A 72,089-nucleotide genomic window follows, 5' to 3' on the forward strand; every position below is an offset into this window, starting at 1 on the left:
TCCAGGATAGGAGGACATACAAGGGATCATTATGCTGGTTTTATATCAGAAAATATCCCCATGCCAAGGAATCCCCAGCTACGCTATTAGGAGAGCTTTCCTGTCCCTTTGTGGTACCATAATGGCACAAAGGGACTGTATCATCACCAAGAAGCTGGCTCCTAGACATTGTATTTCAGAGTATTGTGTTTATGCTGCAGAACCATGCCCAGATAAATTCACAAATGGGGAGATATTTTATCTTTGTACTGTATTTGTCACATAAGGAAGACAAACAACAAAGCAAGCATTTTAAGATCAGCATAATTAAAGCATTGTAGGTAAATCTCTGCATCACAACTTTGAAGCCTTGACTTCTGCATTTTTTAATTTTAATAATTATTAACCTTCCTTGACTTATACTTATTTTCACTTCTCAAAAGATGCTTCCCCTTTTACTCAGGAGCTCGTAACATTACACTTAGGAATTGGGAATCAAGACTGTTCATCAGTATTTCTTTGGTAAGCACATGCTATCATGTGAAGTGGAACTATTTGTGACATTTTCAAAAGCTAAGAATAATTATACATCATTAAAATTGTTGACTGAAATACTGCCTTGCCATGACATTTCAATCTATGAAACAAATGAATGCAATCTCTCCCCCTGGGGAACCCCCCCCCCCAGACCATTGACATAAGACAGAGGATAAAATATAGGAATCATTGAAGTCAATAGCAAAACTCCCATTGACTTCAATGGCATCATGATTTCACTCATAGACCTTTAACTCTGGCCCAGTATTCAACTTCTCTCATGGTCCCTTTTTCAGTTGTCAATGGGAGAAAGTGTTTTGAGGACACCATACTTACTCTTTGACATAAGATTTAAATTAGTGTCTATTGAACAAAGAACATTTCAGTAGCAATAAATTCATTTTAAAATAAGCTGGTTTCATGCAAATTCAGATTGAAGTGCAGCATGGAGAAGGGAAAAATTATGGCAATTGGAAGATAAGAGTAAGAGGCAAAGATCTAACTCAGAGACAAAGAACTAGAATAAATGGAAAAATGTGCATACCTAGGAGGACTAGTATCGAATAATGGAAATTGTGAAGATCACACACACACACACACACACACAAAGACGGAATAGCTGCTACTGCATTTGGAAAACTCCACAAGATTGAGGGCTAAAGACATTTAAATAAAAACAAAAATCAGTGGCTATGAGAACTGTGTTTTCTTGTTACCCTTTATGTCTCTAGCTAGTTTGATCTCGTTTCGGGCCTTGGCATTTCTAATTTTGTCCCTACATACTTATGTTATTTGTTTATATTCATCCTTTGTAATTTGACCTAATTTCCGCTTTTTGTGGGACTCTTTTTTGACTTTTAGATCGTTGAAGATCTCCTGGTTAAGCCAGGGTGGTCTCTTCCCATACTTCCTATCTTGCCTTTGCAGTGGGACAGTTTTTTTCTTGTGCCCTTAATAATGTCTCTTTGAAAAACTGCCAACTGTCTTCAGTTGTTTTCCCCTTACATTTGCTTTTCATGGGATCTTACTTCCCAACTCCATGAATTTGCTAAGGTCGGCCTTCTTGAAATCCATTGCCTTTATTTTGCTGTGCTCCCTCCTATCATTCCTTAGAATAATGAACTCTATCATTTCATGATCACTGTCACCCAAGCTGCCTTCCACTTTCAAATTCTCAGCCAGCTTCTCCCTATTAGTCAAAATCAAATCTAGAACAGCCTCTCCCCTAGTAGCTTTCTCCACCTTCTGAAATAAAAAGTTGTCTCCAATACATTCCAATAACTTGTTGGATAATCTGTGTCCTGCTGTGTTATTTTCCCAACAGATGTCTGAGTAATTGAAGTCCACCATCACCACCAAGTCCTGGTGCTTTGGATGATTTTGTTAGTTGTTTAAAAAAAGCCTCATCCACTTCTTCTTCCTGGTTAGATTGTCTGTAGTTGAGCTCTATCATGACATCATATTTGTTTACCCCTTCTATCCTTAGCCAGAGACTTTCAACAAGTCTGTCTCCTATTTCCATCTCAACCTCAGTCCAAGTGTATACATTTCAATATATAAGGCAACACCTCCTCCTTTTTTTTTGCTTTCTGTCCTTCCTGAGCAAGCTGTACCCTTCTATACCAATATTCCAGTCATGCGTATTATCTCACCAGATATCTATGATGCCAACTATGTCATAGTTGTGTTTACTTACTAGAATTTCGAGTTCTTCCTGCTTATTCCTCATACTTCTCGTATTAGTATACAGACATCTAAGATACTGATTTGATTCCCCCACCCAGTTCTGTCTTGTCTCTCCTTTATCCCTGCTATAGCAGCCCATGCGCCCCTCAAATTCTGAACCTTCTTCCAGGTCTCCACGTTCTTGACTTACCTGTGGGCTTTGGTCACCTGCCCACTTCAAAACTAGTTTAAAGCCCTCCTCACTAGGTTAGCCAGTCTGTATCCAAATATGCTCATCTCCTTCCTTGATAGGTGGATCCATCTCTGCTTAGCAGTCCTTCTTCCTGGAACAGCATCCCATGGTCAAGGAAGCCGAAGCCCTCCTGGCGACACCATCTTCGCAGCCAGATATTCACCTCCAGCATGTATCTATCTGTCTGTTCCTGGGCCCCTACCCTTGACCGGAAGGATCAAAGAGACCACCACCTGTGTTCCCAACTCCTTCACCCTTACTCCCAGAGCCCTGTAGTCATTTCTGATCTACTGAGGGTCATACCTTTCAGTATTGTCGGAGAAAAACTCAGTTCTCGCTTTTCTGTTTGAGTGCAGCAAAATCAAATACTTTATTATTTCTCCAGTAATTACAATGGAGGGAGAGAGTGCCATAGGACACAGGGTCACCCCAGTCCCGGACAGGTCTCTCAACTGGTAAACAATTACAGCAAGCTTTATACCTTTGTTACAGACAATTTCTAGCAATAATACAGACGGTAAAAAGCAACAAATACATTTTGTTTATACATAAGCCTTTCTGCTATCTTATTTGTCTCACTCCTAAGAAAAGCAAGCCTGCATATTTGGTTAGACTGTTGCAAGGTCGTAATAACTTTGTACACAGTTCTTGTCCTCTCGCCTCGCACTATCCTTGCTTCTACAAGTCTCACGTCATTAGGGTTAAAGTATGGCCTGACTCTTGCTAACTGACTAACATGCATTAAAATCCCCTTCAAATCCTTATTAATTCTTTCCCTGCTTCCACAGTATCATTAGTGCCCATGTGGGTGAGTAGCATGGAGTAGTATTCAGAGGGCTGGATGATCCTTGACAATCCCTCCATAATATCTTGGATATGGGCCCCTGGAAGGCAGCATACCTCCCAGGATGCCATGTTGGGGCTACAGATGGGTGCCTCCGTCCCCCTCAGAAGAGAGTCACTGACCACCATTACCCTACATTTCTCTCCTAGAAGTGGTGGCTGCAATTCTCCCAGCCTTGGGAGTACATGGCTTCTTCTCCTCCACCTTTGGGGGTGATTCCTCATCGCTCAGGGAAGCATATCAGTTTTCCATCACCTTGGTGGGTGGGTTGGGAGTGGGGGTGGAACAATGCCTGCTGCCAGAAGTAACCATTGCCAGTATCCTCCCTGTGACAGAGCCATATCCTCCTCCCCAGTGGTGTGATAGCAATCCTTTGTAGCTGGATAGCTTCCTCAGCCTAGGATGTCTCTATATGAATACCCTCGAGGAATTCCTCATGGGCATGGATGCTCCTCAGTCTAGCCACCTCCTCCTGTAGCTCTCCCACCTACTTCCTGAGATATTCTACCAGCAGGCACCTTTCACACTGGATAGTCCCCCCAGCCTGGCTTTTTGTGAGTGGGAAATGCAGGTCACAGTCTCTGCAAAAATCCACACCAGGATCTGGGTAGAAGCATCCATGGTTAGGTGGCCTGTCTAGATACAGGTGCAAGTGGAGAAGACAGGAGCAGTGTTGGCAAAGGTGATGCGCCCCTTCCTAACCATAGCAATTATATTACAACTCCCTCTTACAAACTCCCTCTCAAACGTCCCTGTTTAACTCAACTCCCGTTTGCAGTCCCTTGGTCGCTTAGACTCTGGCTTTTAAGGTCTTCTCTCCTAGGTCAGCCCTACCCCCTTGTTAATCACACATGGATAAGGGGGTGATCGCAAGGCTGATTGAGGCTGATCAAAGATGATCAAGGATCATCCTGGGAACAAAGGCTCAAACAGTCCCCAGACAATCCCAACTGACCCAGTAACTGAAATAACCCGTGTTAAAAGAGTGGCACTCAACCTTTCCAGACTACTGTACCCCTTTCAGGAGTCTGATTTGTCTTGCGTACCCCCAAGTTTCACCTCACTTAAAAACTACTTGCTTACAAAATCAGACATAAAAATTCAAAGGTATCACAGCCACACTATTACTGAAAAATTGCTTACTTTCTCATTGTTACCGAATAATTATGACATGAATCAATTGGACTATAAATATTGTATTTACACTTCAGTGTATAGTATATAGAGCAGCATAAACAAGTCATTATCTGTATGAAATTATAGTTTGTACTGACTTTGCTAGTGCTTTTTATATAGCTTGTTGTAAAACTAGGCAAATATCTAGATAAGTTGATGTACCTGCAGGAAGACCTCTGTGTATACCAGGGGTATGATTCCTCCTGGTTGAGAACCACTGTGTTAAAGGAAGCAGTCACTTTACAGGCTGGTTGTCAGGACATATGAGAAAATGTGTTGTGAAAATGTATTATAGGTATCTTCAATTTTCACTGCAGGTAGTCTTGACTCTGGAATTTCATGGGAGGCCTAGAGAAGATATTGGATAATGCTTCCTGCAGCACGTACTGGGTAATAACATGAGAGGACACCATGCTTGTAAAACTAAACTATGGTAAGTATTTATTAAGAGAACTATTTACAGAGATGCTGAACTGCAGGTAGCATTTCAGCCACGTGCATACAGGCTGACTTATGGGTTCCACCTCCACCTCTTCTTCCTCCAAGTTCCAAGCTGATTACTACAGATAGTATGTAATAAATGGCCTGATTCAACTCCCTGGAGGAGTCTTTTGGTTGGGTTCAGTTTTCAAAGGCTTATAACATGGCCAAATTTCAGTGGACTGTCCTGGGGACAGCAAAAAACACATTCTGACCCAAAGGGAACACCCCTTTCCAGGGGAGTCCTAGAGCTTCTCAAAGACAAGGTTGCCAGAATTTAACATGGGCAAAATGTATTCTCACTACCCTAGTTCTTGGAAACAGCAGAACTGTTTTGGCTGAAATTTCCCAAAACATTTCAGCCTGAAGCAGATACCCTGAACATTTCGGCCTGAAGTATGGAAAATGTCAGCCCAAATGGTTAAAGTTTGACAAAGTTATGAGCAAATGAAAATAGAGTCTTATAATACAAAGTGTTGGGCAATCTTAATAATAGGCACTGCCATCAGCCGTGCCTACTTACATGATTTTGTAAATATATATATGATTTTACTGAGAGTTGTTTTAGTGTGTTGCTGACACATTATTTTTGAAAAACGGTAGTGTAGGTGTATTTAGTTCCTTTCAGTAAGTAGGTGCTATATGTCACAATAGCTTGACATAAATGAAAGGGTGAGAAGAGCATATCTTTGAATACAACATGTTAAAATGAAAGTTCTTGGTTACTTTTGCATATGTCATGTATTTTGGGCCTACTCCAAAATCCATGGAAGTTAAGAATCACATTCACTTCAGTGAGATTTACATCAAGCCATTATTGGGGTTAATATACATGCAAAGTACACAGAATTTACATGGTTAGATTAAATACAGGTAAGAACACAGCTTCACATTGCAAACAGTGAATGGCAAGGTGAACAATTTGCAGTCTAAAATTTCTTTGCAATAACCATTCAGTGGATGCCTATCAATAAATAATTAATTTCCTGAAATCAGGGTCATGTCACAAATGACTCGTGGATAGAAAAAGAGAGCCATATTCATCAGTTAATTTATTTTCATTGAATAATTTGACCAGGAGTGACCTATTTGTGCAGACATTGAGTGTGTTTGAGTACATTTTGTTGGTCATTTCTTCTTTGGACCTCATAAAGCCCACAGCTATCAGAGAGCGGAATCTCAGCTTTCATTAATAAAAATGTTCTAGCTTTTTTCCCTACAGGAAGTAGCCTTGAAAGCAGCAACCCACGTTAACCAGTTACTAGGGCTGAAAGGAACAAGCGGCTGAGCTCCACTTCTTCTGCAGGAAGCTGAGTGGTAGTAAAATCCATATAAACACACTATTTTTATATCAAATGGGATGTATTCCAGGGAACTATCTTGCAAGCCCTCCCAAAAATTCTTAGTCTGGCTTTGTGCCTAGTGGTGTAATGATGGTGGACAACAGTCGTTGGTTATGTCCGGAAATAGGCCGTAAAACATTCCACCAGACTACTCTGATCACTGGCTTGTAACATGTGAATTCCTTTGGAACGTTGTCCAGCATGCTGTGGAGATGGTGGTATGTTATTCCAGAGGATATCTACCCAAGAATCCCATCATCTATACGGTCCCTGGTAATTGTGCCACCCATTGTTTACCCTTTATGGAAACTGTACTATTCAGAGCTGGCAATTTGTACTTTACATCTGTAGGCTTTTCTGAATTATTAGCAATTCATTTAAAAGCTTGGACATGAGCTGCTACGTGTCTGCCAAGTGAGTCTGGTGTAAAGGTAGTGTCATCGCTGGAAATATGTATAAAATTCTGCCCTTTGAAGGTTCTCCTGTTGGATCAACTGTTCAAACAGAGTCCACAGTATAGGGTGAGGCATTTTATTCTGTTCTGATTAACAGTAGCTATAGTCTTGTGGCTGAAGCCAGGAGTGAAGTCCGTGCTGCTGGAAATGTTTACTAGATGAGTCAGAGAAGATCTGAGACCCAGTTTCTTTTTATCTGTTTCCAAATGGTTCCTGTGGCCTGATAAGATGGCAGACTTGCAGCTCATTTCTAAATGCGGTTAGCAATAAGTGGAGATATTAGACAAGCAATACATTTGTGCTCAGATTAGTAGGACGGTAGATTGGGGCCATTATTGCTTATTCCTTTGTAAAAGAGGTAAATTAGTAGTGTCATTAAGGCACAGTGCAATATAATCTAACACTGCTGTAAGAAAGAAAAGAACAGAACACTGAGTATTAAATGCATAATACGGTAGGACAAACAAACAGCAACCCTGACCTGTTCTATAAGGGAAATATTGCCTTATGTTATTAATTAAGTACGTTTTCTGAAATCAAATGATTTTAGCAAATATTACTAATGTTAAATATGGCTGGGATTAAGAAGACAGTAGTTCCTAACACACACTCAGTGTAAAGCTCTAGAATAGCTAAGTAATAAGACATGACAGGAATTGCATTCGAGAAGCAATTACTTTGCATCTGGGGCATTTGGGGAGTCCTGAAGTCACAAGGTACAGTGCCTTCAGCTGAGAAGTGGTTGAAGTGTATATGGCTATTATAAAATGGAAATTATATTAAAAATATAATTTGAGCAAATGCAGGGAGGTGATGTATTAGCTTCCTGATAAGTCTGCTAATGTATCTTCAGTTGCAAATCCCCTGCTACTGTATTCGTACCCCTTGCCAGCAAAGAGTAATAATTGTCCACGTAGCCATTTTTGGGGTGGGGACCGACATTCACTAAAGGCTAGTGTGAAACCTTTACACTCATTTTTATCTCTGATCTAAGCAAAATCAGAACTGAAAGCTCACGCTGGAGCTTATACCACCAAAGCCTTGTCCTAGCTAAAATATTTTAAAAACCACCATAAGAGAGGCTCAAATTAAATGTATACACCGAAATTAAAAAAGAATAGTATGCAGTAAAAAATATGCTACCAGGGCTAAACAACTAAGTAAAAGAAATGGTGAGAGGCAACAAGGCATCCTTTAAAATTGGAAGTCAAAGCCTACTGAGGAAAATAGCATAAACGCTGGCAAGTCAAATGTTGAGGTATAATAAGGCAGGACAAAAAAGTATTTGAAGAGCAACTAGCAGAAATCTCAAAAACTAAGAAGTCACCAGGACCAGATGGCATTCACCCAAGAGTTCTGAAGGAACTTAAGTATGAAATTGCACAACTACTAACTGTGGTATGTAATCTATCACTTAAATCAGTTTCTGTACCAGATGACCGGAGGATAGCTAATGTGACACCATTTTTTTTAAAAAAAAAGGCTCCAAAGCTGATCCTGGCTATTACAGGCCAGTAAGCCTAAATTCAGTACCAGGCAAATCGGTTGAAACTATAGTAAAGACCAGAATTATTGACACAGATGAACACAATTTGTTGGGGAAGAGTCAACATGGCTTTTGTAAAGGCCAATCTATTTGAATTCTTTCAAGGGGTCAACAAACATGTGGGCAAAGGTGATCCAGTGCATACAGTGTACTTGGACTTTCAGAAAGCTTTTGACAAGGTCACTCAAAAGCTCTTAAGCAAACTAAGCAGTTATGGCAAAGAGGAAGGTCCTCTCATAGATCGGTAACTAGTTAAAAGATAGGAATAAATGGTCAGTTTTAAGAATGGAGAGAGGTAAATAGTGGTGTCCCCCAGGGATCTGTACTGGGACCAATGCGGTTAAACATATTCATAAATGATCTGGGGAAAGGGGTAAACAGTGAGGTGACAAAGTTTGAAGATGACACAAAATTACTCAAGATAGTTAAGTCCAAAGCAGAATGTGAAGAGCTACAAAGGGATCTCATAAAAACATTTGACAGAGCAACAAAATGGTAGATGAAATTCAGTGTTGACAAATGCAAAGTAATACACATTGGCAAATATAATCCCAACTATTCATACAACATGATGGGATCTAAATTAGCTGTTACCACTCAAGAAAGAGATCTTGGAGTCACTGTGGATAGTTCTCTGAAACATCTGCTCAAAGTGCACAGCAGTCAAAAAGGTTAACAGAATGCTAGGAACCGTTAGGAAAGGGCTAGAAATATCACAGTGTCTATGTATACATCCATGGTACGCCCACACCTGGAATACTGCATGCAGTTCTGATCACTCCATCTCACAAGAGATATATTAGAATTGGAAAAGGTACAAAGAAGGGCAACAAAAATGATAAAAGGTATGGAACAGCTTCCCTATTAGGAGAGATGAAAAAGCCTGGGACTTTTCAGGTTGGAAAAGAGATGACTAAGAGGTCTACAGAATTGTGAATGGTGTGGAGAAAGTGAAAAAAGGAAGTGTTTACCCCTTCACATAACACAAGAACCAGGGGCCACCCGATGAAATTAATAGGCAGCAGGTTTAAAACAAACAAAAGGAAGAACTACACACAATATGATCAAGCTGTGGTACTCGATGCCAGGGGATGTTGTGAAGCCCAAAAGTATGACTAGGTTCAAAAAAAGAACTAGATAAGTTTATGGAGGATAGTTCTATCGTTGGCTATTAGCCAAGATGGTCAGGGATGCAGTCCCATGCTCTAGGTATCCCAAGGCCTCTGACTGTCAGACGTTGGGAGCCTGAGACTGGGAGGCAGGGGATTGGCTCAATGATCAGCTGTTCTGTTCATTCCCATTGAAGCAGAGGCGATACACAGGGGAAGCATGCAGGGTCAAGTGCCCCCCAGATTGGCCTGCCGGGGTAGAGAGGGAGAGGGGCTCTGCCCTTCTCTCCCTGTGCCTTCCCCTCCCCCCGCCCCTTGGTATGTTTGCCTGCTCTCCCTGGCAGCTGGGTGAGGAGTGGGACAGAGCCACTTCTGCCTGAGAGAGCCAGCAGCAGCCCACTCCCTGCCCAGGGGCAGCTGCCAGGGACAGGGACAGAGAATGCCGGGGGGAGGAGGAGCAGCTCCAGCTTCTTTGGCCCGTCCCTGGCAGCAGAGCCCCGGTGGAGGGTGCCTGCTGCTGCCCTAGCTGCCGAGGTTAGGGAGAGAGCCAGCCAGAAACATGCTGGAGGGAAGATGGGGCTCATCAGCTCAATGATACAATTATCTTTCAGTGTTTCTTTGTGTCTTTCTCTCTTTCCCTCTTCTGGATCTCTTGCTTAGTATTTCTCACATCAGTTGTACAAATTAAATATCTGGTGATTTTTTTTTTAAGAAGACTCTAATAGAGATTTTTTAAAAGCCACACACGTTGTGTTATAGAAATTAAAGTGTCTTGATAGTGCATAAACGGCAGTAAGATTTAATTCTTCATGACAAAGCAGCTAGTCTCTTTTCTTTTAGTTCATTTCCCATCATCAGAAACTTGCTCTCTGCATTCGTTTCCAACAGACACTGATTTAGAAGGGAGTGATTTGTCTTACGTAATAAAGCATCTGCAGCTTCATGCTTAGTTTAGACCTGAGGCTTAACACCTTTAGAGAGTTTTGTTATGAATCCTAATTAATCCACTCCATGCCATGCCGGTAGCAGTCAAGGATCCGTCTCATATACCTTTGGCCTCCGTTGTTTTCCAATAGCAACAAGAACATCTGGACCAGCAATGTGCATCTGAAGAACACAAGAGTTTGGATTCACTGAATGCAAGTCTGATTCCAAGGCCACTACAGTCCATGGAAAGATTTCCTCTGGCTTAGATTATAGGCCCTTCGGAGCAGGGGCCACTTTTTGTTCTGTACATTGCCTAGAACAATGGGGCTCTGGTCCATGTCTAATGTTCCTAAGTGCTACGGTACTACAAACAATACAAAACTGTAGTGGACTTTGAATCTGGTTCCAGATGAGGAAATTCCCTGGGCATGCGAAGGGTTAAAATGATAGGCTTTTGTTTTTCTAGTTTGTTAATTGTCTGGATGTTAACCTACACAAAAAATAATCAATGCAGGGGAACCGGGAAGGGGGTGAGTTTCAAGGGACCAGAAAGATGCTTTTGCAGTAACGTGCAGCCACTTGGGGAGCCATTCAACTTTGGTCAGAAATCGGAGCCCTAGGGATTAATTCGCTCATTACACAATACATGAAAATAAATTGCACACGAACGAAATAGGGGATTTTCAAAGGAATTAATGCACACCAAAATATACAGGAGCTTAGTGATAAATAGAAAGGATGAATTTGTACAGGAGTATAATGTACAGCGTGAATAGTTCAAAAATAATTACACATGAATCACTGAAACATATTAAATATTCATTAAGAAAAATACAAGCATCCTTTCCTATGCAAATATCTTTAGTTTTACAGCATATCCCTGAGCACAGCCAGGTAAAGTTATTAGTTTTCACTACAGTTCAAATCTTTGATGATGTAGCTATTAAATAAAACTCCATGCAATTAGTGTTTCAGATGGTTGCTTCTCTGAGTCCACATTATATTCAGTTGTAAACTCAGAACTTAGAATACTGATGCAAAGCTAGCACAAGATCAATTATTGTAATTAATGAGATCAATAATAGTTTAGCAATAATGTATAGTTCCTCTTAGGATATTAAACTGTGCTTGCTGCATTCACATGGCCTTAATCTCAAAGTGAAATAGATCCGCAGCTGAACAGCAATATTAATGTGCTGCAATTCAGGGCATCATGGCAAAGAAGAAAGCAGCAAACCTTTTCTGCTAGTACACAAACTAATGTTCTCTTCCTATCCCGGAGTTTTTGATATATTTCATTTTTGCCTTAAAGGGACATTAATCAACATAAAAAGTTATCGGCCTGATTCTCAAGTGCTTTGCATATTGTGTAGCTATTTATATCTGTGCACAGTGGATTTGAAGTGCTACCATTCTGATTGGGTGTACAAGAAAGAGGGAAATCAGGTCCCATTTGTATTCTTTTAAAATTATGTTACCTGCATCATTTACACCTGATGGCAGGACCTCCCGGGGGGGGGGGCAAGTGGGGCAATTTGCCCTGGGCCCCGGGCCCCACAGGGGCCCCCACGAGAGTTTTTCGGGGCCCCTGGAGCGGGTCCTTCACTCGCTTGAGAGCCCCGGAAAACTCTCGCGGTGCCTGGGCCCTCAGAGCTTCTTCCGCTCCGGGTTTTGGGCGGCAATTCGGCGGTGGGGGGGTCCTTCCGCTCCGGGACCCGCTGCTGAAATGCCCCAAAGACCCGCGGGGGGGGGTCTTCCGCTCTGGGACCCGCCGCCAAAGTGCCGGGTCTTTGGCAGCAATTCGGCGGTGGGGGCCTCCTGCCGCTGAAGACCCCAGGCCCCCTGAATCCTCTGGGCGGCCCTGCCTGATGGCCCAGATCCCCAGCTGGTATAAAGTGGCATCACACCATTGAAGTCAATGAGACCACACGTGCATAAACTTAAGCACAGTCTATAGTGCTTTGCTGGATCAGGGCTGGAGTTCTCTGTGTATTGAAGGATTGAGGCACTACAGTGAAGTTAAAGGGGGTTTGCCTATTGACTTCAATGGGAAAATGGATCAGAATTTAAAATAGGCACCATTAAGACATTGAAACAAACAAATCTTGGACCAAAATCTGCTTGCTGTGCTTAGGGTGCCCAGACAGCAAGTGTGAAAAATCAGGACAGGGGGTAGAGTATAATAGGTGCCTATATAAGACAAAGCCCAAAATATCGGGACTGTCCCTTTAAAATCGGGACATCTGGTCACCCTAGCTCAGGGGTCGGCAACCGGTGGCTCGCGGCTCGCCAGGGTAAGCACCCTGGCGGGCCGGCCCGGTTTGTTTATCTGCCGCATCGGCAAGTTCGGCCGATCATGGCTCCCACTGGCCGCGGTTCGCGGTCCCAGGCCAATGCGGGAGGCAGGAAGCTGCGGCCAGAACATCCCTCGGCTCGCGCCGCTTCCTGCCTCCCGCATTGGCCTGGGACCGCAAACTGCGGCCAGTGGGAGCCGCGATCGGCCGAAGTTGCCGACGCGGCAGATAAACAAACCGGGCCGGCCCGCCAGGGTGCTTACCCTGGCGAACCGTGAGCCACCAGTTGCCGACCCCTGCCCTAGCTGTACTTATCCATGTAGTTATATTCAGCTCAGTGAGACTATGCGGGTGGGTAAAGTAATCAGGATTTGACCTAGGTAGCTGCCCCCAAATCTGTACAGGAAGCTGTGCAGTCAGCATACATGTGCTGGTGTATTGTGAAAGTCACAGATTATATTTTGGACATTTTGTTTTTGCCACGGGTTGCTGAACTAATATGAAATTCTAACTGAATTTGTGGTGCTGGTGGTAATGCTGGAAATCAGCAGCAACATGCTGGGAGCAGACTGTCTCCTAAGAATGCCAGGCCAGAGAGAACCCTGAAGAAATGCTTCAGCATGAACAAGCCCTCCTAAAACCCTACAGAACTGCTGCAGGAAGGTCTGGCACTAAGTGAGCTTCACTGCAGCCAATGGCTCATAGGTCACATGATGGACAAGGACATTTAAAGGTAAAAGGAGGCAAAACATCATTTCAGAAACTTTTGCCCACCACATCTCTGAGACATTCTGCTTTAACGAAATGCAACGGGCGACTTCAGGGCGTCATAGAAAGCTGCAGCTGTATGCTCAGTGTTAGAGTTCACAGCTTAGGGTCTAGTTCCATATAATTTCACTTTGTGTGACCTTGATGTTCAACATATTTCAGAGGCACAGATCCACGTAGCAGTGACCTGGTGGGCTGAACTACATTGTATTCCTTCTCATTCCACAAATCCCCTCCAATGTGTGTATATTCTCATTCCAGACAGGAGAAATTCACCCCATCCCCTCGCACAGGGTCAAGCCCAAGGCCTATGTATCACTTAGGCCCTCAAAATGCTCACTTAAATTAAGGGTGTTTCTTAAGAATTCCTCCAGGGTCTCCCTTGAAAAGCGTTCATCATCCTCTCCCACAGAGTAATGAGAGCCCCGGGGTAACTCCCTGCTCCTCTATTACCACAGCTTTGGCAAGCCAGTCAGGTACTTCATGCCAAGTGAGCCAGTACCAGAGAACTATTACAAAACATATCTGCTTTGAATTATATCTGTGATCGAATACCAGGAGGGGACCGCCACCTTCATCTGAGTCTCACCGTAAGTGGCCCTGGTTCACTTTTTATGTTCCAAAGGAGCCTAAAATCTGCTTGCACAGCACTTATCAATGCTTCCATTCCATGTTGCTAGAGTTATTGTAGATTTAAGGTTTTCTGCTGCAAAACTCAGGGACTTTCTCAATCTAGTGACCCCATGACCGTGGTGTAGGTGTATGGTTTAAGGTTTTGTTGAATATAGAGAGGCAAATCCTGCAGTCTTTTTTCAGTTCTTACGTGGCAAAACTCCCTGGGATATCTCTGGGTGTTTCACCTGAGCAGGAATTGCAAGACTTAGCCCAGAGGGCTTATTTGACATAGCAGACTGGCTTCCTTCAATTGAACATGTATTGAAGTGGAGCGGGTGGAGAGAGTAGTAAAAAGGTTTTGGAGTGAATCCCTTATAAACATCACTGTAGTGCTGAAACAAAGGATATGATAAAAGCAGCAAAGAGTCCCGTGGCACCTTATAGACTAACAAACGCATTGGAGCATGAGCTTTCGTGGGTGAATACCCACTTTGTCGGATGCATGTGGATATGATGTTCATCTTTATGCCTAAACTTCAGTGCAATGTGAAAACTTACAGTTTACACACTAAAACAATAGAGTTTCTTATTAGCTGGATGTAGCTGGAACGGCACTGAAGGGAATAACTTCCAAAAACCGGTGTCGTTTGCAGATCACCGCATGCCGAATCTTCCTGATCCTACCTTCTCGTTTGGACCAACACTTGACTGCCCAGGACTGTCCAATTCTTCTGTAAGCCGTAAACTGCTGGCAGCTGAGGTAGGCCCAGTTCAGCAAGGTACTTAATTGTGCGAGTAGTTTCATTGACTTCAAACTCAACTATTCACTTGTGTAATAATGTGCTGAATCAGGCTCTTGGCGCTTTTCTTAGATCTTATTTTAATAATATGCAGGATGCTGAAATATGACATAATTCTTCCCTATCTCTTATGGGACCTTCTATGTTATGAGCCCAGTCATGATATTAGACTTAGCTTTTGGTTCGTCTCAGGTATTTCAGCTGCTGCACATGACTCTCATTCAGCGTGTCTGCCAGAATACAATAAGCATGCATGTCCCTTCACAATGTACACAAGCCCGTATCTAATGTTCATCTCATTTAGCTTTGTATGAAGAGGGTGGATTTGTGAGTATTTAATTGGAACGTGAATTTGGTTTGGCTCTGTGCTCGGGGAACCAAGTGTCCTGAGAGTTTGCTTTATTTGTTCTTCTTGGAAAACCCTATCTGGTTTGCCAACTGCTTAGTACTTAAATGAATGTATTTAAAAAGCCACACGCCCTCAAAGCTTCTAGTTCCTTATTGTAAAATGGAGTTAGTCACTCAGTGATCTATAAGAAACCCTGACCTTCCTGCATGTATTTTCCTGCAGGCCGACATAACTAGGTATGAGATTTTATCAAAGCCATTTAAATGTGGTATAGTTGGATCTTGTCATCAGATACTGTACTAAAGATACAACCTCCATATCCTCTTTTGTTCCTTACACTAGAGGCACTTTTCAGAGATTACCTAATCCTTCCACCCACCCTCTTAGAATTATGTCATGCAATACAAAGAAACAGAGAAGCTGATTCAAACCTTTGTCTGATAATTACTCAATCAAAATCCTATGTTTTAGTCACCTAGGAGTGTTGGCTTTTAGTTTCTGGTTATTCAAGCGTGAATGAAGAGCTACACGGTATTTTTTTTTAAATCTCCTTTGAAAAAGGTATTGCCCAACTCAATTGCACTGACATATAGGGACCCTAGTCACATCTGCTATGATCCATGCAGATGAGCATTATATCCCAAACGGCAAAGCCAGTAAAAGCTGCAAACAGGAAGGGATCAAGATCATAACTGCCGTGGAAAAGCCTGAGACACTTTCTCTGACCTGAACCCATTTCTGGGTTTCTCTCTTCCATTTAAGGGGAAAAAAATGGATGTCAAATTGTGCCATGTTGCCTGGGCACTCGCACCTCCAGTATGGCCACAAGTCCTAAGATTTTGGAGGCATCATGATGACCTGAGATATCCCCTACATGCCTGGAGAATGAGGTCCTGAGATTTGGCTATGCTATGTTCAGAACAGGGCCTGCAGGAGACAGGGAGCAAAGGTAGGTAGGTTGTTCATAGTCCTTGGGCCACTTGGAAGCTAATTCTGCCCCAGTGCAATTTGGAGCAGCAAGTTAGAGCTGCTGCAACTTGCACTTGGCCGCAAAATATCCATTCCAGCAGCCGGGGTTCTGAAGTCACATCCTCTTTAGCTACACCATTAACACCACTAGGGGCAATGACCACACTCCTCAGGGTAGCCTGGAAAGCCACAGCTTTGCATCTGCTTTTCATTGGTGTAACAAAGCCGCCACAGAAGGAGCCAGGATCTGAGCCTGAATTCCAGGCCAAAAAAGCTCAAAGTTCTGCTGATCTGACCTTCTTAAAACCCAGAGAGCCCCTGCTTTTTGGAGTCCCTTTCCCATTGGCTGCTGGTTCACAGTTGCACGCTGTCATCCCAAGTGGGGAGTCCCAAAGCACAATGGAAAATTAGTGGGTTTTAGTAGTATTACCTTTACCCCCACTTTTTTACTGGGGGCGTTTCATAGCTCTTGGAGCAGGACATACTGGTTAGCACAGCTCCTGCTGTTAGCATGGCTCTGGAGAGGAGCTGTGCTAACCTGCAGCTAAACAATACATGGGAGGGGAGGGGAGACTTCATGGAGTGGGGAGCAACCTTCCCTCTCCAGCCAGCCTCAGTGCAGTTTTCTTCCCATCTGCACTGCTCCGTAGGGGGAGCACAGGTGCCCCCTAAATTACAGGAATAAATCAATATTCTGACATCATGTGTTTGATATTTTACTGTTTGATTCCCATGAGTGATAAGGACACATTTGCAGAAAAAAACCAGTGGGCGTGGAAATGAAGAGAGACATTGGTGTAAATCTTGGGGGGGGCGAGGAAGGGAAACGCACTGTGGTTAAAGCACTGAGCTGAGACTCAGGAGATCAAGATTCCATTCCCAGCTCTGCCACCGACTTCCTGCATGACCTTGGGCAAGTCATTTCATTTCTCTGCGCCTCAATTCCTCATACATAAAATGAGGCTAATACTATTTCCCTACCACACAGGAGTGTTGTGAGAATAAGTAATTAAAGCCTGTGAAGTGCTCCATTGTTGCAGCGATGGGGGAACCTACAAGTACATATATCTGGGGAGAGTTCATGTGGGCCGAAAATAAATGAGTGTTATAAGAAGATGTACTAGGAAATTTATTTTAAAACAAAAGAATAATTTTAAACACATATTTGGCCACTACAGCCTTCCTCATCTTTGGGCAACACTTTTCAGTTTCTCAAAGTGATTTTTACAGTGATCCCTTAGAACTTATCATTTCATGGGATCCAAATGAGCCAGCCAATTTCGAGACTAAATAATGCTCATTACAGCTATATCATTTTCATTCATAAGAGCAGCTATCTAATTCTGATCAGGATCTACCCCTCAGCCACATGAATTTAAAATAAAGATTAGCAAAATGGTTCATAACACGTGGTTAGTTCTAGAGAAAAGGGTTTTGGCTGCTCCTAAGGCGAGGTATGCAAGTACTTTCCCTACTAAGAATTCAGGTAGGTACTTAGTACTAGAAACAAAACTGTCACTGGAATGAACTGGAGCATTTATCTCAGTGGGAATGTGAGGAATAGAAACAATCAGATCCCACCGGTTCGCGGGAACCGGTTGTTAAATTTAGAAGCCCATTTAGAACCTGTTAAATTTTTTGTTAAATTGCGCGAGGGGCAATTTAACAAAAGCTCTAGCAGCTCCCTGCCCTTCCCCCGGCCCCAGCTCACCTCACTCCGCCTCTGCCTCAAGCCTGGGAGGGCTGAGAAGGAAGCAGCGGCTTCCACCAGGTGAGCTGGGGCTGGGGGGGCGGGTGCCAGCAGGAGGAGGGCTCCAGGTGCTGCGCCGCCCGGCGAGGTCGCTGCTGGACCCGGGGGCCTGGCGGCGCAGCTCCCGCCCAGCCCCAAGGTCTGGCCGCGACCTCGCTGGGTGGCTCTGGTCCCAGCCCCAGCCCAGCCTTGCCCCCACCTCCAGGCAGCACGGTAAGGGAGCAGGGAGGGGGTGTTGGATAGAGGGCAGGGGAGTTGGGGGAGTGGATTAGTGTCGGAGCGGTCAGAGGGCAGGGAACAGGGGGATTGAATGGGGGCAAGGGTCCCGGGGGGGCAGTCAGGAAGGAGCAGGGGTTGGGCGGTGGAGGGCAGTTAGGGGTAGGGATTCCAGGGACAGTCAGGGGACAGAGAGAAGGGGTGGTTGGATGGGGTAGGGGTCCCGGGGTGCCATCAGGAATGAGAGAAGGGGTTGGATGGGGTGGCAGGGGGCAGTCAGGGGACAGGGAAGGGGGGTGGATAGGGCAGGGGTCCCGGGGGGGGCATGACCCCCTCGTGGGGTGAGGAGGAGGGAACCGGTTGTTAATATTTTGGCAGCTCATCACTGGGCACACCCAGTTAACCATGCCCTGGGCCGCGGTGGCTCCACTTAGTTCAAAGCAAGCTATGTATCTTTCTTCCATTTTTTCCCCACATCCTAAAATACATGCAGTGACATATTTATTTTGTGCACTAACTTTTTACTGAACAGGCACTGTAAACAAACAAACAAACCCTTCCACAAACACCCAAACAAAAATCAGCAGAATATAGAGCATCTGAAATTACTTAGAACCTGCATTTCCTTCTCTCTTAAACCACAATGACTTTTAAAAACAATTTGAATCAACGATCTATCCCTTCTCAGATCCCTTTCTAAAAAGGGGCTATTTTGACTTTGTTTGAGCTGATTTTGAAGTTGCTGGGATAAAGCTGAGAAATACACAAGTGCATGTGAGAGTTTCTCTGTAGCTGGAAGGCTTGACTCTGCTCTCATTTGCAGTTTCACACTGATATAATTCCACTACTTTCAGTTGAGTTATTTGCAGGTCACACTAGTGTTAAGTGAGAAGATAATCAGGCCTTATATGGATGTTCTTTTTTTATTCCCTCTTGTATATTTTAAGCTGAGCTAACAACTCAGCATCTGCACATATTCCTGGGGTGAAACCCTGACCTCCATGAAGTCAGTCACTAGGAACTTGGCCATTGAATTTAATGGAGTCAAGACCTCATCCTTGAGATGTAGGGCCAGATTCTCTGCTATTCCAAGTTTCTACTCAGTGTAACCAAGATGGGGGATGGGGATGTCAAGCTCCTTTATTCTCTGTCTGGCCCCAAACCCAGGTCAGTTTAGAGGAAGCCAGTGGGTTGCTCTAATCTGTACCTGCTGTGACTCACTCTTTAGAGATTCTTCACCAGAGTTGGCTCATTTAGAGTCAGGTGCAATCCAGTTGCCCCTCCTCCTCAGCCCAGACTCTCCCCCTGCATTGAGCAGTGGCACAAAGGAGATGGCGGAGGGCTGAGGACCAGTCCCATAGTATTTGCTCAGCCATGTCAAATTACTCCATTAGATTGGCTTTGCTTTGAGAGCTTTGAGGATAAAATAAAAACCAAGAAAGCAAAGTGGTATCAGAAAATAGCTACGCAACAACAATAATCAGAGCCGTAATGCTCTGACATCCTCAGATGAAAGTACAAACCACTTTATAAATACTAATGAATCCTTTTTTGTGTCATGCCCATTTTACACACATGCTGAAGCTAGGGGACTTGACCGTGGTCACAGGCATGACACAGGACTAGCCAGAGAGAGTCCAGGGAGTGGAGTATCCTCTCCTACAGGTGTCAATCAGGAACAACACCTCTAAAAGCAGCGGAGTCACACCAGCATGTACCTGATGTAGAGTGAGGGGACATCCTGAGGCTTGATTGTCATATATCCTAACCTCTACCCATAGTGCCTATATCTGATAAGAGATCAAGAGTTACATTACCCATTTGGGATGAAAGTGTGACAGTGTACCCCATAAGGCTTTATGGGGGGTGCTTATAAATGTATGTATGATATAACTGGAATAGGGTTTTGCTACATATGACATGTAACATCTATGTAAAGGTTATGATCTACTGGTTATGTTCATCCTAGTTGTATGCAGGCACCATTTGTGTGTTCAGAGTTATGAGCATTGGCTGTATAATTGCTTCATTTCTAAGTAGCCTTAGTTAAAACATTTGGTCACTTCTTGGGAAAGGAATGTGCAAATTAAGTGCTCAATCCAGAAGTACTTAACAGACAAAAGAGCTTGGAAGGTCCAATCTACATAAGAAGTCTTTCTGGAGACATACAAGATACCATGTGTAAATTGTAGTACAGAGGATGCCTTCCATACATCCCTATCTGATCATATTTCACAAAATTAAAAGTTAGTGAAATGTCATGCAACCTCAATTATTTTAGCAATGGCTATCAATAGACACACACACACCCCTAACAGTTTAAAACTTGATTTAAAGACTTACATTGTTTGGGCTTTATGGACTCCAGTTAGTAACTAATTTAGTAAACATGCAGCATACTTTTAGGGTAGGTCTACACTTACCTGCCGGGTCGACGGGCGGCGTTCGACTTCTCGGAGTTCGAACTATCGCGTCTAATCTACACGCTCCCGTCGACTCCGGAACTCCACCGGAGCGAGTGGCGGTGGCGGAGTCGACGGGGGAGCCGCGGACTTCGTTCCCGCGGCGTCTGGACGGGTGAGTAGCCCGAACTAAGGTACTTTGACTTCAGCTATGCTATTCGCGTAGCTGAAGTCGCGTACCTTAGTTCGACCCCCCACCCTTAGTGTAGACCAGGCCTTAGATACACACTAAATGTGTATATGGCTCTATTGCTAAATAGAGACCCTAGAGTCTGCTTGAGTAGATTTTGCTCTTTGTCCAGAGACAAGTGAAATTGTCACAGGGTCCACTCACCCCTAGGGTACCTCATCCTGGCCACCTTCTAGTCTACTCGGGGTTCCACCTCAGGGACCCCCTAATCAGCAGCCAACGTCCTGCCTTTTCCAGCTCTCCCCTCTTCTCTGGGTTTGCCAGCCACACAACTCCCTCCTCCCAGGGAGCAACTGTAGGCTGCTTGCCTTTATAATCCCAAACAGACTTCCTTCCTCCCAAGGAGTGACTACACAGACTACTTCCTTGCAATCCCCTAGTTGCTCTCAGCTCCTGGGCTTTATGCAGACCCCTTCTGTTCCCATCCAGCTGAGCCTCATCTAATTAACCCTTGTTCCCTGGCTCCTCCTCTAGGTGCAACCTATGCAATTGTTTGGCCTACCTAGCCACCTTCAAGTCTTGTGTGGGGTGGATACTCCATCATAGAACTCTTTAAAATAAACAAACCAAAACCTAGCCATGCCATGCTTCAGAAAGTTTAGAAAGATCAGAACTTAAAGTAAATCTGCTGCTTTCCTGGTAACCAAAGTAGTGAATCCTGGGCTAGAGTTAATACTTTTACTCTCAGGAAACCACATTCTTCAAGTGAAGTGCATTTGAGGTTTATTCAGGCGAACAACGAGCAAGTTACAGGAGTCCATTTTCACAGTACTAAAAGCAATGAAGAACTATTTGAAGATTAGGAGTTGTGACAAAGGAACGGAACCAAGCAATGTTTCTTACATGAGAGAAGTGCTGGGTGGTTGAACTCTGGAGCATCTGCTTCTTCAGAGAAAGGAGCAGAGTCAAGCCTGACCCCCAGATTCTCTGCCACAGAGGTGGGACTCTTGATTTCATCTAACGGAATCTGAGTTCTGTTATCCCACTTCCCTTTCCAATTATGTCTTTTGAGATGAAGCAGAAGGGAAGAGAGGGCAGAACTTCAAAATTAAAAAAAAAATGGGGAGGGGGAGGCAGAAATTGCTGTAACTCCAAATGGTCCTGATAGCACGCAGGGTAAATTAAGCCTTCCCGAGCCCTCTCTAATAGCAGTGTTTGCTTTAGGGCAGGTTTGTCTTTGCAGATCAGCAGTTTACCTCTCTCAGCCTTGTACTTTCAGTTCATTTCCAGTGCTCATCACTAGGGATGATTCCCCTCACACTACAGACTTTACCAGTCACCAGCCCAAATTAGTTCACTACCGTTTAGCTGAGTTTTAAATTATTTTAACTTTCCAAATCACAAGCGGTTGTTTCTACCTTCAGAAATGAAGGGGTTAATGAATCAAACAGGCGCCTGAGACTGGAATCAGTGTGCTGGGGCATGTACGAGCACAGGACTCTTCCCGCATTAGTGCTCTCTCTTACCTGAATGCCAAATGTATCAGAAGAAAACCAGCACAGGCCACTAAACAATCTAAAATGTTGTCACTTTCCTGGAAGTCAGAGGATTAAAACAGTATGAACAGTAGATAAGATTTTACTTACAAAAACGCTTGCAATGTCCTTCTAGATAAACATTTTTTCTTGAGAGCAGATTTTCTCCTTTTTATCAGTCACAATAACAGCTGTATAAGTACAAACATGCTTTGATCAAAAGTCGAATTGCTTCATTTTAAGGAGAGGTCTACTACATTTGGATAATTTTCACCCTGTAAATTGACTTTCATGGCTAAAGTTTGGGTAGAGAATAGTTTGGGTAGAATGGCAGTCAGAATACCTTCTTCAATGTGTAATGAATTAAAGCACATGGTCTTACAACCACATCGTTTTTAAAAGGCTGAAAACAAGCATGAATGCAAAGTCAAACATGTCTCACGGAGCCTGATCCAAAGCCCATTGCAGTCAATAAGAGTCCAGTAGGCTTATTATCACATTTAGAAAGAATTTCACTTAGGGGAACAGAAACAACAACATCAAAAAGATCAGCTACTCCCTGGAGTTTATTGTTACTGCCAATATTAGTTTGTTAATAAATTACAAACACCTTAACATGTGTTGCTAACAATCCACCTACCTTCTTGTTCTCCTGGACTCTCCAATTCTGTGCACGTCCAACTTCCTGTGAAGGATTCTGGGGGGTGTAGTCCAACAGGCCCTCCTGGTTGAAGTAGTACAATAGTTAACATTACCACTACGGAGTATTGAAAACATCAATATGGTTCCAGTTCTTTTATTCCTCAAACTAATTCATCTATGGAAAACTTCCTCACCCATCATTCAAGTTTCCCCAGCACAGTTCTTGAAGTGTTTCTTCATTTTGTGAACACTAGAAAGGGCTCCATGATCCACATCTTGAGAGCTGCCGCCCAAGTTCTGTCCTAGCTCCATGGCAACGGAGGTCCCACATGCAGTGTATATGGTACAATTTTGCTACACTGGAAGGGAGAGATTCAGAACAGAACGAAACGCAAAGCCCTGTACTACATGAAGGGCTCCTCCTCTGTGTTTTGAAAAGGAAGGACAGTCACCATGCCTGGTTTGGGACACAGCTGAGGATGCCAAATTCAGGACAGACTGTAGGAAACAGGGTAGGCACCCCCCAAAACTGGTGGTTTGTTCTATCATTATAGGTCACCAAGCCAGTAACAAAAAAGTGTGCTCCTCTGTCACTATTCTAGTTAGCAAGGAGCCAAAGCAGTCCCCCCCGCCACCCCATAGGCAATCCAGTCCCTATCGCCATCCAACTTGACTTTTGTGATGTACGTTTATTCAAACCAAAAGCACCACTATAAGGATCCAAAGAACCAGCCATTCACCCCAGGTCAATATATAGTTCAGATCTTACCCAAAAATCATGCTGGTAGCCAATTCTTTTAGTAAAATAAACTAAAGGTTTATTAATAAAAAAGGCAAGAAGAGCGTTATTAATTGGTTAAAGGGATCATCTATATTACAATTGATTTCAGAATCTTGTAGGTCAGGATAATAGCAGTGATGGTAATTCTGCTAGCTTGCAATAAGTCTTTGTGGAGCGCCCAAAAAAATGGAGGGCCCTTTGTTCAAAGCTTTGCTTTCTTAGACATTATAGTCCAGAGATGTGGAACAGGAATGAAGACCAAGAATGATGTGTCAGTCTGCAATTTATACCTCTTAGCGTAGCTGCATGGAAAGTTACTGGCACAAACATGGAGGAGTCTTGGATCACAGATCCTTACATGCCATCACTGAGTCATGGGGAATCCATTGTCTCCATGCCTTCCAAGATGTCCTCAGGAAGGGCACACTGAAGAATTGATTCTCCTTAATGGCTCATCAACTGTGGCTGACTGGCCTTAATGTAAATCTGTCCTGTGGGTGTAACCCAGGAATACATGTTTGAAAGACAAATACGTAGCAAAGATTTAGAACTTCATACACAATGATAATACACACATATAAATAGGATAATTTTGTTCAACAGATTACAACTTTTCCAGTGATACCTTATAAGGCATACTTTGCATAGGACTTATCACAGTTGTACATCAGTGGTGATATTTTCATGTACACATGGTCATCTTTTTTTCTATAAAGCATCACAACAACTAGGAAAAACATTAGGGGGTGGGGCCAGTGGATCTAGTGCTGTTCAAATGCTTCATTCCTTTTACCCTTCCGTTTATCCCAGTAGTGAAGGTGGTAGGGGGGGAATGTCGGCCACAAAACCTACTATAGGCCTTAGACTGAACAAGTGGCTAGTGAGTGGCTCTGCTCGCACACAACAGCTCAGAGAGGCAAAGATTCTTCTTGCTAGGGACCCTGAAGACCCAATACCCACCCCAGCCCCCCAGGCTAAGCATTGCATCATACTGCTCATAATCTTAATTTATATAACAATGGTTATAATGAAATGCTACCTCTGCAGTTGCCTAACATTACACCATGGCTCTATGGAAAAATGTGACTTTAAAAATACACCTCTCTATTTTTTGAGAGGGTGAATTACATTTGAAAACACTTTGGTGTGCAGCACATGATACAAAGAATCAGGCTGAGATGTGGATTTCATATTTCAGAACTGTTCCACATGGCTGCCCACTCAATACATATAACTCATTACTGGAATCCCATGCCTGCTTGCTCATTGTCATGTACCAGCAATGGACTGGATTTAATTTAAAACGGCATTTAAATGGCCACTGGCAGCATTTAAAATGAATCTTTTTTTTTTAAATGGCAATGCAAAGTCCAATTAATAGTGCATATGTCTGCTTAATTTAAAGACCTAATTCCCTTCCAACACCTGCTTTTCATTTAGCACTAGGTTGTACCTTCAAAAGTTGATGGAATATTGGAATGAAACTGAAATAATAAAACCCAGGTGAATATTCTCTCCCCTGTGCACTAATATTAGATGAACTAATAGTTCCCATGACAAAATTAACAGGGAACTTGTACCATTTTAATAAAAAATATGCATTGCTTTGCATTCATCATGTACTTTATCTTCAACATTTTATTGCTATATAATGTGGCTATTTGGTAGCCAACTTAACTAAACCTGATACATGGAGTTTTGGTTTTGTTTTGTTTTTTCCAGCCAGCCATCCCTTTGAAGCTCAGGTCAAATGGCACATGCAGTTACTGTGGCTAAAAAGTGCAATAAAATGTAATTCAGTAGAAGTTTGACAAATCTCTGACAGGTGGGGACAGGGAAAAACATATAGGTTGGCTTATGATTGGTAGAATTGCGGCATCACCGATAGCAACATTTTTGTAATCACGGCATTATACATTTGCCGCCCCTGCAAATTTGCCGCCCCTGCAAATTTGCCGCCCTACGCCTAGGCCTTGTCGATAATATGCCGTTGCCTAGGGGACCTAGTCACAAAATAGGATCTCATTGTGCCGGGCGCTGCACAAAGAGAGAACATGGACAGTTCCTGCACCCAGGGGCTTACATTCAAAATATAAGGTGAGACAACAGACGGATACAGACAGATGAGGGAGTACGAGTAAACAATATTGGTCAGCATTATAGTCAGTGGTTTTGACTGTGATCTCCCAAGAACTTTAGATTATCAAAGCCAAAGAAAATTAATGGGAATTGGACTTCCCAGACATCTTTGAAAATCTCAGTTCCAATATTCTCTTTGACAGGTTTCTACCTTTTAAAAAAAAAAAAAAAAGCAATCTAATGTCTTCTGCCTGGGAATTAAGAGGATGAACTTCACAGTTTAGACAGCTTTACAAGCATGTCTTTTTTCTGATCAGAACTGATCCCCCTCCCACTCCCCAAAGACTTTCCAACTTGAAGACTATTTCATTTCTGACCTTTCACTGATGTGTTAATAGAATCGAAAGTGCTCAGACCAAAATGTTCAGACCAGAGCTGTGCTAAATTAGCTCCACTGCTTGAAACATTTGCAAGCTGGTCAGATCGCTCAGGTCAATTAATAACTGTTCAGTGTTTTGCAAATGTGTTTATTTTAAATCATTAGGCAGATTTTCAACTTATTGCAATGTGTCAGATAAGAATACACCGAAGCTCATAGCTGGGATATATAGTGTTGAAAGCCTGATCATCTTACTTGGAGTGTGATACAAAGTATAGTCCATGTGAATCTTCTCCAAGACTACATTGAGCCTTTAGACTCAACATCATGCCAGCAGAGAAACCCATCTGAAGCACACTTCCTCGGTAGCTAGAAGAAGGGAATACTTTGCATCAGCCCTTTATGAAATGCCTAGACTCTCCACTTTGCATCTAGCTAGCTCCAACCCTCTCCTCTCACTTGGGTGCAAGGGGAAGTATTGGGAGCACATCCACTGCTTTCCCCACTATGCTCGTTCCAAAGGACGAGGTAGATGGAAAGAAAGTCATGTGGTTAAATACTGGAGTTGGATTCAGGACACATGGTTTTAATTTTTTACGTTTTTTTTTTGAAAGTTACGAACATTAGAACTATATCTAGACTTTCAAATTTAGACTCACTCATATCGGACACTCTCCCAACATTCCCTCCTGGTTCTGCATATTGGAGCCATGCAGACTTTACTAATTCCATAGGGGGAATTTATAATCTCCATGGATCCCATAATGTATGCAGAAACTGCTCTGAACAGCATAAAAAATCCAATCAAAAACCACAAAAAGGCAAAAGGCACAAATCCTCACCAAGAACAAAGTTTTAAATTAAGTTTGGAGTTTCTAGGATAAGCTATTTTGGATTATAATGACTCAAGCAACACATGCATTATGGAAATATTTAAGCAGTGAGATAACATTTTTTGGACTCTCATAGTTTCCAAATACCTTGTCCAATTTACTTCAAAATGGGAAGAAAAAATTCTCCCCTGACATAAAATCCTGACTGCAACAATACTTGTGAAAGAATGTGTCAAAATAAAATCAATTGGTATTCACTCAAATTAAAAACTTTACCCATTTTGCCTGAGTTTGTGCTCCTTGTTATCTATACAGCACTCTTAAATTCTTTGTAAATAAATATAATAATGATATATGGTGCATAAGCAGGTAGAGCCAAGCCAATATTTTATTCAAATGAATATTTGGTGAGCACTAGTGTGAGTTTCTTACTCATTTTGTTGAAGGGTTATGCTATTTATCCCTGGAATTCAATCAACTGCAGAATTCCTGAGAATCATTTGCTGTGTGTGAACAGCTGTGCAAACATCTTTACCCACATCTCTTCTAGTGCCGTGCAGCATGGTGGACTGTAGGACACTCAGTAGACTTCAGCTGAGAGTGAAGATATCTTCCCTGTGCTAGAGATGGTACAGCAGCAATTTGGAGGCCTAGAAAAAGATGGAAAGAGTTCCAACTCTTGGAACCAGACTGATTGACCTGATCTTCCATAATCAGACCTTTTGGGCTGCAACTGAAGAAGGGAACAGGAAGAGAACAGGAAGGAACCAAAGATCAGGCTAACAGGTAACAGCAACAGTCTGGAATGGTTCTGATGTTTGGAAAAAATGTTTGAGAAAAAGCTTGGAATGCGGAAGCATTTTTTGTTGATTTATTTTCTCTAAATGAAACACTTCAGCTAAGCAAGAAAAAGCCAGAAATATATACCTAGAAGAAACTAAGTTCTGTGGAGCGAGATTCAAGACACTCTATTCTGAATTAATATTATCTCATGTTTAAATACGTTCTGCATTTCTGCAAAATGGTCGCCAGTGAAAGGAATCCTGAAATCCTTACATCTATGCTCACTGTAGGTGGTGCAGTCTGTTTCCTTTGGGACATGTGACTAACTTATTGTGATGGACTATTACTATATTTTCATTTATTTCAAAATAATATTGTGAAAACCGCATCGAAATAGTTGTTCAAAGGGGAGGTATCAATTGTTTGCAAGAAGTTATTTTGAAATCAGCCAGGACATTAGAATGCACCTATATATTTGACACAAAGTTAAGCAAGGTAGAATACAGTATAAATTATTCTCTCTACAGCCCAAAATTTAAGGTAAAAATGTAGTCCTGCACAGCCAATTATACACAGGAGTAACTACACATCTGAGTAATCCCTTGAAATTCAATGAGACTTGTGTATAACTTGATTGTGATTGAATCATTAATATTTACTATTGGAGCTGGTCAACAAAAAATATCAGAACATTTTCATGAAAGTTTTTGCAAAAAGTTTGTCTGGTTCTTTTAATAGCTATTCATTACCTTCGTTTTTCTTATTTTATATTAAGAAAAAACATTAGCAACTAAACTGCACAAGTGCACATAACTAAAACGAGTATTTGCATGAACGCATTTCTGTAATCCCCACTCTGCCTTGTTCCATCACCTTCCCCACTGTTTGTGACGCTGGATATCTAGTCATCTAAAATTTAGCTTGGAAGCTCTTTGAGAAATAGCTTGTATCTTTTTGTTCCCTATAAATCAATGGCATCACTGGAAACAGTCAGATTTTAGCCATAGCTTTCCATGGATGAAGGATCAGATGCTTTATTTTACAGCAGTGGTATACACAGGTCTTCCAGGGAGTACATCAGCTCATCTAGATATTTGCCTAGTTTTACAACAAGCTATATAAAGAGCACAAGCAAAGCCAGTACAAATTAAAATTTCATACAGACAATGACTGGTTTATACTGCTGTATATACTATACACTGAAATGTAAGCACAATATTTATATTCCAGTGGATTTGTTTTCTAATTCTACGGTAACAATGAAAAAGTAAGCCGTTTTTCAGTCAGTGTGCTCTCACACTTGTATTTTTATGTCTGCTTTTGTAAGCAAGTCGTTTTTAAGTGAGGTAAGACTTGGGTAAATGCAAGACAAATCAGACTCCTGAAAGGGGTACAGTAGTTTAGGAAAGTTGAGAGCCAGTGGTGTAGAGATCTCAGCTGAGATCGGGGCCCATTATGTTAGATGCCATAAAAAAAATAAAAACTTATGGTAAGTGGGTATTCACCCACGAAAGTTCATGCTGCAAAACGTCTGTTAGTCTATAAGGTGCCACAGGATTCTTTGCTACTTCTATGGTAAGAGAGAGTCTCTTCAAGAAAGAGCTTATATTCTGTGGAGACAAACAGAGAGGGGAAGTGACCTGCCCAGTGTCTCACACCAGGTCAATTCCTGAACTGGGAATTAAACCCAAGTCTCCTAGGTCTAGTGCAGTGCATGACACACTAGACCACACCGCCTCGGTCTAAAGTCTTAGCACACTTTTGGGTCTTGTAAGGTAATAACGGATTTCTAATTTTTTGGACGTTTATTTAATTTTTTAAAATGAATTAACAACACGCTTATTTCTGGAGTCTGTAAATTGCGTCCGCAACAAATTGGATGGTCCGGTGGCATATGTGACTGACTAGAGGTAAGCAGACACGACGGTAGCACAGAGATGAAAAGGTGTGTTCCAGAGACATAGAAAGTGATATACTACATAGATGATCAGGGAGATTAACCTTGCATGGTTTTAGACAGTGTCAGAAATTTTTTTTAGTCTAAAAATCTGACAAGTGCCTAAAGAGAAAACTGAAAGCAAAATTACATGGGTTAATCTGACAATTTGTAGGGGCTGTCACAGCTGCATTACCTCATTACCAATTTTCTTTCTTGCTAGTGTAGTCTTTTAGAGTTCCACATCTGAAATGCTAATTCCTGACACCACACTTTGACACCTTCATGTCTGAAATACATAGCATTTGCTGAACCTTTTTAGGTCAACCTTTGTTCGCAAACAAAAGTGAGATAGGAATAAATTACTCAATTCACTCAACTGCCTGCAGGTATCTCCAAGAACTAGTACAAGTAGTTGCAAGAAGGTGCCTCCAAGAACACAACAAAACGTTGATTTTGGGGGGGATTGAGGGTGTCTACAATATTCCGGAGTTACTCCTGGAAGTGCTGTCACTCAAGAAGGTACACAATATGGCTGTATGGCCAGTATTTACACTACAGTATAGTGGGTTGGTCTGAACTCTACCAAACATCAAGCTGATAAATTATATTAATACAGGATGATTTCAAGGTGTCTTCTAATTTACAGCATGTGCAAATTTCTCAAATAAAATCCGATGTTTGCTAATATGCTACGATAAGAGTTAATAAGATCAAATTATGTCTGATCATACTACATTAGTAAATGTCACATCAAATTAGTCATTTTAGAATCATCATGAAGCACAGAAAGCAACCAAAAATAACTTTTCTAACACAAATAAGCAATGATAAAACTGGAAACTTTGGGCTACATATCAAGCCACTCCTCAAGTGTCTGAACCCAATGGCTAGACTCACTTTCCCCTAAAGCTGTTCATTTCACTGCTACCTCCTACCTGATGCACTTTGCAGATGAATAAAACTGAGGTGTAAAGAGACTTGCCAAGGTCACACCATGAGAGGCAGTCAGTACTAGCACTAGTTAAATTTAGGGAGATCTCTCCTGTAAAATTATTTGTGCAAAAGTTCTCATCAATTTGTTTCACATGGTTTAAGATCCATAGATTCTAAGAGTAGAAGAGACTGGTGTGATCCTGGTTTTGTGCACAAAAATAGGTTTACAATGCAGCATGTGAAAATTCACTAAGCTTTGTTTGTCAAAAGTTCTGGAAGAGCTGCAGCACAAAGAGGAACACACTAAAACGTCACCTAGTCTGTGCAGGGCTTCTCCACCAGTGTGATTTCTCCTATTTTTCTGGGAGCAATCGCTTTCATTTTTAGCATCCTCCCCTTTTGCAGCTAGCCAAAGTTCAGAGCCTTTCAGTGTTGTTTCCATTAGGATGAGAACTTAGCGATATGAGTCAGGTGTATTCTTGGTGTCATCTTGTTTATTTACCAAAAAAAGTCCATAGTACTATTTCCCTCAATACAGTCAAAACAATCAGGCAGTTTCCTAGCTCAGAAACCCCTCCAGCAAGCTGTGTCCAACAAAGTCCCTCTGCATTCTTTCAGGGCTCACACTTTCACCTTCTTCTCTTGGCTTTCTGCCTCCAACAAACAAAGCCGCAGCAGATCTCCTAGCCCCTGGCAATTGCAACCAGAAAAAACTATTCCGTTCACACAGCTAATCTCTGACCTGCCATGAAGCTGAGTGCCTCAGGCAGTAGTCCCACATAAAGGGGCTTGACTGCGCCTTCTGTTGAGCCTGAAAAGAGTACTTGGCACATCTATTGGCTTTAAGGAAGTCTCATTGTCTTTGGACCCGAGACTCACCTTCTGCAGCCATTAATATCTTACAGCATAACTTGAGTCATTCCGGTTACTTTGAGTTCACCACTGAAGAAAGGCTATCCAAGTATGTCTGAAAGGAGGTCTGATGCCACTCTGCAAAAGATGGCAGCCCAGCATCACTGACTGCAGCACTGCATAGCTAACGTCTAGAATCAAGTCTGTTGAATCGCAATATAGGCAACATCCCAGTATCATTTCTGCAGGCTGAAAAGTCCTAGGACGTATTTACTGAAAGGAAAACAGACCAGGACAGCTGACCTATGGGAATCTCTCTTCATAGGTTGGTGTGATGGATTGCCATAATCAAGGCAAGTTATGGAAGTTGTGTCCAAAATACTGAATCTGTCGGAAAGCCAGAGAAAATGGAGATTCCTCTGCCTTTATTTTGTCTAATGAGCTGAGGGAACTTGCCTTATTCAATTAGCTTAATAAGATTCTCTGATTCAAATATCATCTTTGGTAAAAGTCTGTTTTCATCTCTGCAATTCCTACTGTATATAAGAAAGCAAAGTCTTTGGCACTGCTAAAAGAGGGAAAGAATTGGCATTCACGTAAGATTTGATCCAGCTATCTTTGCCATTAGGATCATTGAGATCTGGATCAGTTTCACAAATCAAAACCTAATAACTTCTATTATAAGAGAAAGAGCTCCATGGAAATTCATCTACTGAAATGGTCCATGGTTCATCCGTATTTTACGAGGCAGTTTCTTTCAGGAATTTAAGTAAGATACGTTTCAAAAGGACACTATGCCTATGTCTACACTGAACCATTAACCTGGTTGATTAGGACCCTGGGTCTAAGCATCCAGGTTAGTTTAGCCTGGGTGCGGGTGTCCCCATTGCAAACCTAGCTGGATTACTGTGTCCTCATTGTTTCTGCCCTTACCCAGGTGTGACTGAGGTACAGCCTATCATTCTTTGTGCTGATGGGCTCAAGGATTCTTTCCCACTCCGTTGTGCCAATTGCGAGAGAACTGGGCTGTCCCTCAGGGGGAGCTACGGCTGGCGAACTATCAGCACTTGAGTGATTTTGCTTATGTCCTCATTGCAAAGTGGGGCTTATCAACCTGAGTGAAAACAGGGCTCGAGCTCTAACCCATACGGCCCTCCAAGTAAACTAGCTCAGGCTTTTAAGCACTTTCAAACCCAGCTCAGAGGTCGGGGTGTGTTGTCTGGGAGTGGCAAAGCTAACCTGGCTAAGAGCCCAGATTAACTGTATAGTATAGGCATGCTGTAACGGAAATAGAGGACCACGGCTGGAAACAGATGATACTTAACTATTCTCTTAGAAGGTGGAATGTGTGTTTATTATTGTGACCTACAGTGCTAAAATATTAATCTTTTTGAGTGTGTACATGCTGGCAAATGCTTCAAAGGGTATTTTTTTTTACAATGGTTTCTCTCGCCTCTGTTCATGACTTTTGTTTATTTTGTTGATGTTTATTTTTAATCCAGGCTGCCTGTATGGAATTTTAACTCAATTACAGGTGTTTATACAAGGCAGTCAGTTCAGGGATAAAACTGTTGATCTCCAGAGAACGCGTTCTTCCTAATGTGTCTGTCCTTCAGCAAATTAGCTTTAAACCAAACCTATCTTCAAAGTAAACCCACTACTATACAAGCTGTGCATGTGCTTTGGTTTGAATAATACACCAACCTTTTGTTATTAGTAATTATGATTTCCTCTGCTGGATTCTGGACGTCAGTAGGCTAGGAACCTTTTAGGCCAATGTCTCCGTTATTCTGCATTTTCTTCTTGTAATCTCTCCCCTATCCTGAAGGATTCTGGAAACATTTCCTGTCATTCAGTTATGGAACTTTTCTCCCTGAGCGTGTTGCAATTTCATGAGATACCTGAGGAACATATAAATAAAACATAGGCACAGCCATAGAAATGTTAATTACCTTGCTCAAAATGAAAATACTCTGTGCATGGGGGGTGGGAAAGAAGCATGGCTTGACAAATTATTTAACTCCTTGCTATATTTATTGTGCCCTGGTTCTGGTTGCCAGGGCACCTGTGTGCAAGTTATTAGGGAGATGTCTCAGGGAGCTCTCTTCTGACTGCCTCCTAGGCAGATTTGCAAGGAAGATGTCAGAGCCCTGCTGCTTTTTCCCTGACTGCATGGTGCAAGGAGAGTTACATACCACCCTGCATGCTGGAGACACCCAGTTCTCTTCTGCATTAGCTACTGGTTCTAGGCCAGAGCGAACAGGAGTAAACACAGGGTAAAGCAGTTGCCACTCCTCCATCTCTGTCAAGGGAATGGCATGTTGCTGCTGTATATCCTATATTGATATACAGCACATTGGACATGGCTACAAAAAGCAATGGAGAGAGCCAAGTGTGGATGTCATATATCAATCTGTGTAGAGGGGAAGGACTGCAACCCAGCGTATGTGGCTGACACCAGGCAGGAAGCCAGGACTTATGGCACATTAGTTCCTATCACATGAGCCCCTTGCAGGCTTCAGTGTGGACCACGACTCCTCAATAGCAGGAAATGTCCAGTGTTCTGGAGCTGCTAAAGCGTAACAGCACATTCTACACCAACAAGGTGCAGAGACCCGAGTACCTTGGCAGGTCCCACAACTGCATCTCCCACAGCAGTTTTGCTTATCCAAGACTCATCCTACATTTCTACAGAGCATCCCACGAACTCAAAAGGTTGCAGATCTGCTGCAGATGGGGTCAATAGGACAATGCAGCATTCCACATAGTCAGCTTGACGTTTTACAGAGTGCTGTGAGTAAGGGCAGTGTAGCTGCACTGCCCCAAGAGCACTCCAGGGAGAGACAAGTCACAGCTTTCTTCTTAATTTTTCACTTCCTCTGGGGGCTGGAGGGGAAGGAATCCACTGTTGATATTTATCAGCAGCAGATTAATTTCCCCATCGTGTTGGCTCAGCTGCTTTGGTAGATGCATTGGGGAGGCAGATCCTAGGTTCTTCCCCTTTCTCTACCAGGAAGGGGGAATAGCAGACTGTGGAGGCTGCTGGGAGCCAATAAGCAAGGAGAACAGAAAAGCAAAAGGTAGCCTTTTAATCTTGATTTTTGTTGGTACGCCAGAACTTCCCAAGCACTTTTAAAATGGGTTTAAGATGATCTGCTTCTCCATGTCTCTGGCTAGCCACGGGAGCACATGGCACACTGTTGGGGAATTACATGTGCATTCAGCCCACCATCCGATCCTCAGACTGGGTTGGGACAATCTGCCCCAAGATTGCTCCTGCCAATCTTGCTGGGATGGAAGGAGGTTTAGCCATTGCAACAGGGATGGAAACAATATCCTTTTCATCACATCAGTTGTAACAAGATGTTCCATCTCCTTGAGACCCTTGAGTAGCTCCCGAAATATTGTCATTCAACGGTACCTGAACATGACTGACAAGTGAGCTATCATATTGACTTCTACTTAAAGGCCCAAGAGCCAGTCTTGTTACCTACTTATTCCTTTTTGTTTGAGATGGCCATTCAGAAATTCAAAGCCAAAAATATTTCCCTTTGAAAACAGATTCTATGGGCTTGATTCCAATCTCTCCTGTATTAGTGTAAAGCAGGAGTAACTATTTAATCAGTTATCCATGTAACATCATTGTAGAATTAAGATCTGAATATATAATTTGTTGGAACCCATACAAACCTAGTTCAAAAACTAGGGTAACACCAAGACAGTAAGCAGGAAAGTGGAGCTAGGAAATGTATTTGGCAGATGGGGGAATGTGTATTGGTAACATTGTGTGAATAGTGTTTTAAATAAAGCCAGGTTTCCACTAGTTTCAGGCACTGATCACTTGCAGGTTTACCCAATATCCACTGAAGTCATGTCAAGTCTTTTCTTGGACTTCAATGGGTTTTGGGTCAGATCCTAAGTCATTTTCTACCACCTATCACACCAGTACACTTCAGGTCAGGAAATAAGATCTCTGCAACTCAATTTGAATACTTTCCTGAAAGAGTAGTTGTAACACTAAGTAAAACAAAGATTTTTGTCCATTACTCAATTTATGGCCATGATGCATGGAAAATACCATATGGGCCTTTGCCAGGCACAAAGTGAAGCAAAATTGGTCTTGGGAATGTGTTTCACTGCAACAGCTGTGTCGAATTGCCTTTCTCCAAAAAAGAATATTTTAATATAGAAAATAAAGGACAGATGTCTTATGTAAAATTGATTTAACAAGACAAATATTAATGCCAAAATAATCCAAATATGGTTTCCTGTAATGGTTACAGAAAGCAGAAATGGAGTTTAAGTATTTTGAATAGGATTTTCAAAGCCAACAAAGGGATTTGGACAACCAATTCCTGTTAATCTCAAATGGAAAACAGGCCTGCAAATCTTTAAAGTGACTTTGATAACTTCAACCTTTGGTGTTTTAGAAATGACATAAGTAATATTTTTTTCCTGAATACTAGATGTCATGTTGGTGGTGAGGCAATCCAAGCCAATGTTTGTTCATGGCAAAGGGGGAGGGGAAGAGATAACTCAGTGGTTTAAGCATTGGCCTGCTAAACCTGAGGTTGTGAGTTTGATCCTTGAGGGGGGGCTATTTAGGAATCTGGGTCAAAAATCTGTCTGGGGATCAGTCCTGCTCTGAGCACTAGATAATCTCCTGAAGTCCCTTCCAACCCAGATATTCTACAATTCTAAAGAGCACAAGATACAGGTATGCTTCCTTTTTCAAAATAGTACTTTTTTTCTCCTCCAAGTCTGCACATATTAAATGTGTGACCTGACCTTTCCTACAGACAATCTTCCCCTCTTTTGAAATTACACACCTCTGTGGAATAAGTGAGATGTGTCCTTGAAGGCCTCTGAGAAAAGACTGAGGTTCACTGAACTGCAGAAATTATCCAGGAAGAAACATTCAAAGTTCTCTTCAGTTCTGGTAATTCTCCAGAATTATCAGTGCTACAGTTCCATTGGAGAATATGAAACTTTCTAAGCAGTCCACATAAACCAGGCCCCAGGTGACCCAGCTGAATGAGAATGGCTTACTTTTATTATCCTCTTATTGGACAATATTCCAGCCTCACCTGGTGACCTTTCATTACAAGTTAAATAAAATGTTAATATTCACTTCCTTAGAAGTGATCTTCAGCAACACTCATGTTTCTAGGGAGTGTGACTTACTACAGAGGGCCTTAAAAATATTAGAGTAACTCCTCTGCTCTAATACAACCAAATACAGTCAAATTCTGCCTTGTTATACCAGTGCAACCCAGAACAGAATCCAAGCCCCTAGCTCCATATCATAGGGCACTGATTATAACTCTGAAGTCACAAAAATGTCTATTAAATCTATTAGTCCACTAGAGAGCTTCTTGGATAAAGCTGGATCTTTTCTATTCCCTCTTGCAGCCTGAGCATCTAACCTATTTTCTTCCTCCCTTTGATATAGCAAGTCAAGTAAGCCAAACTCAGAGGCAAGGCCAATCATCCCAGAGTTTCACTGACAAGCACACCTGGGCTTTGGGGGAATGCAGTGAATAAAATAAAGTTTAAATCACTGTTTAAACTATTTGTTAAAAATTTCTTCCACTTAATTTCAGAGCCCCCCTCAAAATAAACAGTTTCTTACAGAGAAAATTTAAACATTGCTCAAGAAGTCTCATCCATGTAAGCTCAACACTTGGCCAAAAAGTCTGTACTTTACCTAACACAACCCCAATCCTATTCTAGCCAACCTAACCCCTTGGAGCACAGCCCTTTTATAGTATATTGGGGAATCACTTAATCCATGACAGCTGTCCCAGCCCCCTACTCAGACAATCCCTGTACTAAGGGCATGCAGCTGTGGTCTTTCCTCTGTGCAAGGAGAGAGTGTTAACCCTCTCCTTGCCGAGCACTGGAGAAGGGGCTCTATAAACACCATGGCAATCAGCAGGTGAATGGGGTGGAGGTTTTTTAAGTATCCTTGTGCATATTAATATTATCTACATTACAATGGAAACAGATTGCATTTCCCAGTGGAAAACCTGGCCAAATGTTGCTCTTACCCTGTAGAGTGATGTGAACACCCCCTTTTTGAATGTCAGGTTGCAGACCTGTCCAGTTCCTCTGCATTTTTCAAACTTCCAATTTCTCTGAAATGTTACATTTCCTAGCCTGGCTATGAAATAAAAATCCCCGTGATTTCTGGCTGACGTTGGGTCCAGTGGAGTTACGCCGGCATCAAACTGGTGCAGCAGGATGGGGAATGGGGCCCACAGATGCCAGCCTGCATCTCTTAGGCCTGGTTCTCCCTTCACTTCTGCCAGCATAAACGAAGGATGATTTCACACAAGTCCATAATGTTATATTAGTGTGAGCGGAAGACCTGAGTCACTGAGTATTATTCAAGGCACTGACACTGATACCAGCACTTAGGGGGTAAGGGGTCATATCTGGATAGGGGCAGGACTGTTTGCTCTCCACATCCCATGCATAGCCTCTCCTAAGTTGAATCAAGAGTCACTGGTGAGCATGCTTCCTCCATCATCCCTGGAGGCAGTGTGTATGCCCTGCCCTGCCCTGCTCGGCCACAAGCTCTTCCTCCGGCATAGAATCATAGAATGTCAGGGTTGGAAGGGACCTCTGGAGGTCATCTAGTCCAACCCCCTGCTCAAAGCAGGACCAATCCCCAAATCCGAGGCTTTGTCAAGCACTGCTCAGCCAGTGCACCACCACTTCCCTGCCCTACAGGGACTCTGTCCAAGCCCTAATTCAGACTTTTGACTTGAACCTACAGGAGAGGCTGGATTCTGCTCTCAACATCAGTGTATATCCAGAGCCACTCTATTGTCTCTAGTAAGTGACTCCAGATTTACAGTGACAGCACAAAGAGCACCATGGAGAGTTTAAAAAAAAATCACTGGTAAAAACATAGAGCCTGATTCTGAGCTTCCTTTTACCAGGGTAAATCAAGAGTAACTCAGCAAGTCAATGGAATTAAGCGGGTGTAAGTGAGAGCAGCTGAGGAATCAGTCCTTGTATCTCAATTAAACTAGCACAGATCTGAATTTGGACTCTTGCTAAATGCAAGTTTGCACTACAGTCTCCTGCATGCAATTGGGTATAGCTGGAATTTGGCACATAGTGCATGAGAGACCTAAACCTGAGGTGATCTGGAGCCCCTCTCTTAAGGCTGAGAACAGCAAACTGGAAATGTGCAGTAGACATCCTTGCTGGGTTATAGCCTTATTTCTACATCTGGATTTGTTAATGCAAGAGCTCATGCTCTGTAAATAGATTTTTAAAACACCAGGACTTGTAACTTCGGCAAGAAATGAATACTTTCTCCAAGTCATTCAGAAGAAATATATCCTTTCATAAATGCAAACCAGCTGACCCCAGAAAATAAACAGAATAACAAATGACAAAGCAACTACATGCAGCAGGCTGTAACAGCCACTACATTGAGATACACTGAGCCGTACAATGGCATTAGATTCACACTGCAGACCTCCAAACATTGACCACGTTTATATATTTAAGGGACTGACAGTGACTATGAGTTATTTTAATTTTCCTTTTTTAAATACTTGGCTCAGGTATGCATACAGATACTTATGTCTTGCAGGCCATACAAGTCGATAGGTAGGGAGATACTTTATTAAATTCTGGGTCAGTTTAAAAGCATTCCTGATAAGTACACATCGTGTGCATTTGTGTGGTGAGAGTCCCATAAAGTGGGTTTGGTTTATTCAAAAAGTGGTCATTGTTAGCTGATATCATGCTATTCAGTCATATCATGCTGCCCAGAACGCATGGATGAGAGAGACTTTGAGCAGAAGGAAGAAAAATAATGAATTGGGTTCCAAGAAAGCCCACTGGGCCTGATTCTAGTCCCAGATACACTAGTAACTCCATTTAGGTTAATGGAATTACAGTGGTGTCAAATCAGCATAAGTGAGAGCAAAAATCAGAAAGTTTTGTTTTGGGAAGAAGGGAAGAGAATATAGAGCACGTGGATTAAGCCCTCAAAGACCCCATTCATAAGTTTATTTTTATCTGAAAGCCTGTTCTTGAGAGATTTCCAATTCCATGTATAAGCCTGAGATGTCTAAGTTCAGACAAAAAGAAGGAGAAATGTTGGAGGGCTGAAATGAACCTCTGATACTATTGTGGGTCGATCATCACATGCTGTGTACCCCAATGACAATGAAATTGGTGTTCCGTTGAAAACACCACATTTCTCTTGAGGAACACATGGTCTACAATAGGTGTCTGACATTGGTTCCCAACGTTTTCAACGTCAATATAACTGACAAGTGTGTCTTCTGGCCCCGTGTTCAACATGCGCGTGTAAATGTGGACACTCAAAACAGTTCCGCTTGTACATGCACATATGTACCCTTGTGTGAAATGCACATGTGCATTGGAATTCAGTTGCCGGCTGTTAAGTTCACAGCATCTACATAGTGAGCTAGGGGGAAAAAACATTTCTACTCTTCCTGCAAGGTAGCTGCATAATGCTACATTATTTCTTAGAATCCAGAAATCTGTCATACAACCAATCACAAAGAGAGAGAGACAGTAGACTGCTACTAAGGCAGAGAGACACAGCTCAAGCCACCTTGCTCTAGACTGGCTCTATTGCAGACTGACTGTGTGCCAAAGACCCACATGCCATGCTTCCCTACCGACCCGCCTAGTCTGCAAGCAGGACCAGGAAACCATTCACAAACTCATAGTGAGAGCTTGTCATTTTAACACAGGTTTCAATACATCACCCAGGCAAAATGCTTATGCCCACAATTGAAAGAGTGGCCACTAATATAGCGCTACAGGTCCTTGGACCAGGACTGGTCTTCACTGCAGTCTTACATTTGTCAGGAGATGATAAGTCCCATAGTTTGGCAGAACTGATGGCAGCCATGAGGAAACCCTAGAGCGAATACTTGTTGGTGGATGACCAAGTACTGTACATGCCATCGATGCTTCCACAAACTAGCTCAGAAAATGGTGGGTCCCCGTTTGCACATAACATAAATGATTTTTCCAGTGATGCAGTGTTCTTCTGGAGAAGCTAAGATGTAATTTTAAGCCCCAGTCCTGTATGCACATGACTGCAACAGGACTACTCAACGTGTGTAAATTTAAGCACGTGGATGATGTGGCCATGCCAGCTGGGTGGACTTTAACTAAAATGTGGTCTGGATCACCCCACCCTGCACAGCAAGCATGTTATAAAAACAGTTCTGATTTCCTAATTAACTCTTTGGCATGACTCATCTGTTTTGCACACATACTATTTTAGCAGGGGCATGACGATAAAAGGACACGCTTGAGCAATATTTTAATCCCTCCGAATGATGTGTTTGCCAAAGAGATTTCACGTCTCGCCTGTTCCCCTTAATTCTACTATCAGGTCAATATACAGGACCTAGATATCTTCTTTTAAAGACCGAAAGCTAAATGGGGATTCCCCTTCCTCCTGCAAGTAAGAAGTTCCTCATTCCCAGCTATAGGAATTACAGTTTTTATTTCATAAGTGATGTGGCCCAGTGGGTTAATGCACATGCTTTCTGCCCCTGGAGTCTTCCAGTACGTGCAAACGCCTGCCCTGCTCACTAGTATAAATAAGCCTGGCAGTCTCACCCTAGTCCCATCTCTGAACAGTCTCAAACCAACACACACACGGTTTGACATAAAGATCAGTCTCTGCAGAAAAGAGGCTCTGGATTTCAATAGCAGCTCTGGCACAGGCCAAGGCAGAGAGGCGTTGGCCGAGCCATGTGGGAAGCTTCCACAGTGTCTGTCCACATTACTTTTGTCTCTAGTCTAAAGCTGGAATCTTTAAGGGGATCTAAGAGAGTTAGGTGCCCAGCCAAAATGATTAATAAGAATAACACCTCACTTCTATATAGTGCTTTTCACTAGTAGATCTCAAAGTGCTTCACACAGGCAGATCAGTAGAGTCCCTCAGCTCCATGAGCACCAAATCCACTTAAAATGTAAGACCTGAAGATGAAAAAAAACCAACCCATTCATGCTACCAGCTTTATTTACTATGAAATACCCAAACTGCCCATGCAGTACGTGATTTTGCAGTTGTGACACTCACTGACAAAACCCGGGGAATACCAAGTGTTTGGTAACACCACTTTCCAGATACTCTGCTCGTGTAAAGAGCTCCACTGATTCCATTGTTCACCACAGGCGGAGATGTCTCCATGTCTTTAAGCAAAATCCTTCCAATAGCGGAAGAGCATGATGGCATGAATTAAGCTTGGGGGTGAATCCTCAGCCCAGTATGTCCACACGGGTGTTGTTTGTTTGTGCCTCTAATGTTATTTTGATTTGTTTTTAATAAACCCTCTTTAAAATATGTACTGTTGAAATTTCATGGGCACCTGTGCAGGTGAAAGGTCCAATATGAGAATCCTGGAAATAGAAGACCGACTTATCCACAGAACAGGTACTATATTAGCAGCATCAGTGCAAGCTTGCCTGAGCCATACTTGACCTTAAGGGATGCCCTCTGGAGAAGTCAGTGGAATTCAGTCTCCAGAACCATTCAGAGGCCAGTTAGCTAAGATTGCTTTGAAGGATGCCAGTTATTGCCAGTTGTAGCGATGGTGACACCCATCCTCTGGGACCTGGAGTATTTCACTGGCACTGGGGATTCTGGATTGTGTAAATACCTAGTAGTGATATGATACGTGTGCATATTTAAAAAAAATCACGGGGACCTGGCACCTTGTAAATCAGGGTTTCTCAAACAGGGGTCACTGCTTCTGTAGGGAAAGCCCCTGGCGGGCTGGGCCGATGTGTCTACCTGCCCCGTCCGCAGGTCCAGACGATCGCGGCTCCCACTGGCCACGGATCGCTGCTCCGGGCCAATGGGAGTTGCTGGAAGTGGCGGCCAGTACGTCTCTTGGCCCGTGCCACTTCCAGAAGCTCCCATTGGCTGGGAGCAGCGATCTGCAGCCAGTGGGAGCTGTGATCGGCCGGACCTGCAGACGGGGCAGGTAAACACACCGGCCCGGCCCACCAGGGGCTTTCCCTACAGAAGCGTCGACCCCTGTTTGAGAAACCCTGTTGTAAATTTTAGTTCCATGCTTGAACAGTGGACTGGACTAGATGACCTCTTGAGGTCTCTTCCAGTCCTACACTTCTATGATTCTATATTTCCTCCAAAATATCAAGTGCAATTAAGGATGCACCGGTTGTCATTTGTTCAATGAAGTAACTTTTACTTTTCTCAGCACAAAGAAAAACACACCCCAAACTGATAATCTTGCTCTTGTGCTGAGACCTTGCCAGCCTCATTTCAGCTTGGAGCAAATTTTCCTGGCTGGGTTTATAAGCTCTTCAGTATAGGGGGTTTGTAATGGAAACTGCAATTCTGCCTGAACTATGACAGCGCAAATGTGCAGCAATGAGACACCCAGTTCTCTACTAGACTAGTGAACATGCCCTCTGGCAGTGTGAAATGACCCATCTCCTGTGTGACAGCCCAACCTCACAACGTGGTAGAGCTGTGCAGTACGTTGCTGCAGCTGCTAGGTTTTTATAGGAAAATAATTAATCCCAGCGACTGACATTGTCTCACCTCCACCCACTGTCACTGGCATCTACTCTGACTTACATCATAGCCCACAAATGTTATCTCTCTCCTGCGAGAGCTTCCCACTCCCCTTCCTTTAGAATGAGATTCATTATAATCTTCTCGATTGTATCAGGGCCAAGCCTCCCGCAGTGCTTTCAGCTGATGTATTCTGTAATGGAGTGAATTGCTGAGGGGGAGGGGAGAGAAAAAAATACAATCCTGTCCAAGTTTCATGAATTCTGCATATCTGAAATCATTTCCAAATGCCCTCGTGCTTTGGAGGTTTTGCTCTGCAACCTGGAAGCACAAGGGCTTTGTTTGCTTTGTTTTATTCGCCAATATTTTACAAGTTTCATATATTTTGAGGCCTGTTGATCTGTGGCGAGTTTTTCATCATTACCCCACGAGGAATTTGCTATGGAAACCAAGGAAAGAAACAACGTCCCTGATGTCAGACCCTGCAAACGTGGAACTGCCCTCGTAAGATGGATGCTGTAATTTACCTAGGTTCTTAGGAGCACCCATCATCATGGAGTCAGGTCATCTCCCCAAATTATAAACTGAAAACAAAGGCATCTGTCTCAGTTTCCCTCCCCCTGCCCATCCCATTAACATCTGGAGTCAGCTCTGCATAGTGAGGAATAGCCAGTGTTTCTAGCCAGGATGGCTGTTCCAGTGATTAGGGTGCTAGCCACGGATGTGCAAGATGCCAGTTCAGTTAGCTGCTCCACCTCACATATCCTCAGGCAAGTGACTTGGTCTGCCTATGCCTCACTTCCTCATTTGTGCAACATAGACAATAGCACTTCCCTACCTCACAGGTGAGGGTACATACATTAAAGATGCTCAGCTACAGAGGAATTGGGGGCCAGTGAGGTACCTAAGATACAGGGCCGGCTCTAGACCCCAGTGCACCAAGCGCGCGCTTGGGGCGGCATGCCGCGGGGGGCGCTCTGCCTGTCGCCGGGAGGGCGGCAGGCGGCTCCAGTGGACCTCCCGCAGGCATGCTCCACCGGAGCTGCGGGACCAGCGGACCCTCCGCAGACACGTCTGCGGGACGTCCACCGGAGCTGCGGGACCGGCGACCGCCAGAGCGCCCCCCGCGGTGTGCCGCCCTGCTTGGGGCGGCGCAATTCCTAGAGCCGCCCCTGCTAAGATAGATGGGAAGAAGCAGTCACAAGTGTGAATGGGCTGGAATTCAGACTGCCTCTGATACCCCAAAATCACCAGTTGCATAAGGGCAATGCAGAATCTAGCCCAGTGACTCCAAAGGGACCTATTATAAGATTAAGTGCTACTACTCTGTAACAACTGCAGCACCAGGTCCATAATAAGTCATTGTTTAAATTCTGCCCTAAATGTCTCTCCAGCATCTAAAGTACTCTGTTCAGAGATGGGTACTTTAAAATAAAACCTCTTGGTTATCCCAGGAGTTACTCTGGATTTACTGTGGGATAAATGAGATCAAAATCTGGCCCTGTGTATCAGAAGCAGCCTTAACAGAAACCATAGTTCTATGCTCTGTTACTTAGGATGTGGCAATTCACAAAATCTTATACTCCTCTCAGGGCCTCCCAGAGGGGGGGCCAAGTGGGGCAATTTGCCCCGGGCCCCGCAGGGGCCCCCACAAGAGTTTTTCGGGGGCCCTGGTGCGGAGTTCTTTATTCGGTCCGGGGGCCCCAGAAAACTCTCGCAGGGCCCGAGACCCCGGAGTGTCTTCCACTCCGGGTCTTCGGCAGCAATTTGGTGGCGGGGGGGGGGTCCTTCCGCTCTGGGACCCGCTGCCAAAGTGCCCTGAAGACCCGCGGCAGGGGGTCCTTCCGCCCCGGGACCCCCCACCGCCGAATTACTGCCGAAACGGGGGCCCCCTGAATCCTCTGGGCGGCCCTGACTCCTCTCTAGACTGGCTCTTTTGACAGGGCTATCAGCAATCCTTAGGTCAAGTTTCATTTGGAAAAATGTGACAGAGATTATGGTTTGCAACAGTGATTACTCTTCGTAAACTTCATTCGCCAACCTGCAAATGTTCTTACTGGTATTTGGGAGAAAACGCTCATGGAAAGACTGGGACTAGCTTCCAGCAGATGAAGGTCTGAATGAGTTTAAAACAGTAGTTCACATTCTCTCTTGCGATGGTAGAAAGGGTTCTGAGGTGGGGAAGAACGCGCTAATTAATAAAAGATTCTTCCCAGCTATGATGGGAAAGCCAGGTAGGCTCACAGGTAAGCTACATTATTTCCGCCTTGATTCAAATATAAGTGAGAATCGAGCCCAGGATATTTTAATTTGAATAAATAATAGCAATAGTAAATAATTAAAAATAGTGTGAATTCATCCACACTATGGAGGTGGATGAATGCAAGTGGGACCAGCTTCTGCTCTCAATGACTCTAGTGAAAACCTGGAGTATTTTTACTAAAGCCAGTGGAATTCCTCTGGAAGAGAACTTAGAGCAGCACTTAGTGTATAACCATACCAAGTGAATATAGTGTAAAATCCTGGCTCCTTTGAAGTCGATAGGAATTTTTCCTTTGGCTTCAATGGGGCTGGGATTTCACCCACAGCCTTCTCTTGGGCCAGGGTGGAGCCTCTATCAGTTCAGAGGCATATACTTAATTCTTTCCTTACCACAGGAAAATCTTATCCCCATATCATCCCAAAGAAGAAAATAAAGATATCGCAAATTGAATTTTCAGTTATGTTGTTTTTATGCCTATAATAAAGCCACTCAATGTTGGAACTATGTATACAAGTTCAATTCTATGTATAAGCTTGTGCTACACTTTACGTTTTCTACCCAGCCTTTCCAAAAGTAAATCCTACCCCCCCCCAAGTATATATAACACAGTGATTTTTGGATGGTCTTCATGATTCTTGGCTACTACCATTAAAGCTGCAGTTGTCACAAGCACATTTTAATGTATCAATTTCTATTCAGAACAAAGATTCTAGAGTTATCCCATCCACAGAAATCCTACTGCACTTGATTGGTCACTGTTTCCATCATGTAGGTTATTGTTTCCATGAGAAAAAATAAACCAAGGTTTTCCCTTGTATTTCAGTTTTTGCTTCCTATAGTTTATTTTTGGAAATAGCAAATAAAAAAACCTTGACAATTGATATCCTTTGAACTAATAGAATATTTAAATTAACATAGCACTACAGTGCATAGAAATGTTTACTAATATAGTGTGTTTTCGTGCAACTGTTCAAACTGTAAGAGAACAGCAATTTACAGTTTATGCTTCTACCCTCCTCACTATTTGATATAGAGATATTTTTGATTCTTCAGCATTATTATTTGTTGCACATTATATATGGAAGTGGGATTTTCTTTTTCCCCCTTAAGTGTGTTAGCCTGTTAGCCAGATGTGCAATTTGGCACAGTGTGGGTGAATGCTGTCTCTCTGAAGTAAAGCAAACTTTGACATCATAGGGTAGACCCTGCAATATCTACTCAGAAGTACTTCCGCCACTGAAGTCAAATAGTACAGTATTGACCCCTTTGTTTAAAGAAATGAAGAAAAACAGATCATCTAGAAATGGTTATGACAAAGCAATAAAATGTCTATTAGAGATACTCAGTTAGGAAAGTTTCCATTAATATGAAGTAGCCAAAAAAAAATCATCTGTTTCTTCTTATGACTAGTCAGCAATCTACTACGTAGCTACAAAACACTCAGATGACGAGTTGGCCTTCTCGTTTTACTATTTACCAGAACAGACGTGTGTGCTTTTGGTTAGGGAAGTTTAGCTGGAAAATTAAAGCATAATTTGAGAACAGTGCTGAAGTTCAAAACCCAATAGGATATGAGAAAGTTGTGACATTCACATTATTATTTGCTGGCCATAAGTTTAAGAAATGATTTTGTGTTCTGTCAGAAAACATGACATCCTCTCTAATTGCCCTCATTGCTCTTCAATAGAGAACTCCAAAGGGTCAGAGGTTCAGTTCCAAAAATTCAGATGTTCCTATAATATACATCTGAAGCCATCTGGTTTGGAGAAGAGCTGGTCAAAACTCAAATTGTTGGTCCCACAGGAAATTCCTAGATTTCAAAATTTTGATAATTATACCCTGTCGTCATGTGACTCCCATGACACAATGTAGTAGTTCAACCAGAGGAGATGGAGCCCAGGCAAGGATCTGGACTCGGAGACGAGAATGAGGGTATGATGAATCTGAACTTCAACTCCCATGAGATATCGTGGCAGCTAATGTGGATACAGATTAATATCAAACTGATCTGAAATGAAACAAAATACGTTGTTTCAGTTTTCCTGATGGGAAATTGAAAAATTTCAGCAAAGTCAATTTCCCCCCCAACACTCCTCAATATGTGTTTTCCATTAAAAAGATCAATTTGGTGGACAATTCCCAACCAGCTCTAATTTGGAGGATCTTTTGCAAGATCAGAATTATATTCTGAGATCTCCAGTACTTCCTAGTTTAGGCGAGGCCCCAATCTTGCAAGAAGCTCCATGTGAGCAGACCCCTTCCATGTGAGCAGAGCCCCCCTGACTTCACTGGGGAGCCAGACATGCAGAGCTCATTGCAGGATCAGGGCCTAGACTGGTGTTTCGGAATTTACCCATTTTGGCTCCCGTTGAGAAAAGAACTTAAGCGTGTGCAGAACTTTGAACATACGAGCAGGCCCACAGGAATGTGCTTTTAAGTGCATTGCTAGCATGAGAAAAGGGAAGCAAAAGAGGTCAACAAAACTTAGGATGGGGAAGAAAGCAACTTTCACCCGCCTTTTAAAAATAGTTTGTTCTGAATTTGGAGCAAATCATTGAATTGATTCTTTTGATTAAGAGCTCTGAAAAGCCTGGCTCTGCCTTCTTCATTGCCTCCAGCCATTCCATCACACACTGACTCCTCTAGCACTTGCTCCAGATTTTAAGCTAATTCGGGGAACTGGTGGATTTGCATTTTTACAGGGTTTGGTACTGCTTCACCGGAGTCTTGCCCCAGCCTTCCAAGCCAAGAAGCAGGAGAAGGGACCTGGGAATCAATCCAGCTGTGTATTTAATATTAGATAATGCTGGAAACATTTCAGATTGAAAATACACTCCTCACTTAGTTCAGGAAATAGATCATCTGCAATATCTGTGGGGGAGGATCAACACTTTATATAGGAAGCTAGAGTCTGGAAAAAGATTCCTAAAGCTCCACCCATAACCAAAATTGCAACAGAAACTACACTCACAGATATCAAAGGTCCTCAGGACTATTTTCCAAAACCTGTTTGCTTAGGCTTGCTATGATCTTTCATATTTCACAGCATACCTCCATTGTTACTGTTTTGCTCTAATAGCTTTGTCAATCTTAACGTGAGATGGGGTTCACACAGTTTCTCAACAAACAGCTATAAGAAAGCTTCAACTGTCCTCATGTGATCCTTTAGCAATACGCCCAGCATAGAGAGCACGAGCAGATCCAAACGTCTGACAGTGTGTAGGAGGAAAGTATGTATCGTATTGGCGTTGGGCTTATGCAATGATATTTTCATTATTATCCTACAAGAAAATGAATAGCAGATTCTGGTATGTTATTTATCAAGTAAAACCCTTGCAGGGATAATTCGCCAGTAGATTAGACACTGGCTTCCATTTTTAAATGCCACACTACTTTCTGGGGAAAAAAACAACACTTCAGAGAAGTAAAATATGTTACCTAGCAGTAAGCTAGTTAGGGTTTAGCAAGTCTACAGTTTTCCCACAGACACAAAAGACAGAGCCAAAACTGTAATGTGTGTCTCACATTCACACACTCAGGGTAGCATCCAGATTGCTGCAGAAAGCAGAGCCAGGTTCATTTTTGCTCTTATTCTAGTTTTATGAGAGGTGGTGAGTGCTGTCTGCAACAGGACAAGCATCTTCAGCTATTGATAGAAAAAATGGGAGCTGAGGATGCTCAGCATCAAACTGAATCAGCCCTTTGATTAGTTTGCATGGACACAGAGGTTTGATTGCAGTGTCAAGGCCTCGTATTACTTTGCAATTTCCCTAGTGATTGAGGAAGGACTCTTCCACAACCCATGGCAGCCTTACAGCCATCTGCCTGTGGGTTGTGGAGGTGAATTACTTGTTCCCAAATCCCATGTAGATTCCATGTTCCTGAAGAGAAGGCAGGTCCCCACTGCCTTAGTGCAATATTCACCAATTGGATCCACACTGCTGACCTCCATTACAAATTCTGTCTCTGTTCCATCCGTGGAACACCCATTGAGGTCAATGGGATTCCTGAACATTGATCAAGGCCAAATTATGAAATATTGGGCCTTTGTGATATAAACTGGCAAAGCTCCATTGATTCCAATGGAGCTACTTTGATTTACACCAGCGATGGTTCTGGCCCAGAGGCCACAGCACAGAGAAGAGAAGAGAAAGTTTTGCATTTGGTTTTCTCTTCTTACAATGAAGGAGCTATTCCTTGTCCTTTGCATGCTGGGTTTTACTGCAGATTTATTAATGTATGGATGAAATTATTAGCATGATTGAAAAAGTCCAGTTCTCAAGCCAGGACTAAAATTAGCTTGACAGATTCACCTTGGTTCTCAGTTATTAGGTGAATGCAAAAAATGTTCATAAACATAAAGGACTTTGACACTGCAATCTGAAAATTGACATGATAATAAATTAAGGGGGGGGTTACCATATAATTTCTCATTGCAGGCTTTTGCCCTTCTTCTTCCCAGGAAGTATAATTTTTTTTTAAATTTCTTTACTTTGTCATTTTTGCAGAACCTTGTATGTGGCTCTGGAGCATATTTTGAAACATTTCCTTTGCCAAACATTTCAAACTTTGATCTTTAATTGAAAATGAGAGCAGTCCTTTTTTATCGTCATCCCCAAGACTCCATCATGTGCTACAGCTTGGTTCAGATGTTCATGCAGATATTCTAATTAAAAATCCCAGAGGATTGTTTCCTAAGAAATGTGACATTTACATGATAATGTTTTATGTCTCAGACAGAAACTCCAACAAGACACTGGAAAGAGAGAGAGAAAAAGAGAAATCATATATACCAAGGGAGGCATTATATATTAAGACAGTGATTAGAACCCTAGGGTCAGAATCCACTTAACAAGAGTATTGCTATGAAAACTCCTGTATTCGTCATAGAACTGGAAAACCATGTTTGATAAATGGGTGTTTAATTTAGTGTACCTAATGGGAAATCTGACCCCATTTTTTCATACAATCTGCCCAGTTCTTCAGTTCTTACTCAGACAAAACTTCCAACTAAGGGAGAGAAAATTGAACCATTCAGGTTCATTAAGAATTGCAGGATTGGAGCCAAGCAGAGACAAATATGAGGAATCAATGCAGTATCATGTCTAGCATAGATATCAGAGCATTCACACGGATCTAACTTTGATACATGTTCTTACATCATTTAAACATCTTGGGCCAAATTCTCCTGATATTATCATGTGGGCTTCAGTAAGGTTACCCCAACATAACTGAAAGCAGAATTTGGCTCATATTTTTTCTGCCTGCCTGCTATCCTTTTGGATAGCAAATACATGGCTAGGAGGGGATATTTTTATAGATTTCACTTGGTCTTGCTATAAATATTTACATTTTCTGGTATTAATGACACTTATCTCCATCTCAGTTAAAATGTAGGTCACACACTTTAGTTGCTTGTAAAACTGTGCAAGCATTTCTATACACAAGATGAAACTGATAAATTTTCCCTCTTGCTGGTTTCAAGAGCAAAATAAAAAAAAAGAATTTACTTTGAGGTGTGTTTTTTCAGATCCTTCCTGTGACAAAATCTACTATATTGCTCTAGGCAAATTAAAAAGTTTGCACGACTGAGAAAGTGTCAATGTCAAAGGCCCAGATCCTCCGTTGCTGCAAATCAGCCAAGCTCTATTGGCTTGATAGAACTACACTAATTTATACCAGCTAAGCGTCCAGCCCTCTATGTGCTATGCAAATTAAACTTTCCAGGTCAAGTCATGAAATCACTCTTCACTTTTAAAGAAGCACAGGATAAACATGCTCCTTCACAAAAAATTTTCACTGAACAACTACGATCATCATACACAAAAGGGCAGCCCAGAAGTCTTTAACTTGGGAATTCTCCAAGCTAAGTGAGAGAAAGGCTTCCAAAATATACCACACATGGCAATATTCATAAATTCCTAACTCATTCATAGCTAACCCAGTTTTCACTGTAAGATCTAAAAATACAGTAACTCCTCACTTAACGTTGTAGTTATGTTCTTGAAAAATGTGACTTTAAGTGAAATGATGTTAAGCTAATCTAATTTCCCCATAAGAATTAATGTAAATGAGGGGGTTAGGTTCCAGGGAAATTTCACCAGCCAAAAGACATATATATATACACACACACACACACATACACAGTATAACTTTTAAACAAACAATTTAATACTGGTACACAGTGATGATGATTGTGAAGCTTGGTTGAGGTGGAAGAGTCAGAGGGTGGGATATTTCCCTTACTGCTAAATGATGAACTAGCAATTGGCTGAGCCCTCAAGGGTTAACTCTCTCACTCTGCAAGGCAGCAGGAATGGAGGGAGATATGCACATTTCCCTTAAGTACACTGCCTTGTTATTAGATCAGCTTGCTGAGACCTCAGCTGCTGCAAGCTCCCTCGGTCCTAAGCCCTGCTCTATGGAAGATGGGGTAACCAGGCAGGGGCGGCTCTAGACATTTTGCCGCCCCAAGCACGGAGGGTCTGCTGAAGCCGCGGGACCAGCGGACCCTCCGCAGACAAGCCTCCGAAGGCACCCTGCCTGCCGCCCTAGCGGCGACCAGCAGAGCGCCCCCCCGTGGCTTGCTGCCCCTGGCACGCGCTTGGAACGCTGGTGCCTGGAGCCGCCCCTGTAAGCAGGCTACAGGAGTGAGGGGAGGGGGACACCCTGACATTAGCCCCCCTCTTCCTTCCCTCTCCCACCCCCGGCACAGCAAGCAGGAGTCTCGGGGAGCAGCTCCAAGGCAGAGGGCAGGAGCAGCACATGGCAATGAGGGGAGGGACACAGCTGAACTGCAGGGAGCTACTGCACAGGGAATTTAGGGGAGCGAGGAGCTGATGGGGGGCTGCTCGTCCACCCTGGTTGCAAGCCTCCCACCAGCTAGCTGCAAGGGGCTGCCCTTCCTGCAAGCAGTAGACAAAGCAGGCGGCTGCCAAACGATGTTAGAAGGGAGCATTGCACAACTTTAAACAAGCATGCTCCCTAATTGATCAGCAACGAAACAACGTTAACCGGGACGACTTTAAGTGAGGAGTTACTGTTCTTGTCCTCAATGAGGGCTAGTTCTATGCCAGCTATGGGGTTTCCACATCAAGCCATTTCAGCACAAGAGCTGTTCAAAAAATTTGCAATTTTTTTCCATCTAATCTCTCTATCATGGGGAAATTGTTCATTTTTCCACATTTCACATTCTTAAAAGCAGCTGAACTAGTTTTTGTCAAGCTTTCCAAAAAGATTCTCTTCTGGGCAGAGACTAAGCCTGGAAAAATTGAGCCTGGCAGATGAAAGTTTCAGAGCTACGGGTTTTTAGAAAGTTTTCAGCAAGTTATGAGTGATGCTAACAAGGAGCTGACATGAAAACTGCTATGCTGCCTTAACTATATGGGATGCTCCCGCGCCCACTATGATTAACCAGTCAGCTGCATTTAGTTGGGATCTCTATACCCACATCCTCTTGTTTGCTCCAGCAGTTGCGTTAATGCTGCAAACGAGGTTTGGGAAGCAACTGAAAAATGAGCTTGGTGACCTACCGTAGGTGGATGATTAATTGTTCAGAGATTGCAGTCATGATTGCAGAGCTTTCATCTCAGGTGATGCTAATTAGGTTTCTCACTCTTCTGCCGTCTATGCCTGATATTAGAGGCTAGTTCACTACAACAGTTTTTAGTGGGGCTGCAATGCAAAGCATCTCTGTTTGCAATCAACAGCCAAACAGCCTTAAAAAAGCCATAATCAAATATACAGCTCTTTAACATAAAATGCAGTCTCAGTTTCCAGTGTCATTTAGGCTCAAATTCTCTGCTCTGGACAAAATCTGAGTAGATGGGCTTTGCCCTGCAGTTCCACCAGTCATCATGGGGACAGAATTCTACACCTGCAGGCTCCAGATGCTCGCAGAGATGTTCCCCAGCTACTATTACAGCACGAGTAGCTCCCACAGCTGCTGCAAAAATCTGCCATCATCTGGGAGGTGCTCAGGAATCTTGCCAGTAAGTCTGTTTAGCTGTGGAACCACATGCCATGCCCTCTGCACCTTGCAGAATGACCACAATCTTCCTCCAGGCTGGAGCATAAGCACAAGCAACCACGGATCAGTGTCCCTCCGCTGTGTGCCGGGGGTGCAGTCCCTCGTCACTAGCTCTTTTCAACCTTCCTCACCCCAACTGCGCAACACAACTGCCCCAGTTCCAATTCCTTCAGTACTTTCTGTGATCCAGAAAGACATGGCCCTTGGCAAGCAGTGCAGTCTAGTGCTAATTACCTGTAGTATTATTAATAGTAAAACACTGCCATCTAATTTTTAAAAGAAACATATGATTTAATTGCCAATAGAAGTCAGTAGTTTATTGCCTTTGTTTGCACAAAGCATCCAGTGTCCCTAAGTAGATGTAAATACGCCTTAAGAATTTACACTGGAGATCGGTTTATGACAAGCTCGGTATCTATAGATAGCGCATTATACTTCTGGATCTCAGTTTTCAATGACATGTTGAGACTGATTTTCTTTCAGATGTGTGGCCTGACACACACACACATGCTGTTAGGTCACATTCTTTCCATGATATTTGTATACAGTATTGTGTATTAGATCATCATGGAAAAATTACATTTCCAAACAGGCAAATAATGAGTATTTAACAGTGCACTGTAAGTTACTCATGGAAATCAAGTGCAGCTGCTGTAATATCTCCTTTTCAGCTGATACAATTAAGCACACAATTGCTTGTGTTGAATTTATACTGTAGCTGCAGCTATTACTGTAGGTATGTACAGATGCAGCCCATTGTGGAACAACTCTGCCATGTTACTTTCATTTTGCAATGAGAACAAGACAAACAGGAAGGGAAAAAACACACACACACAAAAAGCAAAACTTCTAGTGATTAAATACTAGTAAACAATAGCAGCATATACCACCATGGTACTTTGGGAGAAGTCAAGGCTTTTCATACAACTTAAGCCCCATCCTCATGGAGTCACAAACAGTAAAGGTCTTCATGGTCAGATTTGCAAGGGCTGGCACAGCGATGGCAATTGGGTTGGGTTGTAGGAGTGCCAAGGAAGGGGCCATTGACTCCACATATACTCAGATCTAGTAACTGCCACACACTTTGCAAGTGGTGTGGGAGGGCTGCACTCTCTACTCCAGCTCATAAGCTAGAGTAGTAGCCACAGGAGGCTGCACGGGAGCCCTGTACCCTAGTTCTGGTTGGCATGCATTCCACCTTTTAACACCGCATAGAGTCCAAATACTTGGGCTTCATGCACGTGATGTGAATTTTGCCCATAATAATTACATAGTTTCATAGAGTTCAAGGCCAGAAGGGGACCATTAGATCATCTAGTCTGACCTCCTGTATAACACAGGCCATTAATTTTCATCCAAATATTCAAAGCTGTTACTTAGACCAAAGCACTTCAGTCCTTAGGAGATTACACTGCATGCCACAGATAGAGAACGGGAGAGGTACCAGCAATGACTGAGGCCACTGCAATGGGAGGGAATTGATTAGATGAGACATGCCCAGATGATCCCAGGAGGTGAACTGCACCCCATGCTGTAGAGAAAGACGGAAAACCCTGAAGGTCCCAGGCAACCTGACCCCAGGGAATGAGCAGCATACACAAAAACTGCGTGGAAAAAATTTGTTTCACATTGTATGTGGACAAGGCAGAAAACCCCCTCTAATAATATATTGTTTCTCATTCCCCAAGCAAATCAATTTTCAGCTTTCAAAGGCACATGGAAGAAATCCACAATGGCACATGGAAGAAATTAACTCACAACAATGACCTACACTAGAAACATGGAAGATTGTTCCAGTTACAAAAATGCTGAGATAGAAGATTATTAAAATATTGAGCTATTTGTTCTTAGCTCCTTTATGCAGTGGTGTTCTAGCCATATTGGTCCCAGGATATTAGAGAGAAAAGGCGGGTAAGGTAATATCCTTTATTGGATCAACTTCTGCTAGAGAGAGAGAGAGAAGCTTTTGAGCTCTTCTTAGGGTCTGGGAAATGTACTCAGAATATCACAGTTAAATACAAGGTGGAACAGAGAGTTTAGCATAAATAGAACACGCATTTCAAGGGACCATTCAAGATGAAGTGGACCATCAAAAACTCCCCAGTCGTGGTGAGGGAACAACTGTGTTAAGCCTCTTTTGTAGGCAGAAAACAGCACTGTCTTGCCCAAGTAACTACACGTGTATGGGTTGTTATTCTCTGAACAACTTAATTTGGATTTCAAATGTTTGTTTGTGCACTTAATGTGGGTATTTGCAGGCATAATATGACTCATTAGATTTTCAGTTTAGGCACACTGCATATAACAGGGTAGCTTGCCCCCACTCTGGAAAGGAGGGCTGGGGACCTCCCCTACCAAAGGGGAGAGAGATACTGAACTAGGGTTGGAACCTGAAAGGCCAATGTGTGTTGGTTTAAATAAATTGGACCTCAAAAGGGGAATGTTTTAATTACCTTTGGATTGTGAGCTGGAGTTTTTTCAGTGTCAAGAAGGGAAATTGAGTCAGAGCACTGCTGAGCAACCTTTGGCCACAAGGGGGCACTCAGGTGGTGGTTGCACTGTTACAGTGCACTTTACAGTACATTTACAGAATCCTGTCCCAAGCTCAGCTCTCAATTATAGTGTGTAATTGAGGGCAGAAATTCTCTCCTTCCCCCTGCCCTCTGTGAATTAACAGGAGCTAGATGCAAATATCAGACTTTACAATATCCTAGCTGTATACTAAATTAAAACAAAACTTCTCTCCCTGTCACTTCTGCAGTTCAAGGAAAGAAAGCTTACTAAGCAGATGTCTTTTGCCAATGAATTTAAATATCAAATCACAATTAGAAGGCTGCACTTAAAATTGCATCCATAGAAAAGCCCTGGCAGCCCTGACCGGCATGAAGTAGTGCCACAAAATGTCATCTGATAGTATCAACTCATGTTGAGCCTGGAGCTTTCCTAGGGAACTCTGCCAAAGAAACAAAGTATATTACAGCACTTGAGACTCCGAGTGACACCTAGCCTGGGATACCATAAGAGCGACCCAATGGTGCTATATAAAAATCCCTTGTGGTGACTGCTGAAAATGGACTAGTGAACACAAGTAAAGCAACAAGAAGGGGATTGTGGGAAGCAAACATTACAAGTTCACTGAACCATACATAATCCTAAAAGGAGAATGGGTCTAATTCACCTCTTGGTTGCACTAGCTTAGTAAGCATCTAATCCAGCTCTACTGAAGTCAGTGGAGGTCTTTCCATTGCCCGTCGAGAACTCTGGATCAGGCCCCAGAAACAGAAAATACACCAAGTCATAAACTGCAGCCACTACATGTTTTATAAGGGAATGGCTATCAACACCTGTCCCACCCGGAGAACATATGAAAAACAAGTGGAGAAAAGCACAGTTGTGTGTATTCTGAGCTCTCTTTAGCTTACAGGTTCTTCCTCAAATAGATATTCCTGCATCTCCTATTAATGAAGAACACTTGGAAGTATGGCTACCTAACTGTGGGTAGGGTGACCAGAGAGCAAGTGTGAAAAACAGGGCACTTTTTGGGGTGGAGGGTATAGTTGCATATATAAGACAAAGCCCCTAATATCAGGACAGTCCTGATAATATCAGGATGTCTCATCACCCGAACTGTGGGACAAATCCCAGAAAGCTCAAAAAAATAAGCTGGGTGACATAAGTAACTAAAATAATGATAACTTAAATAAGACATGATTGATATCACTTTAAATTATTATTTGGCTCACTTCTGAGTATTTGGAAAATCATGGCAGACATGTTTGCGGCAGTCTTTAATAGCTGTTTACAACACACTTCTGCAGTCTGGACTTTGATATTTCCTAGCAAGATTGAACTAATCACATCAAATGTAAACCCAGTGCTTTAGAAGGAGCAATATCTGCTCATCCCATGCAAGGTGTGATCAATGACAGACTGGATCAGAGCATCCTTTGCTTAAATGCTAGAATAGTCAATGAAGCTGGATAATGAATGACTTCACGGAACAATGTGCATTGGGAGAGATTTTGGGAGTGGTGACGTTGCTAGTGCAAAGCAGGTTAATCCAGCCAATAAACTAGAACACTTTACTCCTCTCTCTCTGCACCCTAGTAAATTAGTTGGCCTGGAAACAGGGGAGATAATTTTGGCCTTTGGGCAACATTGTTCCCTTTGACCCACATAGCAGATCTCTATCATACATTCTTCACTTGTTCCACGCACATGCCTCTCCCTAATGCTGTGTGGGCTTTCAGGCATGGAAAGAATATAGAACAAGCAGTAACGATCTATGCTGCAGATAGAGGTTCCACAGTGCAGTTTAGAGAACTTGTACCCTTGCTTCACGATCTTACTTCTCTTTTAACTTGTTGTGCTAGAAGAATGAGAGGGGATGAGTTATGTGCCTGTTGAGACGATCGCTGAACAGTTTACGAAAGCCAGCAATGGTTAAAGGTATGTGATGCAGTTTCCTCATGAATACTCATAACTTTATGATACTGAGTAAACAGTCATTTGCTTGTCACTAGTGTGTCTATTTTTTTTAACTAAAAATATACTCAAAATATAGAATACTGATTATTTCCCTACTCTGCTTAGAAGCTATAGCCGTCTTTATAAAACACAATGCATCGGAATGGAAAATAGATCTGAGTTGCCTACACTTTTCCATTACAAACTAAATTAAATAAGAGCCCTGCTTAGAAAAGGCTTATGGATGGCCTAAGGCTGTTTATAGTGCTAGTTACATGGAAAAATCACACCACACCACTCTCCACTGTAACCCCCACAAAACTGATATTCCTCTGAGGGGACACATTCGTCAGGCAGATGCTGATGGCAGATGCCAATCCACAAGTGGAATACTCGGGAAATACTTGGAATTGTCAGGTGTGCGCTAATGTTGGCCTCCAGTCACTTACATGACAGATACTAGTGACTCAGTGTCTTATTGACTTTAGCAGAATTTCAGGAGGCTATATAAGGGAGATGATCTCCCAGGGATAAGTGTTGCTAATCTGTTACACACACACATCTCTTTTCCTGAGGCTGCAAGTGTAATGCTCCATCTCCCATCTAATGCTGTCCACAGTGTAAGTAATAGGAGCAGATCCTTTGTTCCAGCATTGCAGAGTAGCCAGAAAGCTGGAATACTCAGCTATTTTACCTGGGAATTCCCTGGCATGGAGGAATCTCCAAGTGATGTAAAGCTGACATACTCAGCTCTAAATTACCTTCCTTCTCACAGCCCTCAACAGAAGGGGCATAGCCAGGAGAGTCAAACTCTGGCCAGAATGGCACTTGGCTCCATGACCCCCAGTTGCAGTAATGACACTTTGGGGACTGCTACAGCCAGGCACCACTTGAAGTAGCGCGGCTGATGCTCTAGCCATCTCCAGAAGACAAAGTGGTTCCTTGGCTCACTCCAGCATTGAAGGATGGCACAAAGCCCACCTAACCTTGCCGCCCTAGCTATGCTGAGCACACCCTATTCTCTGCAGCAGACCTGAGTCATCATCATCATTTTGTCTATAGGACATGAAACTAGGGTTTCCCTCTCCTGTTCTAACCCCACAGTAGGCTCCATGTGTGGGAGAAGTTTAAAGTAGGGATGAGTCTTTTCCACAACCCTGGATCCAAACTGCTTTGAATCTGGACATATCCCTGACCCCTACTTCCTATACTGGGCTGAACCAAAGCCCAGGATACACTATGGATCTGGAGCTGAACTGCCTTTTTCACACTTATATCTGATTTAAACAGAGCTCTTCATGCCCAATCATTATGAGGGAGATTTCCAAAAGGATTTGGGACCCACTTTTGGACCTATTTTCAGTGGCATTTTGGCACTTACCTGCCTTTCCCTTCTGAGATAGTCACTGCCATCAATTCTGAATTTAATTTAGGAATCTTTAGATATACAGGAACGTCCACATTTTCATTTGACTCTAATAATAAAATTAAAGCAAAAGACATAAGACTGCCACTGAGCCCAGACAAAAAAAAATGTATCAAACATATTAAAGGAAAGCTATCTCCAGTACAGATTCCAGACTAGTGAATATTTTTAGTTGCTACCATAGAATTTCAGCTACACGGTTTTATCTTTCTTTTTTTTAAAGAGGGCACAAAAATTGGCTGCAAACTTTCCTCTTGTTTCAAATAGAATTGTGCATTTTCAAGCTAAGCAGCTCTAAAATATATCAATCATTTTAAGGAAACTCTATTTATTATGTGCCTTGCTCACTCAATACATTCCCAGATTTGCATTGCAGTTATACTTTCTGTTTCTTACAGAAAAAAATATAGTAAAAACTTGTATCTAGATTCATAAAGACTAGTGCAAAAGAGAAACTTTAAAAATATGCATCAATCTTAGTTCTGTAAACAGCCGTGGATTTTCAGAGGCCAGTAAGGTACACGTTCTGTATTAGAGAGCTGCCTTTACTGCTGCATAATAAGTAATCGCAGTCAGTAGATTAGCCCTTCAAAAAGTAGGCTATTATGTCTTGCCTGCGCCTAAGCTGCTATGCAGTACATTTTACTTGAAGAGAAGCATTTGTGTCTTTTCCCTTTCTCTGGTGCCTGGAAAAAAATCAGAAATATTAGACAATGTACAATTCTATGCATCAGAGGGGTAGCCGTGTTAGTCTGGTTCTGTAGAAGCAGCAAAGAATCCTGTGGCACCTTATAGACTAACAGACGTTTTGCAGCATGAGCTTTCGTGGGTGAATACTTGCATCTGAAGAAGTGGGTATTCACCCACGAAAGCTCATGCTGCAAAACGTCTGTTAGTCTATAAGGTGCCACAGGATTCTTTGCTAATTCTATGCATGTTTATATTTTACTAATAAACATCTCTGTAAATAGAGCCAGTCAAAATTTTTCAGAATTTCAACAAAAGTGTTAGTTGCAATTTTGACCATCCCTCCCCCCCCAAAAAAGCAAAAGACACAAGAAAAATTAGACAGTGTGCTTATGAGGGGATCTTCTCTGCCCCCTGCTGGAGGGATCAGTGCCTGACACTCCCTGCCCAAGGAAAATCCACCCAGACTGGGCAACCAATGAGTCCGTCCTCCAGAGGCTAGAAGGGTCAGGAGGAAATACTGACCAATTAAGAACCAGCAGGCCAGTTGAGAAGACTTGCCTGCTTTTGCTCAGGGGCAGAGCTGGATGAAGCTGGGACAGAGGAGAAACTCCTCAGGGTTAACCTAGAACCCAGGCCAGGGTCTTGCCCTAAGCGCTTGTATTTTGAAGGTTTTTCCCCCCCTCTTTGTTTAAAGTTAGTGACTGCAAATCCCGAGTCATTATTTTGTTACTTGATTGTTTAGAGACTGATGCCAAGTTTACAGCGTAGGCTGCCCTCCCCCAAGCAGTCAGCCAAACGGACTGGCTAAGATGGGGAACAGACTAAGATTCAGGAACACACGGTCCTGAAGGGGGCACTGCTGAGCATCCCTACCTCCCACAGTGCTGTATCCCTAGAGCAAAAATATGAGGTGTAAATTCAAGACTGGATGGGATTATGAAGTCTTGTGGCAAATCTTCCTGATGCACATTGGAACCAATTATTCAGCATTACATGGAACTAGACAGATTATAGATGATTTCAAATACCTCCGAAAGGAGCTGAGGAAGAGGAAAGTCCAAATGGTCTTCTTAGAGTTCCTTCTGGTACCAATACATGATGGAAGGGAGAAGGCAGAAAATACTAGAGGTGAACCACTGGCTACGTGACTGGTGTGAAGCTGAAGGTTTAGATGTTGTGGAACATTGGGCCACATTCCAGTGGGAGAGGGGGCTGTATGGCTGGGACGGCCTGCACCTCACAGATGCGGGGCCAATCTTCTCTGTTACACACTAGCTGAAGCAGCCAGGAGGGTGTTAAACGTGCTACAAAGGCAAATGTGATACAAACTCAAGCTCACCCTGTCATGAACAAATTGAGCTAATGTGACAAGAAGAGATTTTTTCAGTTGCTCATGTACCAGTGTGAGGAGTCTAGGTAACAAGCAAGAGGAACTGGAAATTCTCATTGATGAGAAGAAATTTGTTATAATTGGCACTACTGAAACAGGGTGGAATGATTTGCATGATTAGACTATTCTATTAAAGACACCATTTCCTTTTTAAGAGTTATTGATAACTCAGAAGAGCAGGATCTTGAACGCATATGGATTAGTACGCAACTAACAAAGCCTATAGGGAGGTAGTGATAGGGTTCTGTTAACTATGACAAAGAGAAAATTCTGGATACTAAAGGGTTCTTTCATCTAGTCAAGAAAGGGATAACAATAGCCAATGCCTGGAGGCTGAAGCTAGACAAATTGAAATCTGAAATTAGACACATGTTTTGAACAGTGAAGATGATTAACTATTGGAACAAACTACCAAGGGAAGTGATGGATTCTCCATCTCTGGAGGTCTACAGATCAGGACTGGATGCCTTTCCAAAACATCTGCTTGAGCCAAACATAGGTTCAACACAGGGGATACTTGGTGAAATTCCAAGTTTTGTGTTATATATGAGGTCAGACTAGATAATCTAGTCGTCTCTTCTGGCCTTAAACTCTATGAATTGATGAAAAAAATGGATAACATTTTTGTAAACTTTTTCATTAGATTTACTTCCTGTTTTTCAACCAGTTCTAAAGCTGGTCAAAGTTGTTCACATTTTTGATAATTTTTCCCATTTTTTTCAACCAGATCTGTATTTAATATTTAGAGCAGATCACGAAGAATATTGACAAATAAAATTTCTGACCAAAAGTGGTATTATTTTATCAAGAATTTGCATGATCACTTTTACATTTTTCTGCCCAACTGTATAGTGTGTTGGATAATTTTCAGCAATAATATTTTCAGAAGTCAGAATATTTTGTCTTTGAAATTTTCCATGAACATTTGTTTCCCATTTCCTCCCCCCCCCCGCCGCCTCTCAGCTCTAGTAAATATTCTGCAAGTAAACAATTAAATGAACAATCCTGATTTATGGTGTTTTTGTTTTTTGTTTACTTTATATCCAGAATGGGAATACTGGTACCTCAGTGCCATCTGCTAAAAAGTCTGTAGCATGTGGTAATATCATATTAATAGGGAAGCAGTTTCTCACTACACTACTGTCTGTGGTGTCATATTGTTTGCATACTTCCATTGCTTCCTACTACTTTAGTGTAACACCCATTTACTTGACAAAACATGGTTTATATTGGGGGATATCAGGAAAGGCTTTAGACAGGTGCTTTGTTGACCAAGGCAACTATGCAAATTAAGAGCCTGATCCCAATTTCAATGGGACTTCTTGTGGGATAAGGTTCTATTCAACAAAGTGGTAGCAGAATCTGGACCTATAAAAGAAAGTGAAGATTTTAATAGCCAATAAAACACAGTGAGGCTCTGATGCATTCAGTCACTGCAGCCCATAGCTCTATGTCAGGTGATCTGAATTAATTTTGATATATTTCAGCACCACATGACAACAAATGTAAAGAAACCACACCCTTTTATTATCTGTCTGGATGGCAGGGTCAAAGTTGTGTTTCCTGTAGTCCTGCCAAATACATTGGCTTGTTACATTGGGAAATTCCACTTCTGGAAAACCAAGGATAAAGAGGGTAATAGTTACTATTAAAAACACACACACTTTGCTGCTACCTACACACACACACACACACACACGCCTCAAGCATTTCCAGCTATTCTCTGTATACTGTTGCACTGTATGTTTCAGAAGGTCTATTGATAAGACTGCTTATTCAAAGCATATTTGATAGAAAAATGCCAGATTGCTCACTTACATGAGCATTGTTAATGTTGTATACACACAATAGAGCCCTGTGTCATCACTATTCTAAATGATTCTATGAGAGACAGGGGGACAAATTATGTTCTTAGTGTAAAATTGGACAATCTGGTTTCCTTCATTAGAGCTACTCCACATTTCCACCAGCGTCTCCTAGAATAGAATTTAGCCCTGACATTTTAGTCGGTAAATCATCCCATTTACTGTAATCATATGAATAGCTGTTAGGCTGCCTTCTATGGTTGGAACAATCTCCCGCCTTCTTCAGTGACAAGCATGCTCCCTCTTTCATTACAACTTACTTCTTTCACCTAGTCTTTCATTGCTGACTGTCTAGAACTCTGTGTAATTCCATAGTCCTGGCTGGGTCAAACATGAGACTCTTGGCCCTAAAACATAAACTTCTACACTGCCTAAGCTAAAAGATCAAGCTCATCAACCTTTATGTGTGGCCCATGGGTTACATCTGCTCCCAATCCCAATCCTCATTCTTGCTTCTAATTGTATAGCTCCCATGTAAGTGAAGACGGGGACTTGACTAAATTATGGGTCAGTTATTCAGCTGGTGTAAATGGGCTCCACTGACTTCACTGATTTACTCCTGCTGATCATCTGGTCCTATGTCATATATATAAACACCTAAACAAATTAACTACTCAAGTTCTGCCTGCTGCTGTCAGTGGGGGTCGCAGTATTTAATCATCTGTGAATGGTCACACCGCCACTGGGATTTGTGAACATTCATGTTTGCAAATCATGAGAGTTTTACAGATTTGTACTGGGAACATATTTGTTATCAGGGTGAAATCAAGGGTTCACAGGGACAGGGACAAGATATAGAAATAGGCCCCACGCCTCACAGCCTGTCACTCAATGCTCTTCTCATATGGCCCTGGTCTCTTTTTCTTGAAGGCATCCTGTCCTCTGGCCTTTTGACCTCTCTTCCTCTTACTCTGCTGACTATCTAATCTCTACCTCCCCGAATTTTCTTTCATCCTCTCTTTGTCTCTTCTCCCGTTTTTGCTGTATGGTTTTTTTGTTGTTGTTGCTGCTGTTGCTTTCCCTTTATTCCCCATTCTGCTGCCTCCTGCTTTTGCCCCCCACATCCTTTTTCTCCTCCAATTTTGCGTGTCCCATTTTGCCTCCCCATTTTTGCTGAGCCCTCGCCCATCCCTTTCTCCTTGCCAGGGAAACACTCCTTGCTCTGAATTCTTCCTTTCTAGAGTACCCTAAACTCTCTGCCTCACCACAAATGCCTCCCTAATATTGCATTTACAGAGCCTGACTGTGCTGTTACACACTTTCACTGGCTTAATGCCACCAAATCTGGGATCCCATGAAGCCCAGGTGTTGAGATAATTGCCCTGGCTTTCCCCTCCTGTGAGTGACCTGGTTGTCATTCGTTATTCACCATTCATTATCCCTCTATTAGGGTACGTCTTCACTACCCGCCGTCTCGGCGGGTAGCAATTGATTTCTCGGGGATCGATATATCGCGTCTCATCTAGACGCGATATATCGATCCCCGAACGCGCTCCTGTCGACTCCGTAACTCCACCAACCCGAACGGCGGTAGCAGAGTCGACATGGAGAGCCTCGGACATCGATCCCGTGCCGTGAGGATGGTAGGTAATTCGATATAAGATACTTCGACTTCAGTTACGTTATTCACGTAGCTGAAGTTGCGTATCTTATATCGATTTTCCCCCGTAGTGTAGACCTGCCCTTAGAAAGTTGCAGTCATCAGATTATGAAGCAAAACATAAATAATTTGACCAACTGTACCACACAAATAGTGACTAGCATAAGAGGGAGATAAAAATAGGTGTTAGGAGCCCAACTCCCATTGACTTCCAATGTTGGTTGGTTACTTAATTATCCTTTGCGTCTTTGAATGTCTCTTCTGAAATGAACAGTTCACAGCCAACCAACAGGCTGGAAATGATTTGTCTGAACTATGCAAATACTTCTGAATAACAAACATGGCCCTAATGCTACAATTAGGTTTATACTACTGGATCGAACTGTGAGACTGAGGCAGAAATCAGCAATAGTTTGCAAAAAAATCACCAACCAATAAAAGGCCTAACTCCACCCAGTGTTTAGTCTGACAAATACAATTTGAGCAGCTATAATAATGTTAACAAAGTTGAAGCAAAATACTGATATTTGGGAATCAATAAAGTCTGACAGACTAAGTACAACTCTGTAGTAGCAAACTTGAGCTACCTTCAAAAATATTACTTAGGCTGGATTAAGACAAATGGTCCATTTTATTTATGAAGAACAAATGTTTACCGTACGGTAGTCATGTAGTGATTCTGATGATACTGATGCACCAATGTGCTGGCTTTCACGCATATGCAGTGCAGGAGCATGGGAGGGACGGTATGCAAGCCATACCCCTTTTGGAAGTGCTGTGACATCAGTTAGCTAATAAGGGGAGCTCTCAGTAGACAATTCCACAGACTGTTTGCACTAAAATATGCCAACTCTAATAGTGGTGTAGGATACCTGAAAAATTTCCAAGTGTCACTGCCTGAGGGATTCTGGCAACATTTTGCATGAGGGCTTCTGGACATTTTATTGTAAGGCTCACTATATTTGGTATCTTTCTTAAAACCCCAGCTCCCAAAGGCAAGTGTTTTAAGCCAATTTAATGATTTTGGAGGAGTCTGACACGATTTCTGAATGTGTGGGGTTGGCAACACAATAGTGCAGTTGCATGATGCCTTTGAGACAAAACATCATTTCATCGTTATTAGCTATCTCTGGACTGTAACACAATGCGAAAATGGTACAAAAATTGTGCTTTGCATAAGCATTCATTTCTCTCTCAAGTTCTACTTATTTAAGAACAACTTGTAAATGAAGTCAGAATAAATCCAGTCTCATTGGATAGGTCTAAACCACAAAGAAAAACCCATGATGCCAAGTCTCAGGGCCAAGGTCAATTGACCCAGGCTTGCAAGGCTCAGTCAGCAAGGCTAAAAATACCAGTGTAGACATTCCTCCCAGGCTTCAAGATCTTCCCCCCAGGCTGGGTTTCAGACACCCAGCTAGAGCCCAAACAGGAACGTCTACTCTGCTATTTTTAGTCCTGCAACTTGAGCCCTTTGAGCTCGAATCAATTGACCTAGGCTCTGAGACTTAGTTCTGCAGGTCTTTCTTTGCCGTGTAGACGTAGCCATTAAAGCTTGCCCATATGCTTCGCAGATAACAAATGCATTGCTCTGGTGCTCTGCACCGGATCCTAAATTCCCATAACATAAACTCTAATGGACGGATTCTAATGCCATTATTCATGCCGAACAGTACCGTACTCCAAGGCAATAGGATTACTGGTGACCAATAGTATTTATATTTTACAAGGACAAATGTCTGTCTTCATGCACAGATGTGGATTTCTACCTGTACTGAATATTGTGAGCCTGTGGAAATCAGGCCCTTTATAAGTGAAATCTTCAGGATTTGGTGTGTGGTACAGCGAGACCTGACTCAACAGTGGACGAACTGCTCCCAGGACCATCAGACAAACTGTACATTTTTACTCCTCTAAGCAATGCACATTGGAGTTTCCTCCAATCCCTAATAGAAAGGAACTTTAATTTCTTCCAGGCACACATTGTTATGAAGCTGGGGGGTGAGGGGGCGGGGGATCTGACCTTGAAACATAGTCATACTGATAGTATTAAATTACTGAAATGTGTACGTTTCAGTTTATCATCATGACTCACCGTGATAAGATTAGATATAATCATGTAACCTAATTTTCAAGCATCTTGGCACTACTATTTTTTTGTGTAGCTCTGGCAGTCAAGCCTCAAGAGAATGGTGAAAGTGGTGATTAAGGCTTTATTTACATTTTCTTTAGACATCAGTGGTATTATATCACGGATGTACATTTTAACCATCTCTCAAGTGCCCTATAGATAATGCGCTGCTTACCCTGAAAAGTTGAACACTGATTGATTGATTTAACAAAGTGGGGGCAGGTGTTTCTGGCATTCTTTTGGGGCCTGATTCAAAGGCTGCTACAGTCAGTGGAAAGACTCTCATGGACGTCAGTGAGCTTTGGACCAGACCCCTTAAGTTTGGATAAGGACCTTCTCCAGTCTCAGCGATCACGCTGGAGAAATGGAGCCCTTGCAGTTCCACCTTATAATCAGTGTCCACATCTCATGATTGTTAATTGCATTTACATTTTTAAAGCCAGTTTGCACAGGTAAAAGGGTTAAGCAGACGTTTATTCTTATAGTCATATAATGATAACAATACCCACGTCTTTAGTAGTAGATTGCAAAGTATCACAATTCCCATTTTACGAATAGGTGCACCAACACCTGCTTAAAGTCACCCAACAGGCTAATAACCAATTCAGGACTAAAACCCAGGTTTCCTGCAGCCTAGGCCAGCATGCAAACCACTAAAGCACACTGCCTCTTCTGCAACCAGCTCTCCCATGGCTTGATGATTATGAAAAATTGACATTTCTAGTTGCCTCAACTAACAATTTGCTTTTCATTCAATGTATACTCCCCTTTAGATGTCAGTTACTTTAAAACAGTCAACTGTAATTTTCCCCCTAATCAGGACTATCCTCGCATCAGCATTAACCTCTGAGTTTTTAATACTGAGGGCCTGGGCCTGATTTAACTTACACGTCTGTAAATCAGGAGGAACTCCACTGAACACAACAGAGTCACTGCAGTGCAAAACAGGCATAAGCGAGAGGAACACTGAGTCCCCATGAGCCCAGTCTGCCAAACTCCCACTGACCTCACAGGGAGTCCAGCTGCACCAGGATTGCATGATCAGAACCTTAATTCCTGCCTCCAAGTGGAGAGAGAAAAATTAAAGATTTAGAACAAACAAGGTCATTGAGCAGCAGCTTCAATCCTATCTTTATTTTAATTAAAAAAAACAAACAAGATGGAAAGACCTGTAAAGTCACTCTATTCATGGCTGCCAATGGAGGAACACACCCTGCAGTACATGCCGTTATCCAGTCTAAATATAAATGATTAAAGTAATGGGGATTCCACAATCCACCGGACCTCACTGTTAGGAAAAATATCCTGACAGCCAGATTAAATTGCCTTTTGTTCACTTTCACGCCATATCTCCTTGCTGTACCTCCTTGGACTGACCCAAGCAATTCTTCCTGCACTTTCAGTCCACGTTCTCCATTCTGGCCAAGCTGCATTCAGGGCAGGACTGGCATGAGGGGAGGGGATGTCAAAGAGGTGATAAGCCCTCCATTGAGACTCACACATCCTGGGGTCACCTGTGCGCTGGTGTAAATAGAAGAGTCTCAGGGCTGCTCTGTTTTATGATAGGCAGCTGGGAATTGCTGGGGTATGGACACATGACTTAATGGGGACCAAGATGGAAGTGGCATGAGAGTAGTTGTAGTGGTTCTACACCCCAGGGGATCCTCCCATGCAAAGGAATTCAGGGGTGCTGGATCTAAGGTGCTGGGGGTACAGCAGCACCCCCTGACTTGAAATAGTTTCCATCATATACAAGATTTACAGTTTGGTTCAATGGTCTTCAGCACCCCCACTACACAAATTGTTCCATCACCCCAGAGGAACTCACCACTCACCAGTTAACCTGGCTTTAAAGCTGCTTTGCACCCCGGGAGACTCAACCAGTGGCCTTAATGGACCAGATAGCCTGGCCTCTCATGTTTCTACCACTTAGTCATTGGCAGTTGATCATCATATTCCTCCCTAGGTCTTTTATCCAAGCAGGGTGTATTTATTTTAATCTTCCCTCATGAATAAATCCCTGCTCAACTCTAAATCCAAACCTTCCCATTTTCCCCATGGAGTCTTTGGTTTGTTTGTTTGGCCCACTCAATCTTCTTTCAAGAGAAGCAAGTGATCTCTGGCAATTTGCAAGATCGCCTTCCAATTATATTCCTACTGTAAAGCTGGAGCATTAGTTTCACTTATCTTTGGTTAATAGTTCAGCTTATATTCAAACACCCATTAACATAAAATCAACGCAGCAATTTTGCATGAATCCTCTTATCATTAACCCATTTAAAGTGTATACACAGTTCACACTCCAAATTCACTTAATTATTGACTTAATAACATTAAAAGGCGGTGGTCTTTGACTCATCTGAAGTAATCATTTTGTTTCATGTACCCCCGGGTTTTACAAACTTTGTGTAGAAGTTAACCCTTCAAATCATAATCAGTGTCGGTATTTTATTTCTTTGCTGCAGCAGAGGTGTCCATATGGGAGCAGGGTATCTAGCGAGAGTCCTTTTTATAGAGCACTAAACCTTTGGTTTCTTAATCTGTGCCTGTACCTTTTAATGTCACTCTTTTGTTTTAGGGGTAAACAAACCCTTCAGCTTTGTACTATATAAACTGGACCCAGTCTGTTCACAGAGGCTGGCACTGGACTCTCTCCTGCATGTTTGTGTAGAGGGCCAGGATCTCCCCATCTCCATCCTCCAGCTTCCCCGGATCCAGTACTTACCTCCGCTAACTTCAGGTGGGGCCTGTAGAGTCAGCCTCCTTCTGCTACCTCTTACAACCTTCCCACAGATTCTTCAGTGGATATCAGGTGGTCACGCTCATGTCAGGCTCTTCAGGAGAATCCACCAGGAATCAGCCTCTGTCCCGTCTCCTTTCGGTTAGAGTCTGCAGGTGCAAGAAGAGGCTATTTTCCCTCTCAGACCTCTGTTAGAGAAACACTCCCTGTTCTGCAACTACAGTGTTTAATGAGTTGACTGGAGCTATTATTATATAGATCCTGAATATGATTGATTGATAGATAGATAGATAGATGGGCGATCTATATCATACATAGTGTACACATACATGTAATTTCTAGATGTTACATACAAAAATAATAGTTGCATCAAATTTGTCTATAAAGGAGTCTGCTTTCCTCCATACATTGATTCACCACCCCCTTCGTCACATTCTCTCTTCTCCCCTTTTCTTTCTCTCCTTGTCTTCTAACCAGGTGGAATGATACTGTTTGTGCTTCAAGATCTGCTATTGAGAAAAGGCAATTGACAAGCCAGGAGACTTGTGTCTTGCTTTGAAAATGATCAGGTTCAGACTCTTTCTGATTCCATCCGCAATTTGTGACAGTCAGGGGCCTTTCACTGAGCATGTGCTTCCCGCCAGTTATTCAGGAGCAATCTGGAAGTCCTGCTGCAAGGACACAGGGAGGAGAACAGAAGCATCATACAGCTATCGGGAAATGTGTGTGCAGCTGGCACAGAGGGACCTGCTCTTGCAGCTTCTCTGTGCTCAGATCTCCAAGGCTGCAGTTAACAAACATGGCCTGATTCTGTAAGTTGCTCAGGTGATGTCAAAGACAGATGACAGTGTTCAGCAGCACCTTTCAGGATCAGGACCTGTGGGTCTGATCCTGCTTCCATTGTAGACAATGGCAAGATTCCTATTGATTTCAGTGGGAACAGAATCAAGCATACAAGACCTGATCCTGAAAACACTTAGCACCCAGCTACTCTCAGCTGCCCTATTGATATCAATGAGATTACTTCAAGCAAAAAGCCTGATGCCTAATATTGTTCTCAGGACACTAATTTGCAAAACTCAGTGTGGAGTCTTTTTTAGGCACTAAGGGCTTGTCTACACTGGAAGCTCTATACATTGGTGCAGCTGCACCGCCATAGAGCATCAGACTCTCCCCCACCCCCAGATTTTAGGGCAAATCAGCAGTGACTCCACTGGGATCAAGGAAGTTGCACTGATGTACATGACATGAGAATCAGACCAAAACATATTCATTACTGTATTCTAGTCAAACTGATGCGCGGAATGTCCCATGGCAAACCATAGCCTCAATTTTGGAAATATTAAAAAAATATTAAGCTCCTCCAAAAATATTTACAGGGTGTTTTCCCCTCTCCTTTCCCACTCCATCATCCCCCACTAGTTCAGCCAACTTGTAGTTTACACAGTGAGATGCTACAGAAGTATTATTCTCTTGTGGCTGTCATTGGTATGTATATGACCATGGCTTTGCACCCGCTGGTTAATGTTTTTTGTCTAACTCTTATTCTCCCCATTGTGATTCTAGGCTTATTTGTGGTTGTAAAATGGTCCTTTCTTGTTTACTGTCTATTGAGGCATCTGCTTATTTTATACGGTGGTGTTGTAATTCTGTTCTTACTATGCAAAGGCAGTAAAAACAACAGGGAAGAAGTTATAAACGGCATCCTTGAAATTCCTAGAGATATTTCACAGATATTAGCCAACGTCTCCCCCATTCTGCCTAAATTTGCCACAGATTTTCTGTGACACTGTGTTTAGAAAATGCAAATGCTCTGCCTGAATGAAAGCTTTTATAAACACAGGTCCCAATTCTGGCGTCACTCATGAATGCAGAATAATTCTTCCAAAGCAGATAAAAGCAGGAAGCCTACATTCTCCTGGCCATCGGTCCTATAGGCAGAAGACTCCTGCTAAAATTGTTGAGGGGAAGACCAAGTAATTAAGTTTTGCCTCTCCCAACTCATGCACACAGTGGTTATTCCAGCTACACCTTGCTAGTGGGAGGAGCATTCAATATGGGATGGGGGAAGCATGGGAATATATTGGGAGCACACTCTTTAAAACATGTAGACCATGCCCCTGGCTTTTAAACTCCAGGTCAGAGTGTTCCTCTGAATGTTTCTGAGATGCATATACTGTGCAACCCACGCTGGAATTCAGACCAAAGATGGTAGCAATTGCTGGGTGTATGTATGGGACAAATCTAGTGAGGTTACACTGCATACGATAGGGGAAGACAACACAGAGGGCATAAGCCCCACCTCACCCCACATAGCAGAGCTCTGTGCTGCCAGTGCGGATCTACCACCCTGTGGTAGGAGCACATTACAAGCATGAAGGGCCACTTCGACTCTAGGCCAAAATAGTCTCCAAGGAGAGGTTCAGCAGCCATCCTGCAGCACGACTGGCATAATTCCTCCCTCCCCCACACCATGCATCTGCTCAGCACTCATCTCAGCAA

Source organism: Mauremys mutica, chromosome 11 (assembly GCF_020497125.1).
Source record: "Mauremys mutica isolate MM-2020 ecotype Southern chromosome 11, ASM2049712v1, whole genome shotgun sequence".
NCBI lineage: Eukaryota > Metazoa > Chordata > Testudines > Geoemydidae > Mauremys > Mauremys mutica.